The sequence below is a fragment of the Staurois parvus genome, unplaced genomic scaffold (genome assembly GCF_062004578.1).
Source record: "Staurois parvus isolate SC_StPar_1 unplaced genomic scaffold, SC_StPar_1.0 ptg002226l, whole genome shotgun sequence".
NCBI classification, from domain to species: domain Eukaryota; kingdom Metazoa; phylum Chordata; class Amphibia; order Anura; family Ranidae; genus Staurois; species Staurois parvus.
In genome coordinates, this window is record NW_028320022.1 from 62988 (window position 1) to 133596 (window position 70609).

Sequence of the window (70609 nt, forward strand, 5' to 3'; positions counted from 1 at the left end):
GCATAGCGAATCTCAATAGTTTCAGTAGACGTGAAGTAGGGCAACAGTTAGTTTAATAACAACTGGTTTCTTAAAATGACAGAAAGTGAAGCAAGCCACACCTGTAAAGGGAGACCCTTTCCCAATGCCTGCACTTCAGCACCACCCTAATCTTGAGAAATCTTCTGCTGAAGCCCAGATCTTCTGAGATGTCTTCTGAAAGTAGAAGATCACTTATGCTGGCCTCACCCAGCGCTGCAGAGCCTGTCTCCTGAAAACCTCCCCACTGCCTCCTTTTTTGAGTACGCATACGCACCACATTCATTCCTATGGGTACACTGTATACTGCAGGACACCTGGAATACAGCTCCCACTTAGGAATAAATAGTGCACGAAGGCGTTAATGGAGATGTTTTGGAAGAAAGCCTGTGTGGTGCCTGATAGGGCCACACAGTGAAGGCTGCGGGAATAAGATGGCAGGTAAGTATTTAACATGACAGGCTGTACTCAGGGGCCTCAGCAGATTTTTCTAAAGGACCCAAAACATCAACCATTGACCATGGATCACATACAGTATATAGGTACACACACCACCAACTAGTGTGCAAAAATCCTGGCCACTTCTGGAAGAAGCTGTGAAACCTGGGGTGATTTAAAACAAGAATGTCACAATTTTTGTTTTTCTTCCAACAAAAGTTAGTTAAAAGAGGAAACCTAATAGTGAAAACAATATTTACTCTGACCATTATTAGCTTTAAAAGCAGCTGCACTTTCAGGTTTTTTTTTTTTTTAAAAGTACTCTGTGGTAAGCAGTGCCGGATTACCAAATTGGCAGAGTAGGCACCGGCCCATGGCATTTAAGGACCTTGCGACAACTAATCCAAAATAAAATTGATTTGATCTTGAAATTTAAAATGAACCTTTTTTTCCCATTGTTTAAAAAAAGATAGAAAAGAATTTCTATCTAAGCATGAAGGTAAAAAAAAACCCTTCAATTTGCAACTCCCCCGTCAGCCCCCTCTGATGCTTATACCTGAGCTCCATCTTGATCTGGCAATGTGCACGAGAGCAGTGGCTCTCCCAGGTCTCTCCCTCTTCATTGATTCAGATACAGTAGCCATTGAATCCCGCTGCTGTCAATCACATCCAGTGAGGAAGGAGCAGGGGGTGGGGCCATGCCACATTTTGAGTGTCTTATAGACACAAAGAGGCTGCTCAGGAGTGAGCACGCATGAGTGGTGGTAGGAGCCAGGGGGTGGCAGCAGGAGACCCAAGAGGAGGAGGTTGGGGACTGCTCTGTGCAAAACCATTGCACAAGACAGGCAAATATATGTTTATTTAAAAAAATAAAAAAATATGAACCTGCAGAATAACTTTATATGTAAACCCTCACCTTTTTGTAAAACAACTCATTCAGTTTAAAATAGAAAGGAAAGGCATCACATTTGTGCATAGATATAAAAAAGGGGAAAAATGTATTTGTTGTTTATAAGTGATCGCATACCCTCTATTCTCAGCTGTGTAAGTAGCCGGGGGAGAAGAGTTTAATTCAGCACTGATGGTAGGTTAAAGAACTTTTCACAGTTCCATCTCCGACAGGCTCATTGAGATCAAGGTCTGAACTCATTGAAGGCCATGCCATCTGTTACAGATTCCCTGTTCTATTTTTAGGAGTGTGTGTTTTTTATGATTTTTGCCTGCATTTGGAGTCATTGGTTTCATATTCATTCTGAAATTGGGATGCCTCCTTAATGTACTTTGCAGCATGTAAGGGGCCATACATTTTGACCAAATCACCAACACCATATTTGGAAATGCATCTCCAAGCCAACAGGGACCTCTACCTTTTTGCCTTCAGATGTTTATCCATGTACAGTTTCATAACCCCTGAATGGACAAATTTCTATCTGTTAGCAACAAATATTTAAAACCTTTCATCCTCACCCTTTCATCAAGCCACTGTCATTTGCCTTCATCACAGAACTTGTGTTTTTTGGCTTTGTATTCAGAGTTGGTTGGCTTTGTTTCCACCTTGGAGAGATGGCTTTTGGTCACAATTCCATGAGGACCGCTTCCGATAAGACTTCTCCATACTCTAGATCAGTGTTTCTCAACCTTTTTTCAGTCAAGGCACCCTTTAAAATTATGGACAGTGCCGAGGCACCCATTTAAATTATGGACAATCTTGAGGCACCCAATTCTAAAATGGGGTGCCTCAAGACTGTCCATAATTTTAAAAGGGCACTCATTTAAAAATGTGAAAAAGTATTCTAATAGTTTTATATAATGCAGCAACATCCACACATGTAGGACACCCAACATTAGAGGTGATATATTCTTCCAAAGCAAATGCATTTTTTGCACACTGGTACTGACTAGTATTCCAGTGTTTCTCCTCTCCCTCAGCTTTTCTCCATCACTGAGCTAATGTGACCCCAGCACTGATAAAGAGGGGCAGAGAAGGGTCAAACTAGGTTGCTGTGTAGGCAACTGACATCCTCCTTATCAAGTGATGTCATGACGCTGGTGGCTAGAAGGTCATAATGAAAACTTGAGGCTTTGTGTAACTAGAAGGCAGGCTTATTCCACCCACTGGCTTGTATACAAGTTTTGGGCAGTTTTTAGACATTTTGCTAGGGCACCACTGAAGAAACCTCAAGGCACCCTGGTTGAGAGAGGCTGCTTTAGATGGGTATTCCACAGTGCCAGTGTATTTCTCATTTGTTGCACCCAGTTTGCTTGGCTAACTGCTGCATTTCCTGTTCTCAGCCTGGCTTGTTTCTCTATCTGCTATCCAAGCTGCTCTGCATGAGCACAAACGTGTATTGTGAATGTTCTGCTTTGGAGGGTCCTTGATGATGCAGGATGGCTTGTCATTATGCACGTTTGCCTCAGTGCTAGATTTATCGCCACAACCTCACCTTTTTTTCCCACTTTTATTCTGTCTACAAAGTTGTTTATTCAATTTAGTATGTTATGTCACTTGTTGGTTTAAACCATACTCGAAATATGGTTAAAAATACATATGAGGTCTGTTTACCTGCCAAAGGATTTGTGTTTTTTGTCCTGTCAGTCCTGTAATCTTCACAGCCCTGACACAAGCACAGTACTGTGTATCGGGGCAGGAGACCTGGTGTCTCCTAGTTCAGGAACACATACAGGTCTCCTCCCCAGCCCCAGCCCATGACTGGCCAGAGAAAGGAAAAGCAGCAGACCTGGTCATCTTTTTGTCAATCTGCTGTCCTCTTATCATGCTTTTTTCATTGCAGCACAGATATTTTGATCCTTGTGCTGCTTCCCCCTCCCTCATCCAAGCTCTGCTGTACTATGAACTGTAGAAATCTGACCACAATTCAGATACTTGCAGTGCTTGCATTCAAATAATACATTTATGAAAATATTACCTGTGTTTTTTGTTTTTTTTCCCCCTTAATTGCAGGTTTAACCACTTCTCTACAGGGCACTTATACCCCCTTTCTGTCCAGGCCAATGTTCAGCTTTCAGCGCTGTCACACTTTGGCAATTGCGCGGTCATGCAATATTGTACCGATTTGACATTTTTATAATTTTTTTTATACACAAATAGAGCTTTCTTTAGGTGGTTTTTAATCACCACTGGGTGTTTTATTTTTTGCACTATAAACAAAGAGCAAAAATTTAAAAAATAATTTTTTTCTTTGTTTCTATTATAACATTTTGCAAACAGGTAATTTTTCTCCTTCATATGATGCCCTCCCAGAACTGGACAACTGTGCTGTAGCCATCATTCGGTTATAGTGTGGTGGCCAAGTGGTTAAAATGGTACATATATGCACACTTGCAAAACTATGCGCTTTGATCTCTAAAACTGGATTGTGCAAAATCTAGTGCAGCTGTGCGCAATAGCCAATTGGCTTTTAACCACAGCTTGTTTTTAGGCTTTGACAAAAAAAAAACCTGGAAGATGGTTGGTCTCTATGCAGAGCTGCACCAGATTTTGCACTCTCCAGTTTTAGTAAATCAGCCCCCATGTGTCTTGAGGCTTGTTCCAGAAGGTTTCCTAGCTGTGCAGGACCTGGGGTTCTCACAACCTCATGTGTTTAGCGCTGCCAGCTGAACAGGTTCAAGGTCCTAGGCTTGCCACACCTCCACTTTTTAGTATGTCATTATGTCCCTGTATTTGCAAATGGAGCAGATACTATCGCTGCAAAGATCAGTATGGCTCCTCAGAGTCCTGTGTTCTCTGTTTTTTAAAACTGAACTTCGGACAGAAAATCTTTAATTTTAAATATATTCTTCAATAGCCACTTTGTGTGCACCAAATGCTTTTGCAAACACAGATATTGCCTTGTAAAAGTAGCAATGACATCATTACTGTGCTGTACATAGCCTGTACAGAGAGCATAGCTGTGGATGGGATGCAACACGTCTTCCCATTTTAGGCTGCCTGCAGAAAACTACAGGAGGGGGCGGCAACAAGACCAGTCACCCTGCAAAAGGAAAGAGAGCAACAGTGATCGGTCTTTAATTACAGTGAACTGCACAGAGGGAAAGTTTTTTAAACTAGATTACTGCACAGATCTGGAAGTAATACACAAAGCACACCAAGATTCAAGTAAAAATGCACGTGCCTCTTGTATATAGACTGTTTTTGCTTATCCTGGAGTTCATCTTTAAAACAAGTAACAAATGGCCTAAAACCAGCAGGAGGGAGTTCCTGCAGAGCATTTCCTGTGAGGGAATGATTACATCACTTTCTTCAGATGGTAGCACCCCTTCATCACCTACTAATACTGAGGAACGGGCTGTACAACATAATATGAAACATGCATAATGCACCAGGTAACATGTGCAACTATGCATATACAATTGTACACTTTTTAACTTGTGGTTTCAGTTTTTTCTTAAAAAAGTGTTTTCTGCTTTTAATGAATTCATAACTGTATTAATTGGTCATTTATCTTTTTAGAATTCTTCCTTTCAAACATCCACATTTTTATTGCATTGCTTCATATTTTGCAACAGTAACCCTAACGTACCCTAATCGGGAAGATCTACAATAACCATCAAAGACAAATATTTTTGTGATGCAATTAAAGGTGCCTAGACTTTTTTTGTACGGTACTATATGCGCATATAATAATATAAATCAAATAAATATAATTTTTTTTAATTTAAAAAAAAAAAAAAATATTAAATAGAATCCAGGATTATTTTTAAATGCAAATGTATTATTTCTGTTCATGTTAGATGAATGTACATATGTTATGATATGGTCGTTATAATTAAGCCAGTGCCTTAAGGTAATTTTTTACATTCCTGTGGTGCTTCAAAGTAACAGTGGAGATGTAGGTGAGCTTCTGTGCTAAAGCTGGCCTATCCCTTCACTAAAGTCATGTCCCTCCAACATGCAGTAACTGGAAATGGGGATGTGATATCGCACTGTGACTCACACTTTACACAGGGATTACTTTCACAGCTCCACCCTCTTATTCAGTGGACTGGTTGATTGTGTCATAAAGTTATGAAATCTGTGAGGTAAGGCAGTGATATTGAGGTTACTATGATGCATGCTATTAAAACGTAATTAGTGAAAAACTTTGCATAGACTTTAATAAAATACTTCTGTTTGCCTTTTCTATGACATAACCTCATACTCAAAATAGGGCAGTAACTGTCACCCTGTTACAATGAAGATGTACACGTAAGGTAAACATCTATTCAGTAACGTGTAGGGCTATGGTTAGCAGTGATCCTCGCAGCTCTGCTAAATGGAGACTACCTTTCAGTAAATGACTGGACCGCCAAAAAGAATCTTTTTAAATGGTTGAATAAATCTTTAAAAGAATGCTTTAAATAGCTACAGGGGCGTCAGTAAGGTGGAGAAAGTGAGTTGGGTATCAAAATGAGCATACATTTGCTCATGGCTTGGTTCTGCAGTGTGGATGATTTGATGACCCACATATACACTCTATTGCCAAAAGTATTTGGACACCCCTCCAAGTCATTGGATTCAGGTTTTCCATTCACCTCCATGGTCACAGGTGTATAAAATCAAGCACCTAGGCATGCAGACTGCTTCTACAAACATTTGTGAAAGAATGGGACACTCTCAGGAGCTCAGTGAATTCAAGCGTGGTACCGTGATAGGTTGCCACATGTGCAATAAGTCCATCCATGAAATTTCCTTGCTACTAAATATTCCATGGTCAACTGTTAGTGGTGTTATAACAAAGTGGAAGCAACTGGGAACAACAGCAACTCAGCCACAAAGTGCTGGCCACATTAAATGACAGAGCGGGGTCAGCGCATGCTGAAGAGTACAGTGTGCAGAAGTCTCCAGCTGTCAGGGTCAATAGCTAAAGACGTCCAAACATCATGTGGCTTTCAGATTAGCACAACAGTGCACAGAGAGCTTCCTGAAATGGGTTTCTATAGCCAAGCAGCTGCATCCAAGCTTTACATCAAGTGCAATGAAAGCGTCGGATGCAGTGGTGTAAAGTAAGTCGCCACTGGACTCTAGTGTAGTGGTGATGTATTTTCTGAAGTGACGAATCACGTTTCTCTGTCTGGTAGTTTGTTGGACATGTCTGGGTTTGGCAATTGCTAGGAGAATGGTACTTGCCTGACTGCATTGTGCCAAGTGTCAAGTTTGGTGGAGAGGGTATTATGGTGTGGGGTTGTCTTTCAGGGGTTGGGCTTGGCCCCTTAGTTCCAGTGAAGGGAATTCCTAAGGCATCAGCATACCAAGACATTTTGGACAATTTCATGCTCCCAACTTTGTGGGAACAGTTTGGGAATGGCCCCTTCCTGTTCCAATAATACTGTGCACCATAAAAACGTGGATGAGCGAGTTTGGGGTGGAGGACTGGCCTCAACCCAATAGAACACCTTTGGGATGAATTAGAGCAGAGACTGCAAGCCAGGCCTTCTCATCCAACATCAGTGCCTGACCTGACAAATATACTTCTGGAAGAATGGTCAAACGTTCCCATAGACACACTCCTAAACCTTGTGGACAGCCTTCACAGAAGAGTTGAAGCTGTTCTAGCCGTAAAGGGTGGGCCAACTCAATATTGAACACTACGGACTAATACTGGGATGTCAGTTAAGTTCATGTGCGTGTAAAGGCAGGCGTCCCAATACTTTTGGCAATATAGTGTAGCTAATATATGGTCTGCAGCACAAAAAAGTACCACATGCTAGAGCTGCTGCAACTGCTGGTACTTGCCATCATCTCCTTGCATACCTGCAACTGAGTATTCTGGTTGTCTGGGATGTCAGGGGAGCACATATATACATCAGGTAATTGATTAGACCTCCGCAGGTAGGAAAAAAAAGGCTTGTTTACAATATGGGCATTTGCATTTATATTGCATTTTTGGCTTTGAGTTCTGACCTTTTTATTTCTCAACTAGATGGTATAGAGTACAAATGATTACCTACACCCACAAATCAGTGTCCTGCTTTCTGTACAAAGTAATTCCATGGTAGTTTTTGAATTCCATGTTATGTAGAATATACTTGTGCTTCTTAATACTGGTAAGTAGGTTTTCCACGAAGTGTAAAAGGCTTTTTCCCAGTTCATCCAAATTCTTTTCAGTTATACACAAAAACATATGTGTATTTCCAGCCACAGAGACCCGTTTAAACCTAATCCTGTTAAGGTATAATGTTGGCTAAAAGCAAACTGTGCCAGATCTTGTTTGGCGCATGCGCAGGCATGTTCTGGAAGAGATCTGGTACCGTGTGTTATTAGGCATCACACAATTTGCATAGCAGATCTTTTTGAAAGTCACTGGGGTTGTAACTTTCACAGGGGGCACCTGTAAGCCCTGGCTATGTCATTGATGTCTCTGTACCAGGAAATAGAAAAGCATTAATGTAGACTTTGTTCACGCTAAATACAGGAAGTGAAGGCACATTTTTCGAACTGTGAAAAAACAGCAATAAAAACAAGACCAAGGTTCTTATCCCTCTCCCCATCTATAAACCTAAAAAGTGTTGTGGATGAGGCTTTAATCACACAATACTCATATGGTAAGGTCAAATTCATACTTTATCAGTATACACTAGGTAAAAATACAAGTTATACGTTGTTCAAGGACAAATCATATTTAATAAAATCCTCAGTATGAGTCTGTCACATACAAAATGTATAATTGTTAATACACTGCTCAAAAAATTAAAGTAACTTTGAAAACACATCAGATCTCAATGGGGGCAAATATCATGCTGGATATCTATACTGATATGGACTGGGTAATGTGTAAGGGATGTAAGGATGCCCCATCGTTTGAATTCAGTCCTCTGTAGGTTGATAATTTTCATTTCCATCAAAGACACCCCAAAAAAAGTGAAAAAATGATGCAACAGGCTGCACCAGGGCAGGGCCTGACAATGGATCCAAGCATTTATTCCTGATACCTAATGGCAGTGAGGGTGCCATTGTCTAACCTGTAGAGGTCTGCATCCCTTCATGGATATGCCTGCCCAGACCATCACTAACCCACCACCAAAACGGTAATGCTGAACGATGTTACATGCAGCATAACGTTCTCCATGACATGCTCAAAGCGAACTTGCTCTCATCTGTGAAAAGCACAGGACGCCAGTGGCGGACCTGCCAATTCTGGTGTTCAATGGCAAATGCCAATCGAGCTTTATGGTGCTGGGCAGTGAGCACAGGGCCCATTAGACGTCTGTCCCTCAGGCCATCCTCATGAAGTCTGTTTCTGATTGTTTGGTCAGAGACATTCGCATCAGTGGCCTGTTGGAGGTCATTTTGTAGGGCTCTGGCAGTGATCATCCTGTTCCTCCTTGCACAAAGGAGCAGATACCAGTTCTGCTGATTTGTTAAGGACCTTCTATGGCCTTGTCCAGCTCTCCTAGAGTAACTGCCTGTCTCCTGGAATCTCCTGGATGCTCTTGAGACACTGCTGGGAGACAAAGCAAACCTTCTGGCAATGGCACGTATTGGTGTGCTGTCCTGGAGGAGTCCATATGTTTTGTATCAACATGTTCAATGCGTAAGATTGTTCAATGCGTATAGCCACTGTATTGAGTTTTAAATTTTCTTGTCTCTATTTATTATGTTATGTTTTAACATTTGTAATAAAACTTTGGGTTTTTTTTTTATACATGTATGGAGTTACATAAAAAGTCAAACATATTTTTGGGGGGATTATCTACCTACATACTATCATGGGATGTTTTGCAACAATTAATGTGACCCCTGAGGTGGCTACACAATATCATCCTGGGGGAGTTGGACTGCCTGTGCAACCTCTGTAGGGTCCAGGTATTGCCTCATGCTACCAGTAGTAACACTGACTTTAGCCAAATGCAAAACTAGTGAGAAACAGTCAGAAAAGATGAGTAGGGAAAAAAATGCCAGTGGCCTCCACCTGCAAAAGCCATTCCTGTTTTGGGGGTCATCTCATTGTTTCCCATCTAGTGCGCCTGTTAATTTCATTAACACCAAAGCAATTGAAACTGATTAACAACCCCCTCTAACAGTTACGTTTATTGAAATCGTACAGTGGTACAGGCAATCAAAGCTACATGAAACCAAATCAAGCATGCATTATGCAGTAAAGTAGTATTCCAAAACAGAAGAGTCTTACAATGGTATCCTGATGGCCCGAGCAAACTCATTAAGCAAGCACTTAGTGTGGTCTAAATGTGGATGTCCTGCCAGGGAAAGGGAGTAAGATAGGATTCAGGAAGAGTGAGGAAAATAAAGTGGGGAGAGGGGTGGGAAGGGTTAGAGCGGGGGGCCGGGGGGGGAGGAAGTAGTCAAAAGGGAAAGGGCAAGAAGGTACAGTAGGCAGTACAAGTAGCAACATATTGTTCGGGTCTTGCAAACATTTTGTAATAACTAACTGGAGACATCACAGCCTATATTGTGAGTCCCTATGCCTCTACCCACCCAGTCCAGATTTTCTCAAATTTTGCTGGACAGTTGCGGCTTATATACGTAAGCTTATATGGTAGAAGCGCACCATTAATTGCTGCCTTCCAACCAGAGACCATGGGTGGGGTTGAGCGCTTCCATCTCAACAAAATTTGTTGTCTAGCGTAATAAGAGAAGACAAACCGTTTACTATGCTTAGGTGCTTCCACAAGATCAGTAAGACTCAACAACATTATCAGCTGATCCATGGGAACAGACAGGTTGCCAACTGCAATGATAGTGTCTAACACCCCAGTCCAAAAAGGACACCGCTTCCTACATTCTGAAAACATATGGTTAACCGTGTCCTCAGCCATATTGCAGCGGGGACATGTCGCTGATCTGCCAGGATCTATGGCAGCCAATCACTGAGGGGTATAATATACTCTTTGGATAAATTTCAATTGTATAAAATCTCTGGCAGAGATCATAGTAGGGAGATTTTGCAAAAGGCAATCCTCCCAGTCATCCTCTTGTCAGGGACGGGTGGTCTGCGTGCCATTTACCATAGAGTGACTGACTGCATTCTGTGGATAGTCAGAGGGGATAGCTGGGAGTGGATAGAGGACAAGGCTTTAGGCAAGTCTTCCGCTATCAACAAACTTTCCAGGGGTTCAGTCTGTACAGCAGGGGAAGATGGGAATTGAGCTGCAATCACATGGCGCAATCGTAGAAACTGGAAAAACATCCAGTTATGCAAACCATAAGTGTGTTTTGAGTTCGTCAAAAGAGAGAGAGAGAGAGAGAGAGAGAGACAACTGGAAGCATAATGTGTCGCAATATTTTAATGCCATATCGAGCCCACACAGCAGGATCTGGTACCGTGTGAAAATAGGGAAGTGTAGGGTTGCCCCAGAGTGGTGTGTAAGGGGAGTAGGTGGTAGTTATGCCATATTGAACCCAGCCCGCCTCCATACCCTCAGGGTCGTCTGCATAGGGGCGGTGAGTGCGGGGTTGGACTTTGGGCCCCTATAAACAAGGTTGCTGAGTTCTGCATAAGAGCCCAGTATACCCTCTTCCAGAATCACTGCCGCATTATCTCTTGGATGGGAGAACCACCAGTGCACCATAACCAAGACAGCCACCCATTAGTACTGTAGGAGCCTAGGCAGTGTCAGGCCACCTCAATTAATTGGTATATGTAAGGTAGATCGGGAAAGTCTAGGGGTTCCCCCAGCCCAGAGAAACATAGACAATACCATCCACATGACTGAAAAAGGATAGTGGAATATGTATAGGAGTTTGGCAGAAAAAATAGAGAAATGTAGGTAAAATAATTTTAAAAAGATTTACTCGGCCAATGATACTAAATGGAAGGGAAGACCAAGCACTACATTTAGTCTGCAGCTGTTGCAAAAGAGGAAAAAGATTGTCCAAAACATATTTAGTTAGATCACGCTAAACCACCACACCCAAGTATTTTTAAATTTGGAGACCGATTTAATAGGAGCAAATGGAATGACAGGTAATGTAATGACGGGGGGGGGGGGCATAGTTTGTTTCTTGCAGGATAATAACCACTTGCCAGGCACTTATACCCACTTCCTGCCGAGGCCAATTTTCAGCTTTCAGCTCTTTCGCACTTTGAGTGACAATTGCGCGGTCATGCAACATTGTACCCATATTAAATTTTTATACTTTTTTCACACAAATAGAGCTTTCTTTTGGTGGTATGTACTCGCCGCTGGGTGTGTTGTGTTTTTTTTTTTTTTTTTTTTTTTTGCTTTTTACTAGTGGAAGCTCATGTACCTTGACTCTGTTCTGTCTACACAACTTTTGCCCATAGTATCACTATATTTTTCTGCTACTCCCTATTTCTAATAACAAATGAATAAGCATAAAAATACATGGCCCCATTCAAACTATGGTGTTTTGAATTGCGGGCAGAATTGCTGTGATTCTGCATGTGATTTCAAAACATTTTGCTAAAATAGCAAATCGCACAACAGCGTGTTGAGGTGCCATTCATTTTATTGGCACCTAAAACCATGGTAAGGTTCTGCCATGATTGTTGCACAAAAAATCGCAGCAAACCATGTCACCCAAAACAAGTTCAGAAGCTTCTTTTTGGGTGACACGCTTCAAGCAATGATGTTTGCTGCATTTTCAGCATGATTTATCATGCGACAATTGTGGCAGAACCGCACCGTGTTTTAGGTGCCATTAAAATGAATACCACCTGAACACGCTGTTGTTGTCCAAATTTTATTTTAGCTAAGCGTTTTAAAATGGCAGGATGCATCTCAGCGATTCTGCCCGCAATTCAAAAACCATTTAAGATACAAGTTTAAATTTGGTTTATAAAATTTTTTGCTTATAAGTGGATTTTTGTCATAGAAAAAGATTTTGTAAAAAAGATTTTTGGTTCTCCTCTATTCCCAACTAGCAGTTATCTGCTTGCAAGTGTACTTGGCGTACATATTTTACTGTGATTAAAGCCCGTTCAGCTATAAACTTATTTCTAGAAAATTTAACATAAAGGGCAGGGCATTAGTGATTAAAGTTCATTCACACCCCAGATTCTTTGGCCTATATTGGTCAATGGCAGTCCCGTTACGTGGACCAGCCAAAAAGCCTGTGTTTTGTATTTTGACAGTTCGCTGCAATGTGTGCTGTATTGGTGTGCATTGTAAAATTGGGGCACCACATGTGATGTCATGTCAATGCATACGTGTGAATGCTGTCAGCTGATCCTAACCTAAACCTTATTCTATACACTTGCCGTTAAGGTAATTGTTGAGTATTTGCATTGTTTCTCTTCTGCACAGCACTGTTCTTATCTTTAGCCCTGCACTGTAGCAATATCCCTCTAAGTAGAGTGGATTAGCATTAAAATAGGTTAATACTGTACCTCTAAACACAATTTATTCTAAAATATTACACAGTGTGTTTTGTGCCAGTTCAGTGTAAAACACACACTTCGCTAGGTAGTATAATGAAGTGAAATCCACAGTGTGATAATGAAACTTTGTGATGAAGGATCAGATTGATGTAAAATGTATGAATAATTTATGTTGGTTTTGTTGCAATTAAATGGTGGAAATTCTCTAGAAATAAATGTGTACATTATTCATGTTTGGGCTGTGTGACTGTCCTTTAGTAAGGGGAAGTGGAAATTTCTAGTTCAGCTTCCTAAAGTCTTTTTTTTTTTTTTTTTTTTTATGAAAACTGTCCAGTGAATTTGCTGCTTCTTATGAAGACCTTCTACCATGACTCCTTTTTAAAAATTTGAAAGGGTTACCTGTGTGCTTCATGTTTCTAGATTTCTCATTGTCCAGCCTCTCTGTGGTACCCTAGGTCTTTGTATGTCATTATTGAAGTTGTTACGGGTTTGCAAGTGTTGTGTTAAAAGCAGATTTGTACTGTAAATCAATTGCCAAAGCCTATATCTGAACCAATATTTTCATCTGGACTTAAATATGATTGCTATGTGGAGTCTGGTTTCAAATATGCCAGACTGGGTTGCTAATGGAATTGCTATTTTTAATGTGTTGTGATCTGAGAGTCTTAACTGTACTTGCAGTTGTTGATTTAAATCAGTTCTTTCTACAAATAACCTAGTTCTACACCCTGTGCTTTCTATTGCACTGTACTTAACGAAGGCACATCTGCTTTTTAACCACATCAGCTTATTCTTGTATAAATTTTCTATTTTGTGAAATATTCAGACCTATTGAATTAAGCGATATGACTTTTCAGTTGAGAGGATCTATCCTTTTATAGCTACACCTACTGTGTATGGATTTGGACCTTTCACATCAGTATGTTATGATCAAAGCCAAACTCCAGCAAAATCTGTTTGCGTTTTATATAGGAGGAACATCCGTTTTTTTTTATTGCTGTCTGATTTAACCTCCCTCCCAGTTCCAATGATAGGTGTGATAAGGACAGGGGCTCTCTCTCAAGTGGTGGCAGGAACAAAAGAACCTTTATTTGGACATGTGGGGAAGGGTTAGGCCCCATGTACATGGGATGTTCTGAATGATGGAAACTGACTGCTAGAAAACGTAGGATAAAAAAGTCTGTTTAGCCTAACGCCTTTATGTGTGTTTGTGTTTAGAAGTGTTTTTTAAAGATGAGCACAGGAGAACCTCTCAAATGCCCTGAATGCACAGAAAAGTGGTAAATTAACTATTTCAGACTGTTTCAGAGAAATACAGAGAGTAGAAGCAGACACAGAAGTATGTGTTGACATTAGCTAGGTGTGAGTTGTTCATTAACATTTTCTTTTGTTTCCAAGGGAAAGGGAAAGTCTCTGGTGGAGTGAGTCATTAAGGTCACCTGGCAGGGGGTCCTCATGAGGAAGTTGAGGTGTGAATGGGCATTAACATATCTTTTGTTTCCAAGGGTGGGAGAGATCTGAGGTGTGAATTGGTCATTACAATGTGTGACAAGCTTGGTAGGAACATCTGTGTTCAGTGTTTTGTCCATCTGAGCACCTTGAAAACTCTTTGCATGCATTTTTCATGATGAAAAAAGGCTCTGGACAGCATTGGGAACTGGAAGAGTTAAAAAAGCATTTCAAATGCAAACTCTTATAAACGCGATTTGTTGGGTGTAGCTGCGTTTTACAAGCGTTTTGCGGTTGAAACGCTGATAACATCGACGTCTGAACGCAAGTTTGTTGTGTTCAAATAAAACAACTGTAAACTCAACTGCCTATAAACAACTGCAAATGAAGATGTGTACATGGACACATAGGAAAGCATTAGGGTGAGTTCAGGGGCTGCTGAAAAAATTGCTGAACAGCTCCTAAACGTGAGTTTAGCAGCTGGCAGTGTACATGAGCCCTTAAAGCATCTGTTTTTATTGCTCTCTGTGCCTTTCGGTTTGGTGATGCAGGCCCTTCTCATTTCTTGCCCTGATATCCTACAGACAGGAAGTCAGAGGGAATCTCTCAAATGAGTACGTGGGTGACAAAAACTTGACAGAGGTTCTGACCTTACTTAATCAAAAACTAAAAAATGCTGCTTTTTATCTCATGGCTAAGCTCAGGAAAGCTACAAGCAAGTTTGTCTTTTTACTGGTAATTTATTACATAACCCCCCCCCCCCCATTTTGAATTCTAACATTGAATAGAAAAGCTTCATTACTACATTACTTTGTCATAATGAGGAATGCATTAAGCTGACCAAGGGTGGGAATAACGCCTCAACATGTTTCGCAGAATAGCTTCTTTGGGAAGCACCGTTGTGCTGTCAGTAAGGAAAATCATACCATCAGGATAACCTCATAATGCAAAAATGTACATCCAAAACCAAACAAAATAACAAACCTATTACATAGTCCCATTTATTGGTACTATATGCATACTTCTGAAACGATATGCATCTGTCATCTGTACTCATTTACAATCTAAGAATATGGATAATCTTTAACCCAGTGATGGGTATACTGTTAGATTTTGATGCTTTTCAGATAGCTTGTGGGTGCTCCATAAGCCCTTTTTAAAATACAAAATTATCATTAATCATTTGAAATAATCATGACCGTTATTAATAAATTAATTGTAAGGCTCCATGCACACTAGCGTTTTTATAAGCTCAAAAAATGCTAGATAGCTAGCGATTTTTGTGCCAGCTTGTAGTAGCGTTTGGGAGTGTTAGCATTTTCTTAGCATTTTTACAGTATACAGTTGTGTCCAAAATTATTCAACCCCCACTGAAATTGAGTGTTTTGGCCAGTTTGACATTGCTTTTGATCATTCAGTCATCTTGCTTACATTTACATTAAAGAGGCACTTGTAGGTCAGACAAATATAACATAACAGTTATAATGAAATAACCACAAATGTCTTTTCTGTGCTCACAGCATTATCAGTTTTATTCAACCCCCAAGTGACATTCAATCTTAGTACTTAGTACAGCATCCTTTTACAGTTATAACAGCTTTTAAACGTGAAGCATAGCTTGACACAAGTGTCTTGCAGCGATCTACGGGTATCTTCGCCCATTCTTCATGGGCAAAGGCCTCCAGTTCAGTCACATTCTTAGGCTTGCGCACTGCAACTGCTTTCTTTAAGTCCCACCAGAGGTTCTCAATCGGATTTAAGTCTGGTGACTGCGATGGCCACTCCAAAATGTTCCAGCCTTTCCTCTGCAACCATGCTCTAGTGGACTTGGAGGTATGCTTGGGATCATTGTCCTGTTGAAAGGTCCAACGTCTCCCAAGCCTCAGGTGTGTGACGGACTGCATCACGTTTCCATCCAATATCTCCTGGTACTGAAGAGAATTCATGGTACCTTGCACACGCTGAAGCTTCCCTGTACCTGCAGAAGCAAAACAGCCCCAAAGCATGATTGACCCTCCACCATGCTTCACAGTAGGCAAGGTGTTCTTTTCATCATAGGCCTTGTTCTTCCTCCTCCAAACATAGCGTTGATCCATGGGCCCAAACAGTTCTAATTTTGTTTCATCAGTCCACAGAACACTATCCCACAACTTTTGTGGTTTGTCCACATGGCTTTTGGCATACTGCAGTCGACTCTTCTTATTCTTTGGAGACAGCAAGGGGGTACGCCTGGAAGTTCTGGCACGGAGGCCTTCATTACGCAGTGTGCGTCTTATTGTCTGGGCTGAAACTTCTGTACCCACATCTGACAAATCTTTTCTCAGTTCCTCAGCAGTCACACGGGGACTTCTCTCCACTCTACGCTTCAGGTAGCGCACAGCAGTCGAAGTCAGCATCTTCTTTCTGCCACGACCAGGTAGCGTTTCAACAGTGCCCTTTGCCTTGAATTTGCGAATGATGCTTCCTAAGGTGTCTCTTGGTATGTTTAACATCTTTGCAATCTTCTTATAGCCATTGCCCTTCCTGTGAAGAGAAATCACCTCTTCTCTTGTCTTCCTGGACCATTCTCTTGCCTTCACCATGTTTGTAACCACACCAGTAAATGTCTAGAAGGAGCTGAGTATCACAGTCATTTTAAAGCTGCCTAATTGGTGCTTATTATGCTTGATTGCTGCTCGGTGACATCCACAGGTGTTTTCAATACCTGATGGAAAGCACCTGTATGAACCTCTGTTCTTCAGAGTGGTAGTCTTTAAGGGGTTGAATAATTGTGGCAATGAAGAAACCACATAAGAACCATTTACTACTGTATTACATAAACAATTGATGTCATTTTAGTTGCATTTGGGTAGTTACAACGTCCTTGTAGGATTTGATTCTGAATACAATTCCAAATGTACACTATAGTCCCTAAACCCCTTTACAGCATTGGGGGTTGAATAATTTTGGACACAACTGTATGTAGAGAAAAAAAGCCTAGAAACAGCTGTTAGGCATGTTTTAGTTGGGTTTAGGAGTGTTTCTGTTGGAAAAAAAAAAACTACAAAAACAAATGTTTTATTTATTTTTTTCTTCTCCAGAGCATTGAAGATTGGAAAATGCTACTAGCCTAAAATAGTGTGCATGGACACGTAGGATAACACTAGCTTCTCCTTCTTTTTTTTTTTTTTTTTTTTTTTTTTTTTTTTTTTTTTTTTTTTTTTTGCTTCTAGATGCTGAAGCTAAAAAAAACACTAATAGCTTATAATAGTGTGCACAAACAAATAGGATAACACTACTTGGCTTCTAAGAGCAGAAAAAAATGCTAATAGCTTCTAGGAGCTTAAAAAACCACTAGTGTGCATGGAGCCTAAAACATTATTTTAGATTTACTACTGATTACCACCTGTTTGGATTGAGAGTCACTGTGAGGCTCTATTGATGGACTATGTGACCCAGTAATACTTGGCAGATTTGTCTAACATGTTGCGGTCGAGCAGTATATATTTATGTAAATTTCATGACATGGAAGAGCTTTTATGACATTGGGGCAGTAAGTTTACGTTACTGTGTTTTTGTTTTCATTTCACTATGGTAATGCTACATATGTCTAATTCACACACGGGTGTATGAAAATTTAAATGTTTTCTCTCTCCTATTCAACAGGTAATGCAAAAGTTCCATCACAGAACAACTTAGAGGCATTGATGTACTCCTAACTGGAATGTATACGTTTTGAAAGGTATGATGACTGTTCTAAAATGTGTAACCTTTAAAACATATGTAAATTTCTTAAAGTGATTGTAAAGGCTTAAGGTTTTTTACCTTCATGCATTCTATGCATGAAAGTAAAAAAACCTGTGTAGCAGCCCCCCCTAACACTTACCTGAGCCCTATCCTGTTCACGAGAGCCTCGGTTCTCTGGGGAATCTCACTCCTGATTGGCTGAGGCAGCAGTAGGAGCCATTGACTCCAGTCACAGACAGTGAGCCAATCAGGAGAGGGAGGGGGTGGTGCAGAGACCTGTCTCTGTCTGTGAATGGACATTCAGAGCTGCTGCTCAGGAGCATGCCTGCTTGAGTCCCCCATAGCAAGCTGCATACTGTGTGGTAACCCTACAGGAGGGAGGGGCCAGGAGCGCGGGCGGGGGACCCGAGAAGAGGAGCTGCTCTGTGCAAAGCCACTGCACAGAGAAGGTAAGTGTATCTTGTGTTTTTTTTTCTTTGTTTTTTAAAACAAGACTTTAGTATCACTTTAAATTTTAGTACAGACTAATGTATGTTTTTTTTAAATCTGTTTGTTTCTATTGTGGAAAATCTTTCACTCCTGTCCCAGGCACAGAGCAGGAAGCGTAAATCTATCCAAAGCAAAGGGAAATCTCATCTTATGCTGACTGTACAGTATACAATCTGATTGTACAGTCTCCTTTAGATCTACCATCACCTATGTAGTGCAAGATCTGATTGGATACTAATTGAATGGATTGTTTAGGTATATCCTTATATCACATAATTTTGGTATATTTAACACTTTTACTTCCACGTCTGTACGTTTTTACATACACTCTTGGTGGCTGCAGTCATCAGGAGTGTGTATATCTGACAAGCCAACTTCTGGCTGCCAGATAGAAGCAGGACCAGCAAATTTTAAGGGTTGACATGCTGGGTATCTATTTACTTGGTGCAACATCATCTTTTAATTATTTTAACAAAAAAAAATGGTAATTCATTGCATTTGTGTGTTCCAAAATTAACTTTAGTGTATTTTTTACTGAAACTTTGCCTTTCATAAACTGTTGTGGTAATATTGTGTGAACTACTACTATTTTATTCTCTGGGGTGTCTGCTTTCAGAACATAAATAATGTTTGGGGGGTTTATGCAATCTTCAGGCCTAAAATATTTTTTTTTTTAAACGTGTTCAAATACCCCCCGCAAAAACTGCTTTGGCAGCGAAAGGGTTAAAGGAATTTTTACATTACATTTTATAGTGTATGGCCACCTTTTAGATATTTGTCACCAGAGCAGGTTTATCAAATTAAAGGTTTCCCCTTTCCACCTTTTCCTGTGGCAATTCAGAAATGTTGGCTTTCCAATCACTTTTTGCATCAGATACAATGGTCCACAGAACCAGTAGAATGGTGACTTTCCCAGGGGGTACAGTTAATACCTGACAGGGGTTCATGCTCTCTTATATTCCATACAAACCTAAAAAAATGTTTTATATGCTTTAGATTCTGTTTTTATAAGTCTTAGAAAAAGCATAAGCTGATTGAACTGGTATGGTAACCTCTAAACAGTATCTCTGTGTCACCTCGGGTTGACTAAAGCATTGTGCTTGCAGTGTTCCCTTTTTGTGTTATTTGCCAGTTTTTGTTCTAAATATAACTTGGTGAATGTCGCATTCGCTTGTTAATCAGTGTTCGTTTACTACTGAATATTCCATTATCCTTATAAAACATTTATTCCCCTGTACAATCACTGTATAAAGCAACCATTATGGACATTAATCAAAAGCTGAAGTTTTTGGGAAAAGGTTTTCCTGTATCATTTATTCTGTTTATAACCTGGTGACAATCACCACATTTTCACTGCCTATTCACCAAAAACTTTTTTTATTTTGCACATTCACTGTGAGGTAGTGAATTTGCATTTCAAAGGAAGTTTTAATGGTCTGTAAGTGTAGACATTTAAAGTGACCCTGTCAGGTATTAGAACTGGCCACAAAGCTGCCCTTGCAAAAGAAGAGTGTTTGTTCTCTACCTTTCTTTCTGTTAAGTGCTTCTCTGTGAAAGGAATCTTCCTCTGAAGTCTTCTCTGAAAACTATACTTTCTGGAGTGTATCTCCTGGGTTTATCACTGCTTTCAGTAATTTTTCCAGCCAACCCCTATGTTACTACAGGACACCGTACTGATGTGCAGGTCAGTGGGAGTAACCATTGAGTTCTGCAAGGGACAGGAGGATACATGTCCAGAAGGTTTGGTTTCTCAGCACCTTCTGTCAATAGCACCACGCACCTGACTGGGTGGGGAATATTTATCGCAGATATACAGGGTGCAGCAACATAACTTCCTTTTTTCAAAACGCAATAAAACCCATTTTATGAATCAGAATTGTTTTTATTGTCTTTAATAATGTAGGTACATATCTAAAGTTCTGTTTTTCACAGTTTTGAAAATCATATCAGGTAGGGGACGCCCCCATTGTCCATACACTGAATAAGCTGATTTCTGGCGGTTTTCATGACCCTTACCAGCATAGCAGCGGGTATGTTGGCAATTTCTGCGTGGATGTTGGCCTTCAGGTCTTGTAGGGTCCTTGGACGGTTTACATAAACGCGGCATTTAAAAAAAACCCACAAAAAAAAGTTGCAAGGGGCCAAATCAGGGGAGCAGGCTGGCCACTCCAAATCGCCCCTTATTGAGATGAGGCGCTCTGGGAAGTGTTCCCTTAAAACAGCCATTGATGCTCTTGAAGTGTGAGCCGTTGCTTTGTCCTGTTGGAACCAAATGTCCCCTAAGTCCAATTCATCAAGTCGTGGAAAAACAAATTCCTCCAACATGTTCACATACCGGTCTGAATTCATTTATTCAGTGTATGGACAATGGGGGGCGTCCCCTACCTGATATGATTTTCAAAACTGTGTAAAACAGAACTTTAGATATGTACCTACATTATTAAAGACAATAAAAACAATTCTGATTCATAAAGTGGGTTTTATTGCGTTTTGAAAAAAGGAAGTTATGTTGCTGCACCCTGTATTTGTAGTACCCCAGTGGCAAAAGAGAGATTGAGTAGTAGTGACACAGCAAACATTTAAACAATAGCAAGAAATATGCTGCAAATGGATGAGCACTAGTAATATGTGGGAAGTGGGTGAACAATAGTAATATGCTGCAAATGAATGAACAGTGTGTGTGTATGTGTAATATGATATATATATATATTGATATATATATATATATATTTTAAATCAAACAGTTGGCATAAAGAACATTCTACTGGGGCAATTGTTACTAAGAAGAATCACACCACCATAAGAGTTCAGCAGTCCGTAATATTCCCTCACTTCTGTTGGCTAGCTTGTTGGGACCCAAATTATGTCAGAGTACTGTAAGCAATGATAAAGCCACTGGCCCTGTGATACTTGCAGGCAACCCCGCCCCGCTTGTCAAATTGTAGTGGGATTTTTGGCCAGCAGCCTATCACCATCTCCTACGGTAGCAGGTGATCTTCCTTTTGTTTACGGTTGGCGGCACAACTGGTCATTGTCCATAGCGTCCTTCCGCTTGATAAGGCAGTGGGCTCTGTCAGCATCTGTGGCGTGCTCCAAAGTCCCAAAATATATGCCGCTAAGTCTCTCTCCCTCTCGCGTGCAGTGGTGAGCGGTCTGCTGACAGCCCCACGCGCCTTCTAAAGCCAAGAAAACATAAACGAAAACCACCTCTTTTCTGAGCCCCAGTGCATCATGGGATCTGTAGTTTCCCCCTCCCAGCCTAGCAAGCCAGGTCAGTCTGTAAAGAACTACGTTTCCACAATCCTTTCCCTCTGTGCATTACTATTGAGCAGAAGGCTTCTCGGCTTAGCAGTCTTCATTTACAGCTGTGCCTGTTTCTTTGTTAACACAAGCAAGGAGAGCAGCAAAAACACTGGGCTACACATTCCTCCTCTGGTGTTGACATCCTTGGGCCTGAAATCTATTCTGCTTTCACCAGTGCAGTAACCCTCTTTATATACTTGAATGGTGCTGTGCTCCCACCACTAATAATGCTAGGAGTACAGGCCTGTTCAAGCATTTGGGGAATTGTGCACAGTGACAGCCAGAGAAGATTTTGGACCAGAGGGTGTAAACACTGTTGGAAGCTCATGCCGAGAAGAGATGATATCATTTAAATTATATTTTGAAGATAGTATATTAGTATCAAAAAATGAGGTTATTTTCTTTAAATCTGGAAAACAATATGTATTTTATTTAAATTTGTATACTAATTATGTACAAAATAATCATTTTATGTTAAGTGTTAAATTACAACATGCAAGTAACTTCTTTTGTGAGCCACTGCAATATTTCTACACAGATGATGAAAATTCTCCATGGTAAAACATATTTTTTTTTCTTGCAGCTCTTTATGCATGTTGTCTTTGGAAATAAAGATACATTTATTAAATGTATTAAAAATATCTTTATATTTAAATGTGCAACCAATGTAAATTTCTAAAACTGTCAAATTCAGTATGGCAACCCGGAGGCATTCTGTACACATCTGATGTACAAATTGCCCCAGAAATGTCTTTCCTGCTTGATTGATTGGCTCATTGTTATCTCTGTGGTTTGCACAATTTTACAAGTAAAGTTTTAGGCATTACCTACAGTGGACATTTCATTTTTGGTGAGATACTTCCCTGTGGCTTACCTACTAAAGGGATGCAGGCCCTGCAGCAGCTTTCCACATTAGAGTTCTGACTGTTAATTTATTAAAGGCAAATAGGCTGCTCATTTTTCAAGGGAATTTTCCCCAGAATGTGGTGGAATTTCGAAGAACACCCAATCACATGCAAGTACATCTGGAAAAAAAAAAAACCCTAACATTTTTGCTTGCACATGATTGTGTGATGCAAGCCAGCAGATCTTCACGCCATTCACTAAGCACTGGGTATACAGTCAGGTCCATAAATATTGGGACATCGACACAATTCTAACATTTTTGGCTCTATACACCACCGCAATGGATTTGAAATGAAACAAACAAGATGTGCTTTAACTGCAGACTGTCAGCTTTAATTTGAGGGTATTTACATCCAAATCAGGTGAACGGTGTAGGAATTACAACAGTTTGCATATGTGCCTCCCATTTGTTAAGGGACCAAAAGTAATGGGACAATTGGCTTCTCAGCTGTTCTAAGGCCAGGTGTGTGTTATTCCCTCATTATCCCAATTACAATGAGCAGATAAAAGGTCCAGAGTTCATTTCAAGTCTGCTATTTGCATTTGGAATCTGTTGCTGTCAACTCTCAAGATGAGATCCAAAGAGCTGTCACTATCAGTGAAGCAAGCCATCATTAGGCTGAAAAAACAAAACAAACCCATCAGAGAGATGGCAAAAACATTAGGCGTGGCCAAAACAACTGTGTGGAACATTCTTAAAAAGAAGGAACGCACCGGTGAGCTCTGCAACACCAAAAGACCTGGAAGACCACGGAAAACAACTGTGGTGGATGACCGAAGAATTCTTTCCCTGGTGAAGAAAACACCCTTCACAACAGTTGGCCAGATCAAGAACACTCTCCAGGAGGTAGGTGTATGTGTGTCAAAGTCAACAATCAAGAGAAAACTTCACCAGAGTGAATACAGAGGGTTCACCACAAGATGTAAACCATTGGTGAGCCTCAAAAACAGGAAGGCCAGATTAGAGTTTGCCAAACGACATCTAAAAAAGTCTTCACAGTTCTGGAACAACATCCTATGGACAGATGAGACCAAGATCAACTTGTACCAGAGTGATGGGAAGAGAAGAGTATGGAGAAGGAAAGGAACTGCTCATGATCTTAAGCATACCACCTCATCAGTGAATCGTGGTGGTAGTGTCATGGTGTGGGCATGTATGGCTGCCAATGGAACTGGTTCTCTTGTATTTATTGATGATGTGACTGCTGACAAAAGCAGCAGGATGAATTCTGAAGTGTTTCGGGCAATATTATCTGCTCATATTCAGCCAAAAGCTTCAGAACTCATTGGACGCCGCTTCACAGTGCAGATGGACAATGACCCAAAGCATTCTGCAAAAGCAACCAAGAGTTTTATAAGGGAAAGAAGTGGAATGTTATGCAATGACCAAGTCAATCACCTGACCTGAATCCAATTGAGCATGCATTTCACTTGCTGAAGACAAAACTGAAGGGAAAATGCCCCAAGAACAAGCAGGAACTGAAGACAGTTGCAGTAGAGGCCTGGCAGAGCATCACCAGGGATGAAACCCAGCGTCTGGTGATGTCTATGCGTTCCAGACTTCAGGCTGTAATTGACTGCAAAGGATTTGCAACCAAGTATTAAAAAGTGAAAGTTTGATTTATGATTATTATTCTGTCCCATTACTTTTGGTTCCTTAACAAGTGGGAGGCACATATGCAAACTGTTGTAATTCCTACACCGTTCACCTGATTTGGATGTAAATAACCTCAAATTAAAGCTGACAGTCTGCAGTTAAAGCACATCTTGTTCGTTTCATTTCACATCCATTGTGGTGGTGTATAGAGCCAAAAATGTTAGAATTGTGTCAATGTCCCAATATTTATGGACCTGACTGTAATTCTCTTGCAAAGTGAACATCTTTTTTGCCTTTAGTAAATCAACCCTTGAGTGCTTCAAAGCTGAACACCCCACCCCCTCCCATTTAGGAATAAGTCTGGAACAGACTGTTTGTGAAAAAAACAACTACGGTAATTATTTAGAGCAAGAAAAAGTCGGAAGCTGCAGCAGAGCTTGTTAAAACCTTTGCAATATACCAATATACATAGATCACCAATAGGGGATTTTTTTTTTTTTTTTTTTTTTGCAGCAACTCTGGAGTTACACTTTAAAGTTGAACTCTAGTTACAAAATACCCCCTTTCCCCCTAACACTCATACTAATTTATATTAATGATTTAATGCTTGTTTAAGGTGGGAATACACAATTAGAAAATCGACCGCTCGGTCATCCGATGACCGAGAGGAGTTCATTCGTTGGTCGAAATCGTGGCCCACATTAACCAATCTCAAAAAAAATTGTTTGTCGGGCAATAAGTGTTGATGTCTTCCATACAAGTGGAAGTAATGCAGTGTGCGTGCGATCTTGTAGCCACGCCCTTCTGGCCAGAATGAGCAATATACACAACAATTAAAATCAATGAGGATAATATAGTTTATTACATTACCTATATACATAAATAGTGATACATAAAAATATGTATAATTCTGGTTTCATTATCTCATTAGGCCAATCTACTTTTAACATTTGGATCTTTTCACTTGTGTTTACGAAGATTCCTTAGACATAAACATCCGGGTCATCTTCTATTTCCGCTCATGCATGATAGTGCTTGATAGATTTTTTTCGTATGACCGTCATATCACCACATAGAAAATTGGTTGTTCCTATGCGAAACGACAAAAGTTTTCACTGTTGTTCAACCGGATTTTTTCGTTCACAGTATCGTTATCGGTTAAACCATCCTGCTCATCAACGAAGAGAAAATCGTTCGATCAGTGGTTCCGCAAAATATTTCGGACGATTTTCTTATCGTGTGTACGGGGCATTAGTCTAAGAGGTGTAATGCAGATGAACACTTATCTTATTTCTTGGTCTTGTGACAGCTGGCATTATTCCTGTGCCAAACACTGCATCCGTAACCTGCAGCCTTCCTTTTTCAATGTGCACTGCAGCCCAAGCCTTGTGCTGAAAGTAGAAGAAAAGACTAAGCAATAAACCAACTTCAAAATGTTGCTTCCCCATTGCCCTGCATATATTTTTAGTATGAGTCACAATGTAAATACCTTTCTCTAATAATAAAACAGTAAAACGTGCAGCGCTCCAATAGCATATACATAAACTAATCTCTGTAATATACAAGTGTATAAAACTCCCCCTTGCTTTAGTGAGAGCCTTAAATGAATATAACAATCCTCATACATAAATACATTCATTATAGTGCAAAATATGTGATAATGTGTGATAGATCATGATCTTTTTATTCATGACAATTTCCCATGTGATCTTCTACATTCTCAACACTACTGTGTAACTTACAACTTTGTGAAATCATACACCCTCATTGCCCCTTCAGGGTGTCCCCTCACCTGTGCTGTTAGACCCCTGTTCCTAGGTGATCAAACCAGCAAATATCCCTTCACAGTTTAAAGTGGTTGTAAAGGCTCAAGGTGTTTTACCTTAATGCATAGAATGCATGAAGGTAAAAAAATCCTTCTGTTTGCAGCAGTCCCCCCCCCCCCCCCCAAATACTTACCTGAGCCGCATTTCGATCCAGCGATGTGCATGAGAGCTTTGGCTCTCCAGGGACTCCCCCCTCATTGGCTGAGACAGCAGTGGGAGCCACGATGTCCCTCCCCACAAGCACCGCCTTACAAGTTGCATCCTCTTGGACTTCATCCGAGGCTGAAGTCTCTTTCAATGCAGTCACATGACCACAAATCTCCACTCCTCTGTGTAAATGTGAAGGGCCAACAATGTGGCTGAATCACTTAGAGCAGTGACATTATCCACTGGCGTCCATACCATTGGCATCCATATCTCTAGGCATGGTCATGCCCGCAAGCCGCACATTTACAAAGAGGAGGAGTATTGCAGTCATATGGCTGGATGGAAAAAAATTTAAAAAAAGGATGTTTTTATATATGGTTTATACTAAAATGTATGCAGGGCAAAGGGGAGGCAACATTTTAAAGTTGGTCTATAGTTTAAGTACTTTAACCACTTCTCAACCATGTACATTATTTATTTTCTGATAACTAGTAACTGGAACAGAAGATTTATATACTTGCATATTGCCTAATTGAACTTGCACGATTAGTGATTTTTGTTTACGGTATATTGTAAGTTGGCACAGCATAATGCTATGAAAGTGAATGAAATGGATGCCTTTATAAAATATTAAAATCTAGTTAAGTGTGGGTTTGAGATGATAAATTTCATGTTGGTAATTGAAGTCTTGTCTTTTAAGAGTTTGATTCTAAGATCAAACTTTATGTAAGACTCTTAACATTTGTCAAAATGGAGTGATTAAAATGTTTGTCAATAATTTATACCACACAGTATATCTAATAATTATAGAAATATTTCATTGCCTTTTCATTTTTGCATAATTTTTTTACCATACTACAGTGTTTAATTGAAATTGTTTAGTATTTAACAGGTATTTGGCATAATAAACATTCAATAGGTAGGTTATTGACAACTTAGTTGTAATTTAAAGCATAGGTCAATAAACTGTAACTGTAGTGGGCTTGTCCAATATAGCAGTAAAAGGGGCCATAATTACAGCAATAGATAGACTTCAATTCATTTCCAGTTTTTTACAGGAGTCCGATCAGTGAACAATAAATGGCTGTGGTGGCTTACTGATTTTTGCACATTTTTTCTAAATTAAGGCTGCCATAGGTTAATCATTTAAAAAAAAAAAAAAAAAAAGTATTCCTCCACCCACACCAGCAAGGTGGGTGGAGAAATTCTCCCCACAGTGCCATTGTATTCTGACAGTGGGTCCCCCTCTGCTGTCAAAAAGCACTAATCAACTGCTGCAAACTGTTAATCAACAACAATGTTTCAACATTCCCGTTCAACAGAAATTGACTGTTAAATCAACTTTTGTCAAGAGAGAACAGCCATAGAGGTGTGCAAATGCAGCCGGTCTCTGCTGAGCCAGCTGCATTTCTATCCATTTTTGACCAGCTTTAGTAAGCCTCTATGTATTCTGCACAAGATGTGTGATGTGTATGTATTCTCAGTCCGATGATGGAAACCTGAATCCAAATAATGTAGGATCTCGGAGTTTACCAGAAGCTGTTTGGGATAGGTTTGGCAGTGTGCACATCTATAATGTCTGGGCTGCATAACATTGGCATCTAAATTATCTGTTTCTTTTGTTGTGAATTATAAAGGGATAAGGGAAGGTGTTTCAGCAATCTGAGATAAGCAGTTAGACTGTTTATAAAATCCTTTGGTTTGCACTGACCATAAGTGGAACCCTGGAGATTATTGGCATAAGTAAAACAGAATTATGTTGTTTTGAACATAAAACTATTTTGAAGGGTAGTGGATAGGTAGGTGGATACATAGATTCCTGTCCATTGTCTAAAACAGCAATGGGCAAACTACGGCCCGGCGGACCTTTTAATCCGGCCCGCGGAGCGTGATACTGTCGGGATGGCTGTCAGGATGTGTGTAGGCGGGGCAGCGTGACGAACGTGAGGGGAGCTAGGCTCCTCTCACAGTCCGCCCTGAAGACCAGAATGGCGCGGGAACACGGCGAGAGGAACGTGCGGAGCAAAGCTAAGTAAATTGAATTACTATAGGGGGGATGAATTACTATAGGGGGGATGAATTACTATAGGGGGGATTAATTACTATGGGGGATTAATTACTATGGGGGATGAATTACTATATGGGGGATTAATTACTATGGGGGATGAATTACTATATGGGGGATTAATTACTATGGGGGATGAATTACTATATGGGGGATTAATTACTATGCTTACTATGGGGGAATATTACTATACTTACTATGGGGGAATATTACTATACTTACTATGGATGACACATACACATCATTCATCTACTCTTGGTCCGGCCCCCGGGTCCAATATATGAACCCATTGCGGCCCTCAAGTCAAAAAGTTTGCCCACCTCTGGTCTAAAACATTAAGCATTATATAGAACTATAGAGACCAGATGACCTGCCCTATCAATCTGTTTTCTTTTGAGGCTTTCTGCTCACCTTCCATTGCATATTGCCATTGCAGCTAATACTAATCTTAGCCAAGTTAAACTTAAAGTGGTTCTAAAGGCTGATGGTGTTTTACCTTCGTGCATTCTATACATGAAGGTAAAAAAACCTGTGCGAAGCTCCCCAGCCCCACCTAATACTTGCCTTAAGTGGACAGAACTGAAAACTCTCCAGCGCTTCAGAGGGGAGGGCCAAGGGATCAGATGTATAAATGGCCTATGAATAACGTTCCAGAGATGCAGCCCTCCTCAGATGGGGAGATCAACAAACTGGAAAAAAGCATACAGGTAGTGCAAACACCTAGTGCATTATCCAAGGTTTATTAAAAAACAAGAAATATACTCACAAACCTAGCATGTGTGTAAAGCCTATAAGGCTATGCTTGAGATCTCCCAGAAGGCACTAGTGACATCACCCTTCCCAGGGAGGACTGTGTGGTTGGGGCTGCATCACCAGTGCCTCAGTGAAACCAGGAAGTGGACCGTGGAAGTGAGTTTTAGGTGAAAGGAGGGAAAGGTGCACTTTATTGTTTTAAAGCCCTGTTTGTATAATTAGTAATGAGGCAGTCAAATATTATAGCTGTGCTCTGTATTTTCAGTTTAGAACCACATTACACCGTGTTCCAAATTATTATGCAAATGATATTTTTCTAATTTACCTAAATAATTGATGTAAATAACAGTCAGCATAATTCTCATGTTATCATTAGGAGGTTTGTTCAATAAAATTTGAATTGTACTCTTAATAATTGATAACAGTATTTTTTTTAAATATAAACTTACAATGCACTGTTCCAAATTATTACGCACAGTAAGTTTCAAAACACTTTAATTGTTGTAAAGAACTGAAAATTGTCATTTGTTGTGTTTGCAGCATATTTACTGAAATCAAAAGCTATTTCAATCAAACTTTTAACAACATTTTAACTTTTTAAACATTTTAACAGGTCACTTTACATTGTAACATAGGACCCTTTATTTGATAGCAGCTTCACAAGTCTTGCATCCATTGAACTTGTGAATTTTTGGACAGTTTCTGCTTGAATTTGTTTGCAAGATGTCAGAATAGCCTCCCAGAGCTGCTGTTTGGATGTAAACTGCCTCCCACCCTCATAGATCTTTTGCTTGAGGATGCTCCAAAGGTTCTCAATAGGATTGAGGTCAGGGGAGGATGGAGGCCACACCATGACTTTCTCTCCTTTTATCCCCATACCAGCCATTGATGCAGAGGTATTCTTTGCAGCATGAGATGGTACATTGTCATGCATGAAGATGATTTTATTATGGAAAGCATAGTTCTTCCTTCTGTACCAGGGAAGAAAGTGGTCAGTCATAAACTCCACATACTTTGCTGAGGTCATCTTTACACCTTCAGGGACCCTAAAGGGGCGACCAGCTCTGTTCCCATGATTCCGGCCCAAAACATGACTCCACCACCGCCTTACTGATGTCGCAGCCTTGTTGGAACAGGGTGGCCGTCCACCAACCGTCCACTACTCTATCCATCTGGACCATCCAGGGTTGCACGGCACTCATCAGTGAACAGGACTGTTTGAAAATTAGTCTTCATGTATTTTTCTGTCCAATGCAGCCATTTCTGCTTGTGAGCATTGGTTATTGGTGGCCGAATAGAAGGTTTATGCAGTTGAAAGACTCTGGAGGACTCTACACCTTGATGTCCGTGGGACTCCAGAGGCACCAGCAGCTTCAAATATCTGTTTGCTGCTATGTAATGGTATTTTAGTAGCTGTTCTCTTGATCCGATGCATGGATCTGGCAGAAATCTTCCTCAATGTGCCTTATCTGCACAAAGCTGTCTGTGCTCTGAATCGGCCACAAATCTCTTAATAGTGCAATGATCATGCTTAAGTTTTCGTGAAATATCTAATGTTTTTATACCTCGTCCAAGGCATTGAACTATTTCACTCTTTTCGGCAGCAGAGAGATCCTTTTTCTTCCCCATATTGCTTGAAAATGCTGCTCTGCTTAATAATGTGGAACACCCTCCTTTAGTAGTTTTTCCTTAAATTGGGCTCACCGGCCAATCTAATTATCACAGGTGTCTGAGATTGTTTTCAGTGATCAAAAGAGCCCTGAGACACAATGCCATCCATGAGTTACACTGAAAAACAAAATATTTAATCTTTGTGACACTTAGAATTTGCATAATTTGGAACGCGGTGTATACTGGTTACGTTATACACGCCTACTTTACAAATACATTATAAGTCAGGGGGAAAAAAAAAGTTGTTAACGCTTGTATTTTGATTTTCTCATTCGGCAAGGATGCAGACTGCCACTATTTGCATGGAAAATATTTTCAAGATATAATACATCAATGTTTTAAAAAACACTGCAGTTTTCAGGTAAATGTTAGTTTAAATCACAAAATAATACAAAAGCATACAAAGCTGACTACCTTTTTAATATGGAAGGTATGTTTTATGGTGTAATGCTTGCAAAGTCCTCAGCAAAAAGAATGAACATTTTAACATTGTTCTCTGTCTAGTCAGAAAGTAAAGGTCTGTACTTTGTTGCGCTACACTGTAAGTTGCATGTAAATTTACCTTAGTCAAGTAATGTACTATTGGTACTAAGTTATACATTTGGATTATCAGGAATTCAAAGGAAGGCTTTTTTTAGATTGTTGGCTGCCGCTTCTTTTAAGCAAATCAAGATGTTTGACACACCTGTGGTGACAGTGAAAGGGTTGACATATAGATTTGTGTCAGCTTCCTATTTCAGTAGAATATAGGTGTGTCTGAGCCTGCAGGACCATACAGGTTTCATTCTTGCTCTAAGACAGATATTTTTCTGTGTGGGTGAGGTAGAGTGTTCTATGCAACCACCCTGCTAGCCCAAACTTACTTCACTATCTAACTTGGGTGGTACTTTTTTTTTTTTTTTTTTTCTTTATAGTTTCAGGAAGTTCAGATTGTTGTGATTGTATTATATTGTGTTTGGGTTCTTACATCCAAGGGGAATACAGATGTATCTCTCCCTATTTTGAATGATGCAGTATCAAATGTTAGGTGTTGTTTGTTCCATGTAACTATCAACGATTTACTTCTATATGCATGGTGTTTTAGCTATTTTTTTACTAATTTGGAATAAAGTTCAAGTTTTATATTTTGTGGTTTCAATGACTTTGGTGCCTATAAAGACCTATCTATTTTGTTTTATTATCTGATTGTATAAAAGTCTGTGAGCTAGGAAAACTAAAGCATGACTATAACTGTTCTAAAGAATTCTCTATATGTCCGTCCTTAACCCTTTGAGGACCAAGGGACGTATTTGTCCCATGTTTTTAATTGCCTGTATCATCTGATTAAGAACTTTTAAATACTTTTTTTTTTTTTTTTTGGTTTGAGTCAAAATTTTTGTTCTTATCAACAAATGGATCTAGCTTTTTGCCAATTATTTCATAAAAATGGCTTAGTTACAGCAACTGAAGTGTACGAAGTTTAAAAACAAAAAATTGATTCTTTTGGCATTCCGTAATCTTATGGTCCTCAAAGGGTTAAGCCGACCATAAATTAATTGAAATATGGCTGGTTCAGCAGAGACCGGCCGCATTGTGATCCATTTATTGGCAGGCTGATTATACACAAGTTGATCAATCAATCGACTTGTGTACAACCAGCCTGTTGGACAATTTTGGCAATAGCAGACAGTGCTGATCAGTGTATTTGACAAGCGGGGAAGTCTTCCTGCTATCAGAATACAAGATGTGGATGAGGGAATCCCTCCTGCTGAGTGTGGATGGGGGAATCAAGTTATTTTTCAACCTGATCGTTGAATGAAAAAAAAAAAGACTTGTGTATGGCCAGCTTTAAAATACATTTTTTTTTTTTTTTTTTTTTGAAATTGTAAATCTTCAAAACTGTTTGCCTTTATCTACAGTTACTATAAAAGAAGAATGCTAGTGTTTAAGTAAGTTCGGCTGCCTTATCTACCTGCACATATTTAACATGTTCTCTGAATTTATAGAGTTTAAAGAATACTGTTTTTTTTTGTTTTTGTTTTTTTATTTGAAAATGTATTCATCTATAAGTAATTTCAAATTCAGGTCCTTTCTCCAAAAGCTGTTCGTAAATATTAGACCACCAATAATCACACGCAGACATACACTTGCTTCCATTCAGCTTGCATGTGTGTTCTGCAAACCAATATCTGTATCTCAAGGAGACAATGGGGGAATTACTAAAACTAGAACACTCAGAATCTGGTGCAGTTGTACATAGTAACCCATCAGATTCTACCTTCAGCTTGTTCAAGTAAGCTTTGACAAAACCTAGAAGCTGATTGATTACTATGCACAGCAGCACTAGATTCTGTGTGCACCAGTGGAAAAACTCCCCCAATGTCGATCAATCAGGAGTCCAACCTGGCTGATGGACTTTCTTCCAGACGTTTTTGCACGGAATGTCTGTTCATAATATCTATAGTTATAGTAATTATTTCCCAACATTACTAAAATGTGCAAAAAGTGTATGGCTGAAACTGCTCAATGATTGCAAGCGATTCTCCTGAATTTGAACATCTGTTGTGATACTTTTGGTCCTTTTTCCTAAGGGCCAATAACTAGTATCTCAAGCAGTTGGAGAATCTAATCTCATTGGAAGCTTGTCTGTCTTGATGAGGAAAAACTACTTGTTAAAAGACTTAGTCCTTCACTATTCTCCATGGAAGAATGAAGGAGAAAACTACCTTGCCTTTGCTGCCTTTAGTATTGAAAAAGAATTGGCACTCCAGTGACGCGCTCAAGACCACCCTTACCACTGGTAATAAAAACACAACACTGTCAGACCCAGTCCATCTCGCCAACTTGTGACCGAAGGACTAGCCAATTTAAAACCACGCTGCCACTTGCGTAACAATGCCACTCTCAGCTGCCCTATGCACAGAGATTTTCCAGCTCACTGGACCACAATCTATGTGCCGCAGCCTGAGAGCGATTGTTACTGGGTCAGGTTAATTACGCAATTAACCCTTCACACTGCCACCACCAGCTTTTTTTTACAGAGGAGGAAACTTACAAATCTTAGCAGTAACACTATGATGTTTGAATAAGCGTCTGTATACACACTGTCACTGCAGGCAGATGTATGCAGAAGTTTAAAATACACAGTAGCGCTCTTCAAAGACAGAGATTTTTAGTTTGCATTAAAGAGCTTTAGAAACAGTTCAACACTTTTCAGAAAATAGGATTTATTACTAAAAAGGCCAAAATGGTGCAATAAAAATATTTACAGAAAAAGATGTAGCCTATATATAAATACAGAGAGCAATAACACAACGGAGAGATAACAGAAAGACGTTTAGAGAGGTAGAATACTTGCCAGAGTCCTTGGTTTAAGCAGATTCAAGTGTCCTGAACAAAAAGGTACCGTTTCTCCCAAAGTTGGTTCCTGATGTTAAAAAGGGAGAATCTCTTCATCTTACTTCTCCAGGCCTGACAGCCTATTTTCTAGTCCCCCAGCAGGGGGTATCTACTGAAGCCAAGGGCCAATCGCCTCATTTGGGGAGGGGGTTTAGGCGGAGACCCCGGCTGTGACCCAAATCCCTCCCAGTTTATACCACGGTCAATAACCTTCCATAGGTACATGTAGCATCCTATCCACTGGTACAATAATATGCAGAATCATCTGATGAACATCCAGATGTTGCATATCTGCCTGTGACGGTTAAAGAGATATCACTTTCTGCTCTCGGGTAGACGTTATCTAGGGATGTAAGGTATCAGATGACTCGCATTAAACTGACCTATCTGAATATATGCTTTGTTTTATTGTACCTGTTTTCTGCCGGGAGTTATGAAATTGTATGAAAAAATGGTTCCAAGTGGGATGTAGGTTTTACTGCTATTTCGGAATGCTTTTCAAGTCTAGTGACTGACGGGTTTATAGCTTTACGATCCGGCCAGAGCAAGAGTCTGGCAGATCTCATGGAACCAGCTAATTGGGTTTACAACCATGAAGTGTATCCAGCTGTGCCCTGTGCACTCCTGAACTCAGCACACAAACAGACCACATGCCATTCAACAAAAAGGGAGGGGGACTGATTTGGAGTGAGAATGACACAAGATGGTGTATCTTGAGCAAAATGGATGTCTGCGTCCATATCTGTATGTACAATTGCTACAACAACCACTAAGGGATTGGAAACTATAGTGTTGTCCTTTGGAAAAAGCCATGGAAGTACTTATTACTGTATAAACAATCACCATAGGAATTACAACTCCTTTGCTCATTGCAGGCCATAAACGTTTTTACAATTACTATGGCTCTTGGATAGCTTCTGCTCAAACCACAGCCAACAGTACTGGTTGAAAATAGGTAAATTGTTGCTTGAAAGCTGGACATGAGAGCAAATAGGCAAGCTGAAAGAATGCTTTTCTGGATGCTGAAAAGTAAATTTTTTGCAGGCAGTAACTTATTTACACAGAGGCAATCAGTACTTGTGTTAAGATGTTGCTCTTAAAACACTTTTTTTCTTTTTTTTTTTTTCTTTTTTTTGATGACCATCCCAGCATTGTGGGCTTCTAAGTAGTTTGACTAGTAGTTTTATTCTTTTTACCTCCAAAAAAGGTTCTTTGATAAAGGAGGGGTGATTTGACCCTCAATAAAACTCTAGCACTGTGTAAGCTCCTAGTTTATCCGCCAGGATTGAAGACCTGTATAAACAAAGCACCAGCAAACCCAAAAAAGTAGATCTATGCTGCTGGGGGGGGCTTTGTTTATTTGAACCTATTGCTTTGCCCTATATAGTCAAACCACAGGTTCACGTTAACTGTCTCTCGCCTGCCGTATAGGGAAATGACAGACAGGCAGGAGCTCTCTTGTTCTGGGAGGACATCCCATGACGTCCTCCCACGGTAGCTGTGCATGCACTTCCCCTTCCTCAGACATAGCGGATCACCGATTGCAGTAAAGCGCCCTTGACGTAGCCTCTATCGTGATCAGCTGTGTCTGATCACATGTAAACAGGAAATGACAGTTATCGGCAGTCCTCTTCTCACGCTGAGGAGAGCTGGTAAGCGGCATTTCTCAGGGGGGACATCTACACTGATAATCAGGGCACTAAACATCAGTGCCCTGATTATCAGTGCTGCCTTTCAGTGCCAGTCAGTGGCACATATCCATGCCCATTAGTGGTGCCTGTCAATGCCCATCATTGGTGCCCATCAGTGCCGCCTCATTAATGCAGTCTATCAGTGCCGCCTATCAGTGCTGCCTTTCAGTGCCCATCAATGATGCCTGCCAGTACCCATCAGTGCAGCCTCATCCGCACTCATCAGTGAAGGAGAATAATTACTTATTTACAAAATTTTATAACAAACTAAAAAAACTTTTTTTTTTTTCTTCAAAATTTGTCTTTTTTAGTTTAGCAAAAAATTAAAAAAAAAACCTGTGATGATTAAATACCACCAAAAGAAAGCTCTATCTGTCTCAAAAAAAGTATAAAAACTTGCTTTGGGTACAGTGTTGCATGACTGCGCAATTGTCATTTACTTTTGACAGAGCTGAAAGCTCAAAATTGGCCTGGGCAGGAAGGGGGTGATAGTGCCCTGTAGGCAAGTAGTTAAAGCTTTTAAATTTAACCAAGAATTGCTCCTCAATTCCCAGTGATAATTATGCAGGAAATGGGCAATAAATAATCCTTGGTATCTGGGTAAGCAGATCAGATACATGTTGCATATTAACTGACATCTCAGCCGAACAAACTGGTACAGAATTATTAAAAGGTTAGGTTTAGATATAAAGGTAGCTCTGCAAATAGAAATATAGAAAATATAATCTGGTAATACAGAGAGGGCTTCTTTAATTAAGCTTTTGTGCAAGTTCAGTATCTTCAACAATTTTTGTTTGTATTTTAGGAAATGTAAATGGACAGAGCATAAGTTTTTCTATGGAAAAAAGATTTTAGGAACACTAAGCAGACAGACCTTTGCATTTTGGAAAGCGAATATATAATACAATTCAGTCAACCCTTTTTGTTACATCAGCATGGGTGCAAATGAGAATAGCATAGAACTGCTGATTTATTTTGTATATTTATTCCAAAAGCACAGAATTCTGATTACTTAACAGAATGTTCATTTGCAGAGATGAATAAACTGTTATGGTCTGCAGTTTTGAGGAATGTTATGTATATTTTTCTGGGGCTAGTTTCGTAGAGAAATTTGATGCGTAACATAGTGAACCTGTATGCTTTTAAGCTGGCTCCAGGTCCACATAGCAGAGATCCTCAGGTGCATGCTCAGTTCCTTTTGTATCTGAGCCCCTCAGTATCTGTAAGGCCCTGGTGCTCTATACATAATCTGCTACAGGTTGCCTGATTCATGTCTGGCCAGCCTTCTTCCAACCTCACAATAGAAACAGAAGGGTGCAGCTGTCAACCTAAAACTGGAGGTGACACACTGGACTCGCTTACCTGTCAAAAAAGCAGCAGCCACTAACACAAGCAGAGGAAAAGTCAGTGGGAATAGCAAGCAACACGTTTCAGGGATACATCCATTTTTCAAGTTGCTTTATCAACAGCTGAGGCGTTCAAGCATGCCAGTGTGTGGATCAGGTTGACAGCTTGCTGACTGTATGCCAAGTCAGGTCCAGTTCCTTGGCAGTGCTGTGCGTTAGTAGATATTGTTTTTATCATTCAATAAATGTATGTGATAAAAACTTATATACTATAAACTTTTTCCTGCACACTTCTCTTCTGTTTCCATTGTCTGCATTAGCTAGATCTCCCTGATCCATGCAAGGTGCTGCAGGATCAGTTACTGTTGTTTACCATATGGAATCCTTTGACTCACAAGGACTGTGTCATTTAGTGATTTTCTGGGACCACAAAAAGATCTGTGAAAATAAATGACTATAATGACTTTTGATAATGCAAAATGTAAACGTGCACTACTCTTGTGCTTTTTTTTTTTTTTTTTTTTTTTATTCTACATCATACCTTTTTTTCACTGAATGGTGTGAGTGGTCATACTGATCAGTGCGAAGGTACTTAGGGAGGGAAGAGGTGGGCTATACATAACCTTTTCTATGCTGTAATTCTGAGATTTGTAGATATCCAAGTGCTTTAAACTGATTATGCAAACATGTAGGTGCTTATTCTTCAGACCTGGACCACATTAAATTGTGAGGTAAGCCAAGACGTTCAGATTAACTGAACTCTAAACCGGGGTCTGTAGTTCATATATTTACAAATGTTGCTATATATCATGATATAGGCAAGATTAAAGAGCCTAATCCATGTTACACACACATTTTTATGGTCATGAGAAACCTGTTCAGTCCAAGCTCCCCTCCCTCAAACTGCCTCTGCACTTTCAGAATCTCATGAGTTCTTCTCCCTATCAGATACTGTTATATTTTAATTTAGCATAGAGGTGCAGAGGTCTGTGAATAAAAAAAAAAGTGGCAGATGGGATTTTTTTTCCTTTTAAATGCACAGTTAAAATATACATGGAATGGTTTTAGTTGCAAATTGACTTTTTAGGTATTTGCAGCTAGTTTTTTGATTCAAGCACCCCTGTCACACAGCTCAAAGAGCATATAGACTTCCATAGCAGAAGCAGCTTGGTTTAGGCAAAGCCATTGGTAAAACACACCACACCCTACTGATTAAACAGTGATAGGGCAACAGCACACTGATTAGCCATTTTTTTACTAACTCTTCTCCTTTTAGCATATTTATTGGCAGAATATGTGTACTTCTGCCTTTTAATGCTGCTCCTCTATCAACCAGTTCAAGTAGTAAAGCACAGGGAAATACAACTGATATTAAACCGTATTATGTCATCACCACTATAGTAACTTTTTTTTAAACCAAGGCATTACTTCAGAGTCACTTTAAAAAGCCACTCAGCCCCGTGCAGAGCACAGAGCCATTTGTTTACTTTTTTTCATCGCTGAACTGCGTGCAGGCAGCCCATAAAATGCAAATGGGAGCACAACAGCTGTATGGACTCACCCGCACAGCCAAGCATGACTGGTACACAGGGACTGATGCACAGACCCAAACACGGACCCTGTGCATCCACCCCTGTCAAATTTAGTTGTGCGGGTGAGTGTATACAGCCAATACACTCCCATTCACTTTCTATGGCTGCCTAGACACAGCTGAGCAGTGGAAAAAGACATGAAACAAATGGCTCTGGCTGCTGCACAGGGCTGAATGCCTGTGTGAATGAGCCCTTAAAGGATTATATACATAGTTTTCTTGCTGCTGAGTGCTGATCTGATGCCAACAAATATTCAGCAGAGGTCTGAAGAGAATTCAACCTTTCCAGGAAGTGTTGATCTCCGGGGTTCTCCGCAGCTCACACTGGTTTTTTACATTGGAGACCATGAGGGGAACCAGTAAGAGCTGCAGGGTATCCAGGAGATCGATGTTTCTGAAATTTCGGTTTCCCTTCTGACGACTATTTCTCTGCTTCGAAGCAGCATTCCACAGCATGGGAAGCAGGATTTGTTTATAGGTATGCCTTGGCTTAACTGGTGTGTTTTTGAATCTGACTGAAATTCTACTTCAGTTAAAGTAGTTATTTTGTTATGGAGATGAAATGTATGATAGAAAAACATTTTTGTAATATTTTATTCTGTTTTATAGGCTAAGATGGTCTCTGGATGTCAGTCAGTGTGTGCTTATCAAGAAGAAAAAGGATAATTGGTAATCTCATTCTTGGATTTTACATTACCAAATAAAATCATTCAAACTCCTGAAAGAGGCATACATATACTGTGCAAAAATGGAACATTCAAGTCGTCATCTGCGATTTAAGCTACAAAGTCTTAGCAGACGGTTAGATGACCTTGAAGAAGCCACTAGGAACCTACAAAAGGCAGAAGATGAGGTTCTTGATCTTCAGGATAAAATTATTCAGGCAGAAGGGAGTAATTCAAGCATGTTGGCAGAGGTAGAAGGGTTAAGGAAAAGAGTGATGAAAATTGAAGGGAAAGATGAAGAAGTTAAGAAGGCTGAAGATTTGTGCAGGCTTATAAAAGAAAAGTTAGAAAATGAAGAAAATATTACGCGGGAACTTAGACTAGAAATTGAGCAACTCCAAAAAAGAATGAGTGAGCTAGAGAAGTTGGAAGAAGCTTTTAGCAAAAGTAAAAGTGATTGTTCTCAACTCTGTCTTAGCTTGAACGAAGAAAAAAATATGTCAAAGAAGTTATCTTCAGAACTGGAATTACTAAGGACCAAGGTAAGAGAACTGGAATCTTCTGAAAGTCGGCTGGATAAAGTTGAACAACTATTAACCAGCGAGCTAGAGAAAATTAAGACTTTAACACTTAGTTTTGCTAATGAAAGAAAACGTTTCCTAGAGCGAGAGAAGCAAAATGAAAAATTAATATTGGAACTTAGAGAGCAACTGGAGGTTAAAGAGCAAACCATGGGAGAACAGACAAGAAATGAATCCAATCTTTTGGAGAGGCCCTCTGATCAGCATGGAGAAAACAACAGTTTCAGAATTGAAGACACACTGACTTCTAGGACATCGCAAAGAGTGGGTTCTGATTATGTTAAACAGTCTGAAATTCAAACGAGCAGTGAAAATGAAAAGAATAAGCATCAAGAAGATAACAAAATAAAAGAACTAAACCAAGAAATTGAGAAACTTAAGAATCAGCTTAAACACTTTAGCGATTTAGAGGAAGAACTGAAACAAATTAAAGAAAAAAACTGTGAACTACAAGAAAATTTCATCAGTGAGCAGAATAGAAACAAGCAAGTAACTGATGAATTACAGACTTTAAAAAGGCAAGCTAACCAACTTAGAGAAGTTGAAAATGGGGTTCTGGAGAGTAATGATATATCACACAATCAAATTAAAAATGAAAGAACGAAAAATAAGGTAGCATCCACTGAACCACCCATTTCAAAATATACTTCTCGGGATCTATCACCTCAACATTTAAGGAGTGAAAGGTCTCGAAATTCAGAATCTCTTTATAAGAGGCAATTCTCAAACAGTAGCTCAAGTAGTAGAAAATCCTCAAGATCTCCTCTGAATGATACCACAATAGGAAACCTACGGAAACAAGAGGATAAAATATCAGTGTCTTCATATATCTCTAGTGGTAAAGACTTTGGCTCTACACAAAATGACTTAAAAAAATTAAAAGATCAGCCATCTGTTTTAAGTAGGTATCCACCAGCTGTTCAAGAGCAAATTACACAAAAGTCTTGGAAAGCTTCTGCAGGTAAACAAACAGACAGGTCCATGAAACTCTTTGGTGAAGACTATTCCAGTAAAGCTAACTCAAGGAAAGAAATCTCATTAGATAATGTACAGATTAAAGAAAAACCATCGGAAGAGATCTCTGAAAACACAGTTACTACAAACCTTCATGAAGAAAGAGTTCCAGTTGAAAACTGCCCAGTATCTGCCATGCTGGGCTCAGAATTGGTTAATCACAGCTCAGATCTTGGTAATGCCCAGGAGAATGGTAATTTTAATGTGGAAAGTGATCTTAGTCCACTTGTGAACTCAGAAGATGTTGTAGTTAAACCTATATTCAAATATTCAGGTAGTTCAGGAGGAGATGACAACATCACTAATAATAATGAGCAAAATGAAAGCAAGCAAAAATCTCTTATTTCGAATAAAGAGGAAGTTGATCCACAAATCAATCAAACCTCAAATAGTCAAAGGTCTTACTATACTAGAGATAAATCAAGATTTAAATCCTCAAAGCCACTAATCCCAGAGAAACCGCATATTTTAGAAAGTCTAGACTATAGGGAACCTGATAGAAGAGCTAGGTTGTCAGGACTTCACACCAAGAGACACTCCAGTCCTAGAGAAAAAATTACAATACAGGAAAACATGAGGACGTCCTCTTTTGAAAATCACATTCCTTCTTTCCAAAGAGAGATCGTGACAGACTCATTTAGAAAAATTTCCTCTTCTGATGGCTCAGAAAATACAGATATTAGTTCATACACAGCAACACGAACCAGATCATGTAGTCCAAGAGAATCCTTGCAATCCACAATGATCATTAAGCCTATTATTATTGAAAAAGATATGAAAGAAAGTATGAGTGACTATAGGGCAAGATCAAGCTCAGAGTCAAGCAGATCTCAGGTCAATTTGACACCAAACAAAGTGACAACCAGCATAAAAATTTATCCATCTGAAGCTATCTCCCCTCGCACAAGCATGGATGAGCCCACTAGAGAAAGGCATACTTCAACAAGTAATATTAGGCTTTCTGCAAATGATCAGCCAGTGTTAAAAAACAATATAAGTATACCTTTTGAAATATCTATTAACAAGGAGGATATGGTATTTAAAATGGCAAATACAGATAAGAATTTGGAGCACAAAGAAATATACAGGGCCATTGATCACAAGATTGGGAAGGAGCGAGCAAAGGGAACTGATAATGAACTTGAGAGTGAACCTGTGACATGGAAAAGTCATAACCGGTTTGAAACGAACCATGTGGACAGTAAACGTGGAACTGTTAGAAGTTGGAGGAAAGGAGTCTATGGTTCAACTGAAGAACTAGATAGAATTGACAGGGATTTATCTGAAACCAAAAGTAGACGTAAATCATGCTTTGATGAGGAGAAGCCTGTAAGGTTGCGTAACCATGAGATTTACTCAAGAAATAAAGGCGTGAGCAGTTGGAGTACTACTCCAGAATATATCTCTAAAAGGAGTCAGAGCACCCTAACTGCAACGGAGATTGTGTCAAGAAGAAATATATCAAATGACTCCTATTTAGGATATTCTTCTTGGAGCCGCTCAAGTGTTGAAGTAAGTGGAACATTTGTTATGTTGCGTATCCTGTACCCCTTTTTTATGTTGCATTATATTTTGGTTTTAAAGTGTATGTTCCGTCCAAATATTTCTTCTTTGTTAACTTCCCTCTCAAGCTTTTACTGCTATCCAGGACTCTGTTAGAGAAATTTACCTGACAATATTTATCAGATAGAAGTTAGAGGAACTCTTAACAGCTACGCAGACAGACATAAAAACGTTTCTTTCATACAGTAGGGAAACATTTGGGCCCCTGTCAAATTTTTATTTCTGTCCTTATTGCAGGCCTTGACTCACTTCCTTCTTAGTGAACTGTTGTCATAAAGGACAGGAAGTGAGAAATCTCTTTAATGGACACTGGATAGTTATAAAAATGCAATGCAAGTGTTTTTATCCATCCCCACTATATACAAAACTAGAAAAACACTTATGGCTTCACATACACTTTAATAACAAATGCTAAGGAAAATATTAACGGTATGGTTTGTGTGCTCTTTATTTATGTACTTCTTAACACCGCTTAAATTCTTTTGGATCTGCAAGACACATTTAATACTTTTTTTTTAATGACCATAAAAGGAAACTGCTTATACCTCAAATGCATTGCAATATATTCATATTTCAAATGTTGATTATACTTTTAGGCCCCATTCATATCTGGGCATTCTAGAATCGCCGGCGGAATCGTGCGATTTTGGAATGTGGTAACATTTTTGCAGAATGCGCATTTCGTTGCCATTATTATTAAGGGCACCTCAAACACACAAATGAAAAATACGTTTTCTCTTGTGACAAAATTAGCAGAACACACTTAAAAACCGTGCTTTCCAAAAACATGCCAAGGTCAGGTACAAACAAAAAGGTGCAGGAGCAACTTTGGCATGTTTTTGAAACCGAGAACAGCATATTGAAAGGAATGGTTCAAAAACTCAAAAGAAAATGTACATTTTAGGAATGTGCAAAAAAAGTGAAAAAAATGTACTCTGCTGTGGCTAGATGTGAATAGGGCTTTAGCTGAACTGCAGGTAGATATAAACAAAACAAGCATATGTTTGTTTCAAAAGATAAAAAGGAGTTAACACAGCAAAATTCACACTGAGGGCCAGTTCACACCTTCATGCCATACACTTTTCCTGCAATGCAGTTGAACACACTGCCCTTGCAATCTGCTGCAGTTGTCAGTGTATTGTTAATGGCACTCCAAATGCCCAGTACCATGCAGTTTGGTGCAGTGCATTTTTAAAAGTGGACTACATTTTCTGCGTTCTGGGGCACTTTGGAGCTTATTCAAATGAAAGGGCTGCAAAAATCGCACTGCAAGGGAATGCGGCACGTGTTCCTGTGTGATTCATGTGTGAACAGGCCCTGAGTGTAGGAATCAATCAGTTAAACTCCATTGTTTTTCATATGAACATTCCGTCAAGAGAATAGGGCACAGAGGTGACTGCACCTCCTTAGTTGTCCAGTCAGCAGACTGGAAGCTGGGAGATAGTATCTCTATTTTCCTTAAAGTATATCTAAAGGCAAGATCTTGCGCAAAAAAAAAAAACCCAAACCTAACTGCTGTGTAACCCCCCCTCCATCCAAAATGAGGGGGGAAAACTTTAGCCTTTGGATATATTTTAACCACAGTAGTGTCATAGTCCTGCTTTATGCAACCTTCCTGGGAAAGAAACAATGTCTGGATAAGTTTTAAATGGCAAATATTCCCTACATTTCTAAACTGTAGAGTGAAGGAACCTTCTTGATATTTACTTTTGTTCTTTTTGCTGTAAAGGCATTCACAGGATTTTCACATGCTCTGATAAAGTAATTAGTTTACAGATTTTTACAAAATTACACTGGATATCTCATATATAGATCTAATTTAGTGTTCCTTTAGGTCCATTTAGAAAATACTATAGTTTGTGGTAGTGCACATGAAATGCTCCTTAAAAACATCTGGTTGTTGGCATTCATCCAAACACATCTTTTTGAAATAAAAATCTGGACTAACACATTTCAGTGTATTTAAATTACAGTGGAGTATGTTAAAACACACATGCTAAAAAGGCACGCATAACATATGCATGCAAAATGCATGGCTGTAAACTGGTCCTGTAAAGAGCATGTGGAGGGTCACAATGAGGTTCTAAAACCTTAGATTAGTCTGTGTATTAGCTATACAAAAAAAAGAATCCCTAAAGCAGATGAATCATAAACAAAAAAGCTTTTAGTGTTTACGTGCTAAATATCGCCTAAATTTAAATTACACAGCTAAAGTTTCCATAATTTAGTGATTACTTAGGAAAGTACCACATGCATGCAAAAATGTTTGAGCTTCTCAGTGTGCATGGGGTCTAAATCAATATGATTAAGAGTGGTTTATTTTCACGCACAGTTGTGTACAGTGTAATCTTCATTGTACTAATAGCTCAGAATAGTAAGGGTCGTTGATGGAAAAAACTGTGTAACCTTTTATATTTAACAAGTAGCAGAATCTCCGGTAATCATCAAAATGTAAACAATAAAATGGGGTGTGAACTTCATTTCAAGTTTACTCCAACAGTTCACTCCTGTATTATTACTAGCCATCCCAACCAAATGCTTTTCTAAGCTGTTGACCAGTCTGCAAAATGGTTATGTCACAAGAAAACACTGTGCAAATTCAGTGCCTCCTCACCGCCTGCTTTAACCTTTTGGTTAGTGTACTGCACAAGCTTGCATGGCACTTGCGGAGCACCCCAATGGCATATAATTGCTGCTGTGGCATGTGTACATCCCTGGCCACTGCAACTAAAAGGGCTGTAGTTGGGGGGGGGGGGTGGAAAGAACTCTGTTCAACTGTGGGATTTTACCACCCCCCCAAACAGCAAGTGTAAACAATCCCTTACTGTCCTGAGCCCCCTATAATACAGTAGTTGCTTGCTCTGTTATTGAGGACACCAGTTCAGTATGTTTATGGGATTCACGCTGATCTGAACAAGATATTACAGGAGAGGAGTTCACTGTCTGTCGGCACAGATCGCACCTTGCAACAGCTGCTGCTGGTACCATTCTAGTTCTATTAGGGCAGGGAGAGAGGCGGAGTGCAGTTGATATCACTCAGCTGAGGACTGCAGTTGGAATCACAGAAGCTGTTGTGGCTAATGCGCCTGCCTGCTCTCCCTGCAGCCAACCCCTCTCTGAGTGAAAAATATAGTCCCAATGCTTCGCATAAGGGCTCCACTGTGTTTGAGATTCTGCAGAGGGTGGCTGAGCCACCCGATGATCGTGATCTATCGGTCAAACATCCCCCGTCTTCATTTACCTGTAGACTTATGGTGATGGTCAGATGACCCACCTCAAAAACATGTTTTCATCAACATGCACAATTATATTAGATTAATGTAGTGAGAAGACACTCCTTTTACTGCCATTATAGGCATTCTAAGTAAACAATAGCTATTTTTTTTTTCCACTTCGGGAGAATGATTTCTGAATAACTGTTTTGTTTTTTTTTCTTTCTTTGACAAATTGGTCATCCAATAAGTGTACACAGAAGTTGCAATGTGCAATAGGTATGGTTAGAGGAAAATCAGTCCATCATAGGCTCCATGCACACTGGGCATTTAATAACGCTGTTAACACTAGCTGTGTAAAGTCACATTAAAACCGTGAGTTTTTAAGATTTTTTTTTTTTAGCGGTTTTTACATTAGCGCTTAGTGGTGTTTTTTCGCCTTTGTGTTTTTTAGCATTTTTTCCCCCCAAAAGAAATTTTTTCTGTTCACAAAAAAAGTCCAAAAACGCTGGTTTACCATGTTTTATCGTGTTTTGCCTCATTTTTCGGCATTCAAGCGTTTTTACAGCTAAAAAACTCACTAGTTCTGGGGTTTTTTTTCCAGCCAAAGATACGCCCCTTCCAAAAAACTTTGATTATAGTCTGTGTGCATGGATACATAGGATAACATGCTGGGGAGTTTACTGGCTGTAGAAAAAAAAGTCAAAAGCCAAAAACAGCAGCTGTAAAAACGTCCAGTGTGCATGGGGACTGCTCCCAAAAGTCAAAGGTTCAAAAACCTTTCTGAACTTTTTAAGTTTTGGTTTCAATAAAAATTATTCCCTAGCAGCTTTCTTTGTGCTTTGCCCCCTTATTTTTATCAATAATTTATTCAGGTTGATGACAGTTTTAACTCCAGAAGAAAGTATACAAGTGAGAGAATGACAAGAACAGATTCTGCTGGATGGAGGCAGACTCAAAACCCAAGACAAAAGGGCATGGTGGAGGAACGAATTCGACAATTAGAGCACTGAATTATCCACTATAAGGGGAATGGTAAGAAAAACAATGAGTGCTTATAGTTTGAAAAAAATGGTCTTTGTAGCAATATATATATATCTCAATTTTATTTAATTTTTGGTTTTTTTTTAACTTGGTAGTTTACTTTTCAGCTGACATAAGCAGATTGAAGCTCTTAGCTCTTCCGTTTGATTTGCAGAGGAATGAAACAGAGTCGATACACAAGTAACCTTGTTACTGAATCTCTATCACACACCTGAACAGTGTTTATAAACACTGTGCCAGAAGGTCCATTTTTTTACAGCCCCCTATGTACTTTGATGGGATTTTTTTTGTTTTTGTTTTTTTAGGCATGTATAGCACATCCAGTGTCCATAGCTGGATTAAGCTTACTTTTACAACTAATCTCCCACAGCCAGCTGTCATTCTTCTGCTAGAATAAATACCTGGATCTGTCCCTTGTTCTCATCGTTATGTAACCACCTACACAGCATTCCCAGAATGAGGAAGAGTTAGCATTCTGAGCTAATCAGGCTGGCTCTACAGCATTGTACAGTGTAGTCTGTGAACATACATACTGGAGGGGAGCTCTAACAGATTCTCATCAGAGTGCTGCTGCTTCTTTACTATCCATTCACAGGTGGGGTTGGGTCTTGGTTCCAGGCTGTACTGTATAACTACTTTGTAATGTGCAGAAAAGTCCAGGACCTGGCTGTGCTTTCTAGCTGGGCCCCCTTTAGTACAGTTGTCCTTATAATTACCCCCCCAGAATTGCAGCCTCCTTGGTAAAATACTTACGTTCCTTTTTATTCTGCAGTCTTAACTGTGTGGCCCTGTCTAGAGCTGCACAGCCATTACAAGGATAAAATTCCGGCTGGCTCATATTCCTAAGGCACTTGCGCACTGCTGCCCCATTCTATTGTGGACAACCCACACTCCACTGGATGTCTGGAGGCCTTTATGAGTATGGTTCATCCATTGTAATGAATTGGGCTGTGATGCTTGTGTGCAGCAGGAAACGGAGCCAGTGAGAAGGTTATTTTGCAAAGGCTGTGCAGCAGTGGGCAGGTTCTTTGTGAAGATTGTTGAAAAGGGTAGGAAGATAAGCATTTTACCACATGGGCTGCATTGAGGGAATTTGACCGAAGTTAAACCTTTGTGGGCAGGGACATAATTACAGGGGTTGCAGGGGTCGCCATTGCGACTCGGCCTCATGATCCAGGGTGCTCATGCTGCTCCCCTCTACACCTGGACGGGAGGTGCGGCATATAGAGGAACCGATGCCCTCCATTTTTCTGCTGTAGCCGCAGAATGCCTGCTTCTCCTCCTCGCCCTCCCTCAGGTATTCAGTGGCTGCAGGAGGAACACCGAGGGCATCGGTTCCTCTATATGCCGCCCCTCCTGTCCAGCTTTCTTCTGCTGCTTACTGACCCCACTGCTCTCACCTGGCCCTCTTGTGATCTTCCCCGGCAACTTCTGTGCTCTTCGTTGATCCCCCCTGTACGTGGTTCACCCCCATAGTACTGCTGCAGGGGATATGTTAGGATAGAGGGGGGAAGGGGTACCACTCTGACTCTGTCCATTCTTAACTGAAGTGTAGTAAACTGTGTTTACTATGCTTCAGTTTGTGAGTAAATTGGAAGCTCTGTACAGAGCTATTCCTCTCTATTCATTCTGTGCAGCTGAGACAGAGAAAGGAGATTGAGGATAGGGTCCTCCAATCTCCTTCTCTGCAAAGGTGAAATCTCAGATGTCTGTTTAGACCCCTGGTATCTCACTAAAAAAATAATAAAAATAAAAACTGCAGACACCAGTGGCAGAACTACTAGGGTCTTGGTCTTATAACCAGGCCCTGGTGTTCCACCACTTGGCTCGGAGGGAAGGGCCTCTAGCCAGGGGTCAGGGAGGCCTTCATGCTTTCTTGCACTAGGGCCCTGAAGGTTCTAGTTACACCTCTGTTTGAGGGTATAACTGATAACATAAATTGTAATTCTAGTATAACTTTGGAATAACTTACTAATTGCCTGTAATAGTCCCTGCAGATCTGTCTGTGTTCTAACCTATACTGTGTATTTGTTTCAGGTCTGTGCTTTAACAGAAGATGGACTTTTATCCACTCTACCTAAAGACAATTGCTTGTCAATTTTCCCACTGCACTTCCTTCCAAGTATTGAATGGACCTCAGCCAATGTGTATAGTTGTGCAACATTTTTTAATGTATTTTTTAAAATTTCTTTAGGTTTATCAGCCATTCTGGCAAGGGAATTACTGCATGATCTCTCAGGGTAAAAAGAAGGGCACAGACATTGCAACTGTATATAGGGCTCCGCATTGAACATGACTCTTTGGGGATATAAATATATATACACACATATATATATATATATACTTTTATATATTGAGGAAAACATGGTTTGCATGGCTACTGCTCTTAAATGTGTAGGTACTAAAAGTACATTGTTTTTAAAACTACTTTAACTTATTTGTGCAGGGCGAGTAGAAAATTTGCGTGCAAATTCTTTGTACAGTCTGGTTCTGTTGAATGGATGCTAAGCATGTAACTTTGTAAAAAATTACAGATAAATGTATGGTTTTTTGCAGCAAATTATTGTATATGTATATAGGGCAAACGTTGATTATCAAAGTTATGATAAACCCTCCCCCGAGCACAAGCTTTTAACACTTTAAGATTTGTCATAAACGCAGTCTTACTTTTATCATAATAGTACTTATTACTCATTGCGAGAAGATTTTTTTTTCTTACATTGTTTATATTAAACTCCAAATTGTATACTGACTACTAAATAAAATGTATTCTTTATTTACTAATATATAAAATGTTTTTGCAATGAAATACAAACCAAAGGAATCACATTATTTATGTGATATGCACTTAGCTAACTATCTTTTTTTTTTTTGTTTTTTTTTTGGGTTTTTTTTAGTAGTCTTAAATGTGCTTGTCTCCTACACACAGTGCAGAGAGATGGTTGAGGACTGAATCAGATTGTTCCTCGACAATACTGCCATAAACCATGGGATTGTCAGGGAGTGCCTCTGCAGTGCTTTTAGGCAATAAGTGCCCTAGTGCAGTGGTTCTTTAGAGGACTTTCAACACCTTGTCATCATAGGATTCTTGTATGAAAAAATAAAAAGGCCGAGCACAGCTACAGACTGCATTTATTTCACAAGGGACGGAGGTAATTGGTCAGTGCAGAGGTGACATAAAAAGCAATGATGAGAGTACAGAAATGTGTCCCCACGATTATGCATTATTATTCTTCCTTTTTTTTTTTCAGAGACAAAGTTCTTTCTGTGAATGTATCAAAAATACTGATAGCAATGCAAAACAAACAAAAGGCATAACAAGTTAGGCTTCATGTACACTGGACAATAAAAATGCCACTTTAAGAGACATTTGGAGTTTATTTTTCAGCCTGTAGACACATGTATGTTAGCCTATGTGTCCATGCACGCTTTTACTGTGTTGTTAAGCAGAAATTCTCCTGCCAGGAGAAAAGGCATTTAGAGGAGCTGAACAAGTGCTCAGTGTGCATGAGGGCCTAGGCAGTGTTGAGTTTACCAACAAGGATGGATGACAATTGCACTGTCAACCAGCACAGCAAGGGTTAAATGCTCCTTTAGTCTAGGGCAGTGGTCTCCAAACTGCGGCCCGAGGGCCAGATAGTGCCCTTTGCTTGTTTCTATCTGGCCCTTGGGGCACTATTTCATCCACTGATACCAACAATGGGGCATAATTCCCCCCCACTTACACAATGATGGAGTACAATTCCTCCCAATGACACCAACAACAGGTCCCACTGACACCAGTGATGGGGCATAATTCCCCCTACTGACACAAATGATGGGACACTATTCCTCTATATGACACCAATTATGGGTCACAATTTCTCCCAATGGGGCCCAATGATACCACTAATGGGGCACAATTCCTCTCACTTACACTAACAATGTGGCACAATTCCTCCCACTGACACCAAAGATGGGGCATTGTGCTCCACTGACATCGGGACCTTTTCTACTCTCAAAGGTCACAGTCAGGCCCCCCTAAAGTCTGAAGGATAGTAAACTGGTCCTTTGTCTAAAATGTTTGGAGACCCCTGGTCTGGGGGGTAAGAAATAAGTAGAAATACTTTTTCTTATTCCCTCAGCAGCCGGTGCTCTCCTTTTCTTTAACCTGTAATTATGCAGCACCTCAAAATCCCCTGCTGCGACAGCAGGTTCGAGTTTTTCTCCCAGCACACACTGTCACAATTTTAAAATCAATGTGGGTGTGCAGGGCTCCACCCGGACAGCTGCATCATTCATTCACCAGGGCAGATGGTTTGTAGTGTTCAATGGACTGCAAGGGCACTGATGAGCACCCTTATAGTCCATTCTTCCTGCAGCTCTGAAACTAGCAGCCCGTGCATGGGCACAGAGCTATAGGAAGACTGTGTAGGAGCCTGGCATTGCACCTGTGATCCACTGATCATGGATGCAATGCTCTGCAGACTCCTAAGGGAAAAAAAATGATGGATGCCCTTTTTTTTTTTTTTTTTTTTTTTTTTTTTTTTTTTTTATACAGGTAAATGCAATTTTTTTTCAACCTGCATTTTTATACTTGCACCATGTATAAACAGTGCAAAAATACCCACTGGCTAGCCAGTGCACCCATGAATAACAGTGTACCAAATCATCACCAGCCGGCTTTCTACACAGTGTACAGAGCCAATCCCAACATCTCTGTACCATGGGATTTCTGTGATTACAAATGTAAACACACCATTGCTGACATTGGAGATTCCTCTGCTTCCTCTCACAACAGAGAGAAGAAATCATAGTTTTTTATGAATGGAGAATTAATGAATCTCCTATTCTTTTGGGTGTCCAGCACCGCAATTACCTTGCGGTTTCTCCTTTCAGATGTTTTCAAACTGCCCTAGCATTTTTAATTGATATATTTTAACCAGAAGTGGCAAAGTTTCGGTCTTTTTTTTTTTTTTTTCCTTTTTTTTATATTGTAAAAAATCTAAAATCCCAGTGGTTAATAAATACCACCTAAAGAAAGCTTTATCTGGTTCCAAAAATAATATAAAATTAATTTGGGTTCAGTGTTGCATGACCTGGTAATGAAAGGGCTTTACAGGCTAGTACTCAAGTGGTTATAGCCAATTAAGATGGCAATGACCATGATGAAGTGGTTATAGCCAATTAAGATGGCAATGACCATGATGAAGTGGTTATAGCCAATTAAGATGGCAATGACCATGATGAAGGGTGGGGAAGTGGTCCAGGGAATAACATGAATTACTCTACAGATTACTCATATAGAACCACTGCACTAATACACGGTTCATTGCAAGTACGGTATTATTTGCCAAAACATTGGTTGGAGGACTGGTAAATTAAAACCATTTATTTGGCTATGAAATGGATAAAGCTGGTCATAGATGAGCATGTGTGTGTGTGTGTGTTTTTAGCTAGCTGGCTGAAGAAAAAAAAAACAAAAAGATCCCTTCAGCCACACAGAAGAGGTGGATAGAGGATTCCTCCCCTATGAGACATTGGGAGAGATTTGCTAAAACTGGTGTACACAGAATCTGATGCATGAGCATAGTAACCAATCGGCTTCTAATTTCAGCTTGTTCAGTTAAGCTTTGACAATAAAACCTAGAAGCTGATGGTTACCCTCCATTGCTGATCAACAAGAATGTTTAAAACATTCCCGTTCGACAGAAGTCAGTGGGTCCCTGCTGGACCAGACGGTTTTTCGAATATTCCAACTATGGCCAGCTTAAATTTATTTTGACATAATCCTATAATGGAACAGAAAATGGCAAGTTAGCAGGAACATTATCGTTAGTCTCTATGGATCTAATAACTAACACTGTTTTGTAAACAAGGTAGTTAACTATTTAATACAAATAACCCTAACATAAATGTTACTTATTCTAGTCTTGTTTTTACTTGGATGACTAAGCAGCATGCTACTGATATTTCTGAATGCGTGAGCATGCTGTAAATAAATACATAGTTCTCTATAGCTGTGTTAACATGGGCTCATTTACCTTCTTTAGTAAGAGCTCTGAAAGGTGAGCAACATGTTTGGGGCTGGTCATTACCATTATTTTAGGAAAACTTGACATACGCAGCCCTAAAGTTAGATTTGCAGTGTCACTAAAAGTATATCTGTCACAAACCTAGACAATTCAAAATAAACATATTATTACAAAAAATATATAAGCAGAGGTTTTTGAAGGTAAAAGTGCATGTGAAAATAATTAACAATTATAGAAATATAAAAATGAAGCTATTTATATCCTGATCTTTAATGCCATGTATGACAAAATGCTCTGGGTTCTCCTACCCCTTTACAGTTCTAAATGAGCCTCATTAACCAATAGGGAGGCTCAGGAGGTCAGAGAAGCAAAACTTGACTTTCAGGAGAAATCACCATTTGCTTGTAAGATTACTTGCTCGTAGGTTGGATCCTGTTATTTTTTTTTTTTAACGTATTTTCTAACCTCTGCCTATACTTTATCATACGCTCTGTTTTTAAATCGCCCAGGTTTGGGACCAATTACTTTTAAGGTATGCCTATTAACAAAACGCTCTTCCTGTTTTTGGGTAAACTCTTTCCGTGGGTCCAACTTCTGTTCTGATCATTGTTAATTTTATCGTATACAAAAAGGCAGCTGCATTATTCCATTTTATCCCATGTCAAGGATGAATTTGTTTTAGAATATATGTGTGCAATATTTTTTTGGTGCATGTAAAGTCTGAAAAGTGCACTTCACTCCACTCCACCAGTTTCACCTGTTTCTAAACTATATTCCAAGAAAGACAAAGCTGTGAATGACCCTTTTAGGAGAATGAAGCCATCACAGACCTATTGTCTAGCTAAGGTGCCCAAAGATCTTGGATTGGACCGTAGATTTGATTATGTCTATGGGCATTAGCAGTGGCTGTCAGACCCTTTTATCAGACAGATCTTGGGGAAAATTGTGATGGGTTTTGTTGGTATGATCACAGCTTTCCCTTTGATGAGCTGCCATTGGAGGTGTTTTGATTTTGGATCTCCCTCCTTCTTCCAGAACACAAACATATGATTGAATTGTATATGTGACAGATGGCTATTACTCAAGCCTGAGAGCGGCTTGATGGTGCCTGTACTTCTATCTTCTCTCTATTGGCTTTGGCTGCACTTAGAAACTGAATGGTGGGAAAGGCCAGTACTGAGTTATTTACTGCTGGCTAAATTACCTCTTCAATACAAGCTTGTTTTGCCCCTGTGATCCTTGTAGGCACTGACAAATGAGCTTACAGATAGAATTTGTAATGTTTAAAATACAGATATTGTGTTATTTAGTAAGGAAACGCGAAGAGCAACGATGATGATATTTTGTGAAATTGCGGTAACTCAGCAACCAAATCCTGCTCTTAGGAAATACCCCTCAGTGATTTTTCTTTCTGGTTGTTCTAAGACTGGAGTAGCTGAGCATGGCAACCAATCAACTTCTAGCTTTCATTTTTAAAGCTTAACTGAACATGGCGAAGATAGAAGCTGATTGGTTACTGTGTGTAGCTGCTCCAGATTCAGGCTGCTCTAGTTTTAGTAAATTCCCCGTTCTGAATTTTGCCTTAATAAATAAGCCAAGTAACCTAAAATTGTCCAAAATATTTGAGCCCAGAATGTGATTTGTAAGTATTATTTTAGTGGAAAACATGTTTTGGTTCCATCTTTCTATTTAATGTAAATTATTTATCGGAATAATTATTACCTTTAAGCCATAATGATTGAAATAAAGAGAACAAGTTTTTTTTTTTTTTTTTATTGTAAAATATTTATACAGCTATAGCCATATTGGTCACTTTTTTTTAGATCGCATTAAAAGCGAAGGTCTGCTTTATTAGTGTATGCTCCTACCTAATACACAGCACTGTTCGGGTGTACTGTGGTAGCCAGTGAAACTATAGTTTTGTTTGGGAAACAAAAGCCCTCCAGGTCAACTGTATTGCCCGCTAGGTACATACATTGCATGGATTTTTGCAAACTATTACATGATTAGTTTTGTAGATAGATCGCCTGCTTCAGCGCATAGTGGGAGCATGTGTACCCTTTTAGGCTACAGCATTAAAAGCATCAGAGATGAAGCTACCATGTTGTGGAAGGGATCTCATACTAAAAGACTTCCATAAATGTGACACCGAATTCTCTGCAGACCTGTAGAGAGGCAATGCATTGTTTACAAAAACAGGTCCACTAATTAAACAGGACTAAAGCTGGCCATGCACATAAAGATTTTTTTTTTCATTCAGCCTATGGGCTGAATTAACAAATCCAATCGTTTCCTCCTTCCACGTTGTACAGTGCGGATGGACTAATCCCCAGCTGCGCCTATTTTATGTTGACAGCCAGCCCTACTGTCTGTCAAAATACCGACAGTGCCTGAATCGGACTGGATGCTGCCATTGTTCTGCAAACAATTGGCTGCCCAGCTCCTTCAAAGATTCAATAAAGGGATGTCAGCAGGAGACGGCAGACAAGACCACCCAGTGAGTGAATTTCAGCTGGTTCTTAGGACTGGCCAAAATTTGTACAGTGTATGGCCAGCTTTGGAAATTTTGCCCAAAGACTGTTGCTGAAAATAAATCACAATTTATTTAATTGGTAGTTGTTTCAAATGGCTATTTGCTGTTCTAAAGAAAAGACATTTTTGCTAACTCAAAAACTAGCTGGTTTAGCAACTGTTTGTATATGTACATAACATATTATAGGATGTATATTTTATCATTCTTCACAAAACTGGAGTTTTCCTTTTAGAGCAGAAATTGAGTCAAGTCTTTGCAAGGGACTTGTTCTGATGCATGTGGATTTTAGAATACCTAGTGAATTGCATTTAGTGCTGTATAATTTCAAAATGGGACAGCTAGTGTATATTCATACTTTACTGAATGCCTTAAAAATGCCTGCAGAGTCTCTTATATACAGTATAACTAAAGGCAAAACTTTTTTTGGATAGAGTGCAGAGGCATTATTACTCATGTCCATTATTATTGCTGCCTGTTCCCCTGTTAGGGAGGATCACTCTGTTCATCCTCTTTTCCACTATCATCGAAAGTGAAAAAAAAAATCCAAAACTTTGGGTTGATATTAGAATACATTATTATTATTATTATACAGTATTTATAAAGCGCCAATAGTTCGCTCAGCGCTGTACATTACAAAGGGGGACAGAACATGTGACAGAACAATAACAATACAATGCAAAACATGAGGGGATCGAGGGCCCTGCTCTTTTGAGCTTACAATCTAGGATACATAATAGAAGAGAAGTCTTCCAATGGGAACGCTAGCTCTGGTAACACATCAAGATTTTCTCACTTTTCTTTTTTTTGTATTCTGACCGTGGAAAATGTTTGCTTTTAGTTACACTTTAAGAGTAGGAGTAAGTTGTAAAATAACTTCAAGCCAGTACCAGTGTAGATTTTTTTTTTTTTTTTGTTGTCTGCCCATGCCTCATTAGGTACCTAGGTTCACGCAGGAACTGTGGAAGGAACAGTGTCCAAGGACCATAACCACAGTCATGTAGCCCTGGAACAGATCCCAGAAAACCAGGGTGGATGATGCAGAAGGGAATACCATTGTTCAAACTAGTCTATTTATTTTACTTTTGTTGTTTACAAAAGTAATGCGTCCACTATTTCCATTCATACAAGAAACCGTGGCTTAAGCAAATATTCTTGTCCAGTCTCCAATGACAGAGCTATTACGACCTCTAAATCTAACCTAAACGTTTTTTGTCTCAGGTTGCTGATAATATGCAAACTAGTAAATATCCTAAGCCATATGCCAAAGTTATGCGTTTCCTATGTTTTCCTGCATTAAATTGATTGTAAACCATTTTTTTTTTAAAATAACAAATATGTCATACTTACCTGTTCTGTGCAGTGTTTTACACAGAGCAACCCTGATTCTCCTCTTCTAGAATCCCCCACCTGCACACCTGGCTCCACCCCCTCTTGCTATGGGGGGCATTAGTGTGGACTGGATCCTGAGTGATGCTCTGTGTATCCATTGACACACAGAGCATGGCTTTACCCCACCCCCCACTCTGGCTGTGATTAACAGCAGCAGGAGCCAATGGCTCCCTTGCTACCTCTCTGTCCAGTGATGAGAAAGAGAGCTGCTGCTCTTGGACACATCGATGGATCGATATTGGACTTAGGGCGAGTATAAAGAGGGGGGGGCTGTATACAGAAGGTTTTTTACCCTAATGCAGAGAATGCATTAAGATAAAAGAACCTCCTGCCTTTAAATCCACTTTAAGAAAACTGAAAATCAGAAGGAGATCGGAGTCTGTTAATTATACAAGCTCTTCACTGACTGGTATGAAAAACGAAGGACGTGACATCCTGCAGCTAAAGTTTTTTTTTTTTTTTTTTTTGTTTTTTTTTTTATTCCTCCGTTTTTGATTGTTTGATTGTTGGGCATTAAACAGTAAAATGATTGCTTATTTAAAGAAAAAAGAAGGGAGCAATAGTGTAGTTGATGTCCGTAGTGACCAGTAAAGTTTTTCACCTTGTATTCTTTAGCCCGGGTTCACACTATATGGTGCAGGACACCGCATGTATATTGCATAGGAATCGCACCACATTCTTGTGCGAATTACATGCAAATGTCTGTGTACTGCGATTTGAGCAATACATTTTGTATGGCTCAGATCGCATCAAATCCACACTAAAAAGGTGCAGGACCCTTTTTGAAATACGCACCTGAATCACATCGCATGGGTGTTCTCACCCATGCAGTGTGTTTTCTGGCAGTCGCATCGCGTTTAGCAAAATGTTTTGGGGTGTCATTAATTTATTATTGACACCCGCACCAAATCACATGAACGTGAAACGATTGCTGGTGTGGGAAACGCACAGGATTCGCAGCGTTTCCCGCACCGCATTGGTGTAAATCTGGGCTTAAGACCAAGAAAGAAGGCATCAGATTGGACATTTTGGGTAACAGCTTTGCTTTTGTTGCAAGCTTTTCAATTGCTGTATACATAGTATACATACATACTGTCTTTTTCACAGAAAAGGTTATCTTCCAATGCATTAATATGGTCTAGTGAGTCTAATTCAGGGGAAAATTTGCCATGGACATATTTTCTTGATCATTGCCATGAGTAATGTGCCTTGGTAAGTAGAATAAGCCTTGATATTTATGAACTGTATCTTTTTTTTTCTCCCTATTGGTGTATACTTTCAAACATAATTGTGAGTGACATGTCCAATAAATGAAAATCCAGAATGAAAGGCAAAATGATGACTTTTGCTCCCTATGTACCCAGTCACCTACTATTATAACTGGTCATTCACACACAACCTTATGGGTAAGCAAGCAGATTTAGAAGATGCTTTGGGAGGTGATTGGAAATAAAAGGAATGCACCGTTAGCTGCAGGCTGCATTGGTACAAGGTAGATTGGTCAGGTGACCTGATAACTGTATGACTTTATAATGATCTTTCTAAAGTTAGTTGGGCATGTTGGTAAATGAAGATGAAAATTAAACACTTAGGGGTTGTTTGCAAAGTGCACAGTCTATTTGGCTTTAGTAAATAAACCCCTTAAACTATATGCACACATTAGGGCATCTATTCATTGGGGTTCTGGTGAAGCAGTGTGTAAGGACTGGAATGCAGTGTTTAAAATATGATTGTATTAAGCAGTACTCAGTGTTTATTGCCATCTTTGCTTTACTTTTTATTTGGAAAACGTAGGATGTGCTATTCTGATGCATCTGTACTACTTTCCCCCACTTTATACAAGTCCATGTAAATGCACTTTTTAAAGCATTGCAAATGCAAGCCATTTTCCCTGCCTCTGTCCTGTTTCTGACTTGCTTCTGATTCTGGGGACCATGTCCACTAACCCTCCTCAGACTGGATTTGCACGTTTTTTATGAGCATAGGCCCTATAACCTGTTTTGACCCATTAAAAAAACAGAATGCATGTTAAAATATCCCGCACATGTGAACTAGCACCATAACTGTGTACATACACTGACGTACAGTAAAACGCGTTGGTGTAAATGGGTCCTTAACAGGCCAAAGTTGTCTAGCTTGTTAGGTTGAATGGTGATTTTTTATATGAAGTGACAGCTTTAGGTTGTGCCACATTAAAAGCATCCATACAATTAAAAAAAAAAAAAAAAAAACTCTTGCTCAATTTTTGGACCTTTAATGGATTTCCTCACCAATGGTAAAAATCTGGATGCTCCCATCTGAATTTGCAGATATCGTGGGGGACAATAGAACCAGTTGTACAAAGACTATTTAAAAACAGGTATCATATGACCTTCTTTAGTGGTTTATCATGAATGTGCCAGACCTGCCTGATATTTAGTCCATCTATGAGAATCTCACGTAACCTGTGTCCAGGTTGACAATGCAGGACTTTTAAAGATCAGAATTGGGATTGGTGATTCACACTCTGCTGTGCACCTGTTTGTTTTATGAATATGTCTCACATTCAGTTTGGACTTGCTGTGGTTAAAATACTATCTTCTGCTAATGATCCCAGGGAAAATGACCTAATGCACACAAGTGATAGAACAGGAACAAAGATCTTATCATTTTGGGTGTTGAGTTGTTCTTGTCTTTTATACAATACACAATAGGAACAGTTATGTAGTCACAGGAGGACTCGGTGAACTCTTGTGGTACAAGCAAATTTCAACCCATTAAATAGGACCAATTTACAGGTAAACTAAAACTAACCAGATAATACTTTACCTCACCCTTATTAAAAAAAAAAAAGTGGCCTTATTCAAAAAGGATTTCTTATTAAGTGCCGTAACCCCTAGTAACAAATCAGAATTCATCTTCTGTTGGTAAATTCTGATTGTTTGCTATTGGTTGGTGTGCTTTAGCATTAGCACCTGGAATAAGAATTATTCTTTATTGAATAATGCTGAAATTATATTTTTATCTACAGTTTTTTTTCTAAATAAAACTTTGCAGTAGGAATGAGAGACTTAACTTGCACTTAAAAGGGATTTCATGTCAGTTTTTCATTTTTGTTGGCTTATAGCAATGTATATACAAATACACTTAAAACCATCTTTTGCACATTACCGACCATTTTTTTTTTTTTTTTTTTTTTTTTTTTTTATATAAAGCAATATTCAATAACCAGTAGCCATAAGGTTTTTTTTTTTTTTTTTTTTAACTTTTTTAGTCTGGCTGCATTACACCACTGTAAATTCTTATTTCTTGTTCTATGTAAATGGTATTACATTGGCCTTTTTTTACTTTTAAGGCTCTTTTTGGGTGCTAAGTGCTGGCCTTAGTCTTTGTGTCCTCAAAAAAGCCTTACGTCTGCTTATAGTGAAAACATTCAATGATTTTACATTGCAGGGCTGCAGTTTATTATCAATATAGAATATAGTACAATTCGTGGAAGCCAGACACTGTTGCTTAGTGCAAAAAGCATTTCTACTGTATGGTAGTATACAATGTGATCTAGTTTGGGGAGCACAACACATTCTGGAAATGTGACCACAGGATCTTTTACACACTGATATCCTATCAGTAAAAGTATTATATACTTTATAAACTGTGTTCTAAATGGTTTGGCACATATAACTGCAGAAGGAAACCTGTTAAGTATTTTCTTACACAACTCTTTATATTCTGTGTAGGCTTCATGTCATGTAATTACAAAGTGCTTTGTATCTGTGTATAAAGTTCTCTCTATTGGTAAGAATGTTTTCATGAGCCCATGTACACAAACATTTTCACCGAAGGACATTCTCAAGCTGCTTAATGATGTCATTTAGCTCATATACAAACTACAGAAATATATTTTAGTATGCAAGTCTGTCTTTGTTAACTTGTTACATTCCTCTGTCCATCGATTGTTTTTATTGTAATGTGGCTGTACAGATTATATTCATTATGGACATTTGATAATAAAATAAAAGTAAAAAAAAACTCTTAATCATCATGTCTCTTGTTTTTTTTAAATCCAGTCTTAAATATTCTGCATCCAATTGGATTAGGAAACACAACCTGCTTGCCGATCTGGTTCTTGGCATAGCTGCACACACATGCGGGTCAGGAACGTGTGCCAATTTGAGCTCGTTCCCTGACCTGCAGGCAAAATGCACTGCTCTTTTGCAGACATGCAGAGAGTGGCACTAATTCTTCTGCAGTATGTTTTCAGGTGTGTGAAGCCACATGGAGCCAGAGTTCCATGCATCTGCATTTATAAAAAAGGGTCAAGGACTTTTTCCCTAAGTTTTCCACAGGTACAGCAGCCTATTCAAATGAACAGGCTGCTTTGCCCTGTGCAAAAGCAAGCCGCACAAGTGTGAACCTATTGTTAGGGCCTGTTTACACTATTGCACTGCAGAAAGGCGCATGCTTTACTACAATGTTACATGCAACTTTGAATGTGATTTGGAGTCAAATGAATGGACTGCCTTGATGTGACACGCCAGTTATTTATTTATTACAGGCACTTATATAGCGCTGTCAATTTATGCAGCGCTTTACATATATATTGTACATTCACAGTCCTTAACCCTCAAGGGGCGTACAATCTAAAGTCCCTAATTCATTCATACACATACTAGGGCCAATTTAGACAGGAACCAATTAACCTACCAGCATGTCTTTTGGAGTGTGGAAGGAAACCGGAGTACCCGGAGGAAACCCAAGCAGGCACAGGGAGAACATGCAAACTCCAGGCAGGTGGTTTCGTGGCTGGGATTCGAACCAATGACCCTAGTACTGCCAGGCGGAAGTACTAACCATTTAGCCACTGTGCTGCCCAATATGAAATGTCCCTAAATGTTATGCTTCTGTGCTTCCCCACCACCCATTTAGTATCCTATACTGGATGGTTGATTGTAAATCTATAGCTAAAAATGTGTGTTTTTTGTTTGTTTTTATTGACGGGGCAGGGTTTAAAGAAAGGGTTGGTTGGACCTATACCACTGTATGTGCCCCTGGCAGAATTCACCCTTTTGTATTTGTCCTGGTGACCATTGTCACTGAGAAGGTAATGGGAACTCCCAGAATTAGGAAACAAAAATACATCTTTCAATAGGGACACTTTTTCTGCTGACAACCACCTGAAATATTTGCTTTGGAGAGATTTTTTCTAACTTCCTCTGGTGTCTCCAGGACAGGAAGAGGAGCGAAATTAGGACACAGGCCAGAAAAGTTAAACAGGCTTTCAACCCTTCCAAAAAATTTAAAATTCAAGCAATTTTTTTACATACACTTTAATATGAGTCTGTTAAAATGCAGGGTAACGTTCATTGGTTAAAGCATCTGCTCTTTCTGAGCTTGCCGCACCCTTGCCCACACAATGTAGATTAAGAGGGAAGTTGCACAGCCTTTAGTCATGTGAAAAGTCCACAATTTTACCAAGTGTACCAATGGACTTCATGAACAAAATGATTGTTGCCCACAGCAATTACCTGACAACTGCACAGCCCATTTCAGGTCAGTACCTTAGAAAGTTTTGCAGACAAAGGATCAGTGTGAGAGTCAGGCAACTGACATTTTGAAGAGGGAGTGGTTACCTCTGCATTTTTTCAGTACAGGTTTTCTTTAGCCTGGTTTCACACTCATGCGGTGCGGCATATCACATAACCGCACCGCATTCCTGCGCAAATCACATGCGAATTCTGTGCAGAGTGGTTTGAGCTATATATTTTGTATGGCTCAAATTGCACCGCAACCCTTTTTTTTTTGGTCCACACCAGAATTGCATCTCATGGGTATCCGATTCTGTACATCGCACCACATTATTCAGACTGATTTCTGGGTGTTAACATGCATACCCGCAGCGGTTCGCATTAACGGTGTGACTGATGCGGTGCAGAATTCGCACAGAAATTGCTGCGAATTCTGCACCACATCAGTGTAAACCCAGGCATAATGGTGAAGATGTGTGCACAGAAATGGACACCAGGTCAGAGTGCTGATTTCTATCTGAACTTATACTGTCAGTGTACAATGGTAGAATTCTGAAAGCTAGCTGTACCTCAGGCATTACACATTTTCCTTCAAATTACCAGTTATAATTATGACTCGAATGTATGCCCTAATCTTGAAGGTGTTGGGAGCACAGCTCTCCAAAGTATAGATCTGCCATGGTTCTACAATACCTGCAAAAGCCACAAACACATTTTTATGCTGAAATAGTTCAGTGGAATAAACATGATACCAAGCTACTCAGCCTTAAAGAATGCCATTTTGTGTTTGAGAATAAACTTGTCTGTAAGCATGTCTGAGCAGGTAATAGATTGCACACCAGTACAGAAAGTGCAGGAACTTTCTTTGCTGCCTGCAGATTTGCCAGTATGGGTCTTGTGGTCTTAGAGAGAAAAGGAAAAAAAAGAACCTGTTCAGCGAGATTTTAATTGCTAGCTACATTACAAGACTGACAGAAGATTGAGGGTTGTGGATGAAAGTAATGCTTTTTATTTTTACCGAAAAAATGACCACGGACAGGAGATTGTATACATTCTGGAGACTTAAAGTGAACCTGTCAAGACCTGGAGGTGTTTCTGCTGACACTGCTGGAATACAACTACCATGTAGTGCCTGCATATACAAATCAATGTGTCTGCTAATCTTTAGATGAATTCATGTGTCTTTTACGAAGTCCTGTACCCTAAGCTCACAGTGTACTTGGGGTTTTCAGCCCTGGACAGGTTCAGGCCCCTCTCATTCCACAGTCCAATACCAGCAAAAGCCCTTGATTTGGGGCTGTTCAATGATAGATCATGTATTGGTGCTGATGTAAGTAGAGGTATGGGCCGTATGTACAGCCAAGGCTTAGGATCCAGGGGATCTACAATGATACAAATATATTACCATATAGCGCAGGTACATGTAAGCACTTCCAGGTACCTGAGATTTAGCAGAATGGTTGACTGCGACACTTGATAAGTTCACAATAGCGTCATCAATTTTCTACATGGACAGGTAAAGGAAGATTTGTTGGCGTTTAGAAAACCAAACATTAGTTCTTGTTTTAGTATAGCCATAGCTTTGTATTTGTAGTGCTGATTTAAAAAAGCAATAGTGCATTCCTACCAGCTAGAGTCCATTTTTCTTTTTTCAAGTGCCAGTTACAAAAACAATGCTGACATTAGGCCTGTTTGTAAACAACATTCATTGACTTTCACCAACATTTGATATTCAAAGAGAAAAGATGCCTACTGTAACATTTGTGTTTTAAACCAGGGAGTGCCACATTTGCCACACACATTAAATTTGCACATGTACAATGTTAAGGTGCCAAGTTTGTTTTAAAGGAAACCTGTACTTGAGAGTATCTCTCTAAAATAGAATCTGTGCTGGTCCATATAATGCTGTAAAAGCAGCCAGCAGAAAAAGGATATACGTACTTTTAATGCAAAACTAATGAAAAAATTTGTAGGACTTTGAAATCCATCTGTACAGGATTGAAGACGAAGAGTGACCTCTACCAATGACTAGAAGTGCATTCACCAGATTGTAAGACATCAGAGGTCAAAAGGACCTTGCATCAATCACTGAAGACTCCACTGAGCATTTTCCAAGGCAAGGCAAGAACATGCCTTGTTAGTCCATGTTCCAGTGCAAAGGTACATAGATGGATGCAAGAAGAGACTCCTAGTGCAGGTCCTTAACAGTCAGATTTTAAAAGTAACAAAAGTCCACAAAACAAACAGCCTGATCACATATCATCAGGATAAACATTCTGATACCTAACTGTAGCGCTACTCCCATAGGAGCCGCAGGAATACCCAGGCACATAGGCACATTCACACGTTTCTTCAATGACCAGTCTAGGGGGTTGTGATGAATGCTGTGCCCAACCCTTGCCTTTCTCACCAATTTTTGACAAAGGACCAGCCAGTCTCACACCACGCTATCAACTTACATAACAATGCCACTCTAAGCTGCACCCAGCACAAAGATTTTCCAGCTCACAAGGCTACAATCTACTTGCCAGCAGCATGAGAGAGATTGTCAGTGGGTCAAGTTAATTAAGCAATTAACTCTTTAAGCTACCACCACCACCTTTTGACTGAGAAGGCGGAAACTCATAATCTTAGCAATAACAAATATGCAAAAAATAAACATCTGTAGACACACTGTCACCACAGACAGGTATAAGCAGAGATCTCTCATATATAGTAGCACTCTTCAAGAGATAGAGTTTCTTTAGTTTGCATTAAAAGCCTTAGGGACAATTTTAACACCTCTCAAAATAGGGTTTAACCACTTCAAGTTCTGACACTTCACCCCCCTTCCTGTCCAGGCCAATTTTCAACTTTCAGCGCTGTCACACTTTGAATGACAATTGCGCGGTCATACACTGTACCCATATGAATTTTTTAGCATTTTTTTGAGACAGATAAACTTTATTTTGGTGGTATTTATTCACCACTGGGATTTTTATTTTTTTGCTATATAAATGAAAAAGTCCAAACATTTTGAAAAAAAAGTGTTTTTCTTATAAAATTTTGCAAATAATCTTTCTTCATAAATCTTGGCCAAAATTTATTCAGTTATCTTTTTAGTAAAAAAAAAATAACCCAAATTAGTTTATAACCCAAAATTATAATTTTTACATTTTAATTTTTTTTATATTATTTATGGTTTTTTTGGGGGGGGGTTTGTATACTGTCACCCTAGTAGTGCAGTATCACCATAGTGACACTGTACTACTTGTGAAAGGTGATGAAGATTGAGAAATACTATGTGAGCTGTGATTGGTCACAGCTTGTCACATGGTACAAGGCTGTTTTGAATAGCCTTGTACCATGTAACCTCTGTGATCATTCACAGATTTCACACAAAGTAAGCAATGATGTCAGAAGTGACATCTTGCTTACTACTCTTCATGTGATCACTGATTGTCCAATCAGTGATCACATGATTGGGACCTCGCACAGAGGTCCCGTACAATGATCGGTGTTCCACTGTGTCCGGAGGACACAGCGGGCACCGGATTGCGGTGCTGCGCACTCCCAGGCAGCAGGGAAGCTTTTTATAAATGGCCAATCGCCCCTGCGCTGCTCCTATTTAGCCTTTTAAATACATGGCTCAGATGGGAAATGGTTAATAATGAAAAGGTCAAAATTGTGCAAATAAAATCTTTACAGAAAAAAAGGCGTTACAAAGGAATAAAGAAACTATACAGCAACAAAGAATTAAAGAGGAGTTGAAAATGAAGAATGCTTGCAAAGTCCTTGGTTATAGTAGAGTCGAATTGTTCAAGCAGTGCAATTATTGATGCAGCGGCTCTCTCAAGTCCGGTGAGGTGTTCCTTGGTTGATGTTAAAACAAGAGCTGTAAGAGGGTCCTGATGTTTCCTTTTAATGTCATATCAAAGAGGGGTTGATAGAGACCATCTGACCAATTACCCGATTTAAGGGGTAGAGGCTGGGAGGTCACCACATTTATGACTGTATTGTAGCCCTCCCTTACTAACAGTTTTATATTAACATTAATAACTTCCACTATGTTCAGATTGCATTCTGGAAACTGGTAGATTATTTTTCAGCATTACATTTTGTGTCCGGGGATACCAAACACAGAGTACACTGTATTGCCAAAAGTATTGGGACGCCTACCTTTACACGCACATGATCTTTAATGGCATCCCAGTCTTAGTCTGTAGGGTTCAATATTGAGTTGGCCCACCCTTTACAGTTATAACAGCTTCAACTCTTCTGGGAAGGCTGTCCACAAGGTTTAGGAGTGTGTCTATGGGATTGTTTGACCATTCTTCCAGAAGCGCATTTGTGAGATCAGGCACTGATGTTGGACGAGAAGGCCTGGCTCAAAGTCTCTACTCTAATTCATCCCAAAGGTGTTCTATCAGTCTGAGTTTAGGACTCTGTGCAGGCCTTGCTTTGTGCAATGGAGCGCAGTCATGTTGGAACTGAAAGGGGCCATCCCCAAACTGCTCCCATAAAGTTCGGAGCATGAAATTGTCCAAAATGTCTTGGTATGCTGACACCTTAAGAGTTCCCTTCACTGGAACTAAGGGGCCAAGTCCAACCCCTGAAAAACAACGCCACACCATAATTGCCCTTCCACCAAACTTTACACTTGGCACAATGCAGTCAGGCAAGTACTGCTCTTTTAGTAACCACCAAACCCAGACACATCCATTGGGTTGTCAGACAGAAAAGCGTGATTCTTTACACCAGAGAACACGTCTCCACTGCTCTAGAGTCCATTGGCAGCATGCTTAAACCACTGCATCTGACGCTTTGCATTGCACTTGGTGGTGTAAGGCTTGGATCCAGCTCCTCGGCCATGGAAACCCATTCCATGAAGCTCTACGCACTGTTGTTGTGCTAATCTGAAGGCCACACAAAGTTTGGAGGTCTTTAGCTATTGACTCTGCAGACAGTTGGTGACTTCTGCGCACTGTGCAGCATGCACTGACCCCACTCTGTCATTTTACACGGTCTAACACTTGGTGGCTGAGTTGCCGTTGTTCCCAGTTGCTTCCACTTTGTTATAATACAACTAACAGTTGATCATGGAATATTTCGTAGCAAGGAAATTTCACGGATGGACTTATTGCACAGGTGGCAACCTATCATGGTACTACGCTCCTGAGAGTGACCCATTCTTTCACAAAGTATAATAAATGAATAAATAAAATGGTGTAGCGCTAAATAAATACTACAATGTGCATCAAAAATATGAATAAATAAATAATACTACTGATTATACCGTGTTAACATACAAAGTTTAAAAGTGATAAATAATAGTGCAACAACAGCAATGAATGTATGTAAATGATTCCCCCAACCATTCAAATAAATGTAAACAATAAGATCCCTATAAAAAACAAAGTGCAAGTGTATAAAACCACACTCAGTGAAAAATAAAATAAATGTCCAATCAAAGTCCACACGCTGCACAAATAATACTGAATAGTGCTCCACAAAAATATAAATCTCGTGTAAATTCAGCACAACGTGAAGTGAATCCAGTGCCAAAACAACTCGTGAATCCAAAAATAGCCAAAGTGCCCCCTCACCTCCTTACAGTGACCACAAGGGCCAGCTCGCTTTAAGGGTAAGCCACACTTTCCCAGGAATAGCCTCGTCACCACCAGATGGACCCTCCTGGATACTCCCACAGACCAGTAATCCTCCTTAGTTCTAAACCTGAAGAGCTGATCAACAGCTGTGGGTCAGCAGAGAAATCTCCAGAGTTGTGTGGTCCTAACTCTACAATATTTCTATTTGGCTCGGCATTTAGGCTCTCAGGTCGCCTACTTCAGGCCTACCACAGCAGATGCATCAGCATTCCCCTTCCAGGTTGGACCAATCCTTTACAGGAAAGACCCCCACCCCAGCCAGGGCTGTATCAGTATTCATGCTGCCATCTGCATAACTCAACATCCATCATCTAGAAATTTCTCAAGCTTTTTAGATGCAGACAGAACTATCAGGCTGGCAACAGTTGAACACACTGAGCAGACCTATCTAGCAGAACACAGCAACACTGATTACAGTGTGCAAACTATGCTTTTACCTAACAACCATCACAACCACACTGACTACAGAATGACAACTAAATCTACCCATCAAAACACATACTAAATCGTATCTATTTAAACCTAGCACCTATCTAGGAGGGTGCTACATAATGATCATCAATATCCAGATCAACCTTTAACCCTAATGGAACTGAAGTGTTCAACCCGTAAATCCATCTGTATATCAATAGACTACTAATGGTCAGTTTTGGTTATTTCAATGTTATATCTACTGTATGTATTTGAACAATATGTTTGCTTATCCTGATGATACAGTGTGTGAATATATTGGTATATTACAATTTGTTTTATCTAAAGATACATGTATATGGTGCTACTGAATGTCCCAGACTCAGCCTCTGATGATACCCTATTGAGGTGAAACGCCTAGGGAAAGAGTCTCTGGCATTATGTGCCAGACCTGAAGTTATCAGTAGCTTGGTTTGTTCTACGGCCTTTGTTACTTTTTAAATTTTAACATGATTGTGAATTACCTGCACTATGCAAGTTTCTTCTTGCATCCATCTACCTTTCTGAGGGTTCACGGACGGAAGAAACATGGTCTTAGGGCTCGTTCGCACTGGAACATGATGCAGGAAACCAGTGTTCTGCTGGCTGTTTCCCACACCACGTTCAAAACGCACTGTGTGTGCGATTTTCTGCAGGTGTCAATATAATCCTAACAACACCCTAAACGCAGATCACAGACGTAGTGTGTTTGCCTGCACCAAATCGTACAGTACCGTGCAATCCAGGGCAGTTTTTGGAAAGCACTGCATGCACTACTTTTTGTGCAATCCAGTGTGATTTCAGGCCATTTAAATGAATGGACTGAAAATTGCACCACGCTGAGTCACATTTGAATTGCACAAGAATGCTGGTCCTTAAAAAATAAGACTTATTAGACATTCAAACAATGTTACAAAGTCCTTTGTTATGTCTTTTGTGTATTAATCTTTTATTCCCTCTGAGGTCCTACAATCCGAAGAGTGTGTTTCCATTTGGTGGAGGTCACTCTTTGTTTTCTATACTGTATAGGTCCTGTAGTATTTTATTGCCTGTACCTTGGCAAACCTCTTTAGGGAAATACTAGTTATCTGGCTGTCCCTGGATTCAATAGGTTCCTAGTCATAGACCTATATGAAATCAGTGAAGTCAGAACTCCAGATTTGCGTACTTGTTCTAGGTCAGTAAATCTAGCTACTGAAATCACCAAATCACAATAACAGAAAGACAACTTACACTTTCTGGTACAGGTCAGCAATGTCAGCCTCCAGTACAGGTTTCTTTTAAAGCTTTAAACTGAGAACAATTGTGGATTCTGCATTTCATAATGATGTCACCCAAAATGTCTCCACAGACACTGCCGAGACTGTCTGCTCATTTATTAGGCCCTTTGGCAGGTCTCCTTTTTGGAATAGACAGCTGATCTGCTGTTTATTTCTTATCGCTAAAGATGAAATTAGGTTGTGTATCTTAAGGCAGGTAATTTATTCATACACCCTGTTAGGCTAAGACTGCTCTGTCTCATCATGCCTTGTGCTCTTAATTTTGATTAGCTATATTATGATGTAATACTGCAAAGGTATTGCTTCTTCTCTTCTTCCTTCCAGAAGTGGATGAGTAGAAGCAGGATCTGTAGTGCCCCCAAGTTATGATGTATAATATATACCCGGCTGTGCAAATGTTTTAGGTAGGTGTGATTAAGAATGCTTTCAGAAATAGAAGTGTTATTCATTTATTTTTATCAATTACCAAAATGGAAAATAAATAGAAGAGATATCCAAATCAAATCAATATTTGGTGTGACTACCCTTTGCCTTCAAAACAGCATCAGTTCTTCTAGGTACACTTGCACAGTTTTTGAGGGAACTCAGCAGGAAGGTTGTTCTAAAATCTTGGAGAACTAACCACAGATCTTCTGTGGATGTAGGCTGCCTTAAATCCTTCTGTCCCTTCATGTAATCCCAGACAGACTCGATGATGCTGAGATCAGGGCTCTGTGGGGGCCAAACCATCACTTCCAGGATTCCTTGTTCTACCTTACACTGAAGATAGTTCTTAATAATATTGGCTGTATGTTTGGGGTGGTCGTCCTGCTGCAAAATAAAATTGTGGCCAATCACACACCTCCCTGATGGTATGGCATGATCAGGGCCTAGACTGTTTTGCTCCCTAGGGAAGACCAGCTGCTTGCACCCCCCTAAAAAAAAATAATACATAAAAATGTGTAAAAACAGCAGAAAATATTAAATCAACAGAACATGAAATTTAAACTTCTTTAAATTGACAAGAAAAAGTGCCATAA

General features: G+C 39.7%; 1 protein-coding gene and 1 long non-coding RNA gene across 2 annotated transcripts; both read left to right on the forward strand.

Annotated features, from left to right (window-relative positions):
- Positions 1-16863: 16863 nt before the first annotated feature.
- On the forward strand, positions 16864-60723 carry LOC149431517 (uncharacterized). The gene is made up of 2 exons (XR_016309246.1): positions 16864-17165; positions 60172-60723. It is a non-coding gene; the product is annotated as an uncharacterized LOC149431517 (long non-coding RNA).
- LOC149431518 (leucine zipper protein 1-like) lies at positions 17847-50139 on the forward strand. The gene is made up of 4 exons (XM_089665512.1): positions 17847-17925; positions 39303-42465; positions 46604-46763; positions 48810-50139. The coding sequence occupies exons 2-3, from the start codon at positions 39442-39444 to the stop codon at positions 46739-46741; spliced, it is 3162 nt and encodes a 1053-aa protein (XP_089521638.1). The 5' UTR covers positions 17847-17925; positions 39303-39441; the 3' UTR covers positions 46742-46763; positions 48810-50139.
- Positions 60724-70609: the final 9886 nt, after the last annotated feature.

Coding starts and splice junctions, on each gene's coding strand:
- LOC149431518 (XM_089665512.1), top strand. CDS start 39,442: ATGGAACATTCAAGTCGTCATCTGCGATTTAAGCTACAAAGTCTTAGC. Junction 42,466..46,603: donor GGAGCCGCTCAAGTGTTGAA/GTAAGTGGAACA, acceptor TAATTTATTCAG/GTTGATGACAGTTTTAACTC.